Source organism: Rhipicephalus sanguineus, chromosome 7 (assembly GCF_013339695.2).
Source record: "Rhipicephalus sanguineus isolate Rsan-2018 chromosome 7, BIME_Rsan_1.4, whole genome shotgun sequence".
NCBI classification, from domain to species: domain Eukaryota; kingdom Metazoa; phylum Arthropoda; class Arachnida; order Ixodida; family Ixodidae; genus Rhipicephalus; species Rhipicephalus sanguineus.
Window position 1 is genome coordinate 34,205,595 of NC_051182.1, and position 52,960 is coordinate 34,258,554.

Below are 52,960 nucleotides of genomic sequence, written 5' to 3' on the forward strand. Positions count from 1 at the left end.
TGCCACACTTCGAAACGTTGGCATTAGATACCGATTCCGCACGTTGGTTCGCGCGCTCTTTCAGCGTCGTCTTCGCTCTCATCGTCGTCGTCACTGTTTCCTTGATCACGACAAATGGTGTTGATTTCATCCGTCGACAGTTCAGCAGACATGCATTCGTTGCGTCGCACCGGTCGTACTGCGCATAGTGTTGAAACGTTACTGAAACGTGTCTTTCTGCGACTTCATCCCATAGGTAACTCGTGTCGCATTTTTCACTGTTCCCGCATTCCTTTCGTGCTGCTTCTGGAAGTCATTGTGGCCGACGAAACAAAGGCAACGAGGCGAAGTCTTGACTGCTTTGACGAGAAAACAAGTACAGGCAATGGCGATGGCAATAGGGCTGTCGCACATTTAGAATAGGGCAGGCGCATAGAGAAATAAGCGCGCATTCTGATAAAGATGGTAGTGGCACGTACGGAGCTGGGCATTGTTCATGCCGCCGCGAGTAGCTTTTTCATTTTGCAATTCGTTGTTGAGATACAAGGGCCATACGTTGCGCTATTCTGAAATTCGTAGCAGTGAAATATTTTTACATTGAACCAATGGACACTTGGAGGGTGATTTTTGAAATAGTCATTAATCTGTAAAAATCTTTATTCTGAGGTTCGCTATAACGAGATTTGGCTGTATAGGCAAGAAAGTGAGAAACGCAACGTGATCGACAATGTTTTGTTGGTTTTTTGCTTTGTGGTGCTTCTGCCACGACGCAAAACGTTTCGGATTGCCAGGCAAGTACATCAATCATGACATCGTCATCGTGGGCAGACACTCCTAGAAAACGTCGTGTTTCTCACGAATCACGCTCAAGAGCCAATTTGGTGGATGAAATCAGCAGTAGTGAGCCTGAAGAAGATGTGGACACATCAGATTTCAGCTCTGATGATGAGGATGCGTCAAGTCAAGCCGGAACATCTAGCGTGTGAGCGCCGGCTGTATGGGCGGTGGAGTGGGTATTCACAGCTATATTACTTATTTTCAGGGTCTCAGCATCATTTGGACATGATTCCTTGCCAGTAGCTGTAAAACGCATGCAGTTTTTTCCGAGACAAAACGCGAGGGTTAAAGTTTGTGGTGCACTCCAGAGTAACGCACAGTACTTCTTGCAGGTCGTCAATTTCTTGGAACCCTTTTTCACCGCAGAGCTGATAGACATGGCCAAGAACACAAACATGCGCGGAGGAGACGTACGTAGAAAAAGACGGCTCGTGGGAATGTTTCGGTCATGATGAAGGGATGTAGTGCATAGGAGTTCTCATCTACATGGGAATAGCAGAGCTGCCTCATCTTCATCTATACTGGAATATGTCAGAGTTATTTTCGAGCCTCATTTCTTTATAGATTATGCCCAGAACCCGATATTTTTTTCGTTCCTTGCTTTTCTCAGTGTTGTGGACCCAGAGAACACTGAACCCGTCCGCGATGGCAAGCTGCACAGGTTCACATATCTACTGCAGCACATCAATGACGTGTCCTGTCAGCTTTTTCAGCTGTAATTTGTGTGTGGAGAAACACATGGTTAAATCAAAAGGACGATCAAGAATTTGGGAGTACATGCGTGATAAGCGGGTCAAATGGGGGTATAAGCCACAGGTCCTCGCTGACCCAAGAGCAGGCTACACTGGCCAATTCACTGTTTATGAGTCGAGAAATGCCCAGTTCGAAGGGACTGGCTTATGATGTAACCCACCTGTGTGAGGCATACTTGGATCAAGGGTGCATCATGAACCTTGACAACCTCTACAGGTCCACATCCCTCTTTGTACATCTTCTTGATGGAAAACTCTCTCTTGTGAAACAGTGCACTATGATGATTGTGAATTCCCCTCTCAGTGGAAAGACATCGCCTGAGAGCAAGGAGCAACTCAAGGGGACATTCACTGGCTGCGGTGCCGTTATGTGCTGTACTTACAGGCAAAAGGCCAAGTGTGCTTTAAACATGATGAGCACAGCACACGCTGCCAACAATCACGTCACTGCAAAGCAAAAAGTGAAGAGAGGCAACCAGTGGACAAAGATCCCCATCAGGAAGGCGCTCTTGATGGTAGAGTACAGTAAGGGCATGCTTGGCGTTGACAAGCCTTATCAACTTATGATGTCTTGGGGAAGGGCGTTGCATGGCGGAAGACACTGTTCTTCCGCTGCATTGACATTGCTGTCAACAGCTTCATTCCTTTGTCAAGTGCACAGGGAAGATCACCCTGAGATAGAGATCTCCAGGAAGACTGGCTTTGACCAACTAGCATTCCGAATTGAGCTGGCCCATCAGATTCTCGGGATGGAGGACAGAAGTGCTCACCCTCCCTATCCTCCAAGGAAGTCGGAACACAAGCCCCAAGTACAAGGAAAGCACCGTAATTGCGAGCTCTGCTACAAGAAATATACAGTAGAAAGGAAGATCGTAGTTTTTCGTGAGCTGTGTGATGTCTATTTGTGTTTCATCCTGACGAGGAACTGCTTTGGAGTATGGCATGCCATGCAGCCACACTAGCTTTTTTTTTCTTTCTTTTTGAGGCAAGAACAGCTTATGGCAATGCTTTCTCAAACTTCTATAATCTTTGTATAGCATCACAAGCTACCAAATGTATATCTTGAAATGTTTTCACTGAATATCTTTTTATTTTAAGTAATGAAATCCGTTCATGCCACAAAATCAGGAGATCTGTGATCCAAGAGTGATAAAAGCAAGACGACAACCTGAATTACGGCATCTCCATCTACAGAGGTGACGTTTTTCGTCTTTCAACGTTGTTCTCTCTGCTCAAATGTCCGAAGAATTGATCAAGACCCAGTGCAGCATCACGAATTTCGGTCTGCTATATGGATTAGTTTAATGCAGTAAAAGCTTGTTAATTTGAATTCCACGGGGACGCTGAGCAATTTCGAATTAAACAAAATTCGAAATAATGAAAGTGAGCAAAAATGGGTGGATTTCGGGAGTGGGGCACGAAAAATATTTATTGGCCAAAAAAGTCGGTAATGACCATCTGCTTCTTTTCTCTGAATGCCAGAGCTGCGGCTCTCTGTTCCAGCGCGTGGACGCGGCGCAGGGAATCAAGCTGAAGCTGAAGAAGAGACGCGTCACATTAAGTGCCTCCATCACCTCAGAAGCTGACGGGCGCACAGGCTCTTCGTCATTTTCGTCTTCCTCACCTTCTGGCTCTTCAGCAACAGGCTGCGCATTGGCTACTCGAGCGATAATGTCCTCATCAGTCAGGGCACCACACACCAATGCACAGGTGTAAACTTCAACATAATCGGCAAAACTTACGCCCTGAAGAGTGCCGTGCAATGCCACTGGCATGAGCTCCTCAGCCCCATCCACCCCGACGTCACAACTATCCTGCGCACTTCCAGCTGCAAATTCACTGTGGCGAAAACAGTTTGCGATTGGGGTCACCGTCACCTGTTTCCATGCGCGCCCCAACATGTGCATGGCAGTGAGCAATGTAATGCCGAAGTCCTTCCTGTCGCCCGCGCACAAAATCATTCTCTCCAACATGTGACGCCTATAAAAGCACTTGATATTCCTTATCACACTCTGGTCCATTGGCTGTAGGGCCGCAGTCGTGTTTGCTGGATGGAACACTAACTTTGTTGCTCTCAGCTCAACGTCGACTTTGCGCGCCGAACAGTTGTCGACGACAAGAAGAACGCGTCTGCCGCCCAGTTCCATTTGCCTGTCGAATTTAAATAGCCACTTCCTGAATAGGTCACCTGTCATCCAGGCTTTCTTGTTTGCAGCGTACTCTGTCGGGAGTGACCGAATGTTTTTGAAGCACCGTGGCTTGTGCGCTTTGCCAATCACAAAAAGCGGGACCTTTTCCGTACCGGTCATATTTGCGGCGACCAGAACAGTGATACGCTCTTTGCTGCGCTTGCCGCCGGCACAGCTGTCTCCCTTGTAGGTGATCGTCTTGTCTGACTGCAACTTGAAAAATAACGCTGTCTCGTCAGCGTTAAACAAATCCTGTGGCTAGTAGCTCTCCAAGTACTGCTGCCGGGTGTCGCTTCTCCAAGTAGTGCATGTTTCGGCGTCCACTTCCTTTGCCTCGCTGGATAATGTGCGGAATATGAGATTGTGCCGCTCCCTGAAACGATGAAACCATCCCTTGGAGGCGACAAAGTCTTCAATGTCCACGCACAGGGCGAAATCGGCTGCCTTGGCCATGATGATAGGTCCGCTCAATGCGATACTCTGGGCTCTCATTTCTAATCGGATAATCATAAGATGATCAATAAGATAATCAAAACTGACTCCAGTTCCAGGAATTTCGCTGTCATTAGCCTTTTCCGACTGGCGCCAAAATCCTCGGCTTCATAGGCGTTTTCAATGGCCGTCTTGTTCCGTATGTATGTTGACAACGTGCTCGGAGGTATGCCGTGCTTCCTTGCAATTTCATATTTGTTCGACTTCCCTTGGTCTACCTCTCGCAAAATCTCTACCTTCTCCTTGACAGTCTTCGCACAGTAGTGCTTGCCCCGCGGCATCTTGCAACTTTGATGCAGAATAAGACGGCGTTGACGGCATGAACAAACAACGTGCTCGTACAACAAAGTGACGCCGCCGGGTACGGCCTAGGACTACTCCGCCACTCCGCTGCCTCAGCGTCCCGCCTATAGTACAAGTGGCGCCAGCTAGCGGGAAGGCGACGGAACAAAATTGCTCCCGTGATTTTGGAGGCCATACTTTGCTCGCCCTTTGCTCGGAGGCCACCTGAAGCACCGAGCATCAAAGCTCGAAAAAACCGATCGTGCCACCTGTCGTTCTTCCGTAAAAGGTTCCACTGGTGTTTGACGACGATGACGCTCGGCGGCGCGCGCTTCAAATTATCCGCAGAGGCGGCAATTTCTGTTCGAAATAACGAGTCGTTTTACACATGGTCTTCTACGCACTGCGGACCGGACTGCGGCGACCATTTCGAATTATCAAAAATTTCGAATTAACGAGGTGTGAATTAACGAGCTTTCACTGTAACAGCTTTTTTTTTGCGACTGGTAGGTGCATGTAGCTAAGAGCTCCCTAAAACTTTTTGCAGCAGTGCCCTTACCGAAATATCTTTCATTTGCAGTAAAGACACCTGTTCCAGTCTCTTTCGATGAGAACTTATCCCACTTTCTTCAGAGTCCAGAATAGCTTCTTTCCATTTTCGGGATCGTAGAGAGTAAGCTGTTCTATATCTCGAAACTGGCGGAGATGTCTTTTTCCTTCCCATTCTAAGATCACTTGCAGGATACTGGTTGCATTGGAGGCATCCGTTTCGTGAGCGATATCGCATGTAAGATAAGTAAGAGCTTGTCTCGTTTAGTGCCACTGCCTCCATAGCTAATCATGCTTACTACTTAACCCGTGGTGATAACAAAAATTTCATATTTGGTACTGACGCGCAGCACAGAATAGGGAGGTACGTTGTGCAGAGCTCTAAGAGTGGTGCATATGGTAGTGTGTGCACAATACAGCCGCATGCTCTCTCTTTCCGTCACTCCTGAGACGTGGGGAACATTGAGTGGCACTCTTTCCCCAGAAGCCGATGCCACAAAATGTGCCGTTGCATGCTTCAAAGGCTGTTGTTCATCTTACGGCTCATGATTCGAAAAATGTGTTCGCAATAACCACATGCAACTCAACCACATAACCACTGGCCCTAACAGAAGTTTCAGTTTATTGCCTTGGTCTTCATTGCATCATAGTCGCAGATAAACCCGCTTCATTATATTGAGGTTCAAAATACATGGTCTTCTATAGACATGAAGCTGTAAAAAGTGAAATACTGTAGGGGGCCTATATGACCGGCCGTATTAGGGTGATGTCAGCCTTTGACCCACTACATGCCGCCAACGCACTGCTGCCCGCCAAAACACAGTGTTGCCAGACAGCAACGCCGCGCTGGGAGCGGCGGCTGGCCCCAATATGGCGGCGCACAGAAAACTATGCATCTTGGTGCCCGCACTGCGTCTACTCCTGGTTGCGTTTAGTTCTCGACAACACGGCGTCGAGCGTTGTGGTAGCGTGTTAAACGCTGCCGGTGAAGCCCTGGATGCTGCGTACCGCTCTGCACTAACCACAACCGTAAGGGCATGCGAATGTTCCGCTTCCCAGCGAGCCCTGGCCGACGACAACTCTGGCTGGCTCAATTGAGGCGAGACGGCTGGGGGAGTGCGTCTCGTATTTGCTCGCTGAATACTGCGTATTTCGTTCACTGTTTTTTGCTGCAGCACACGTTATATGTCTTTCACGGTGTTCGCTAATGCGTAGATAACCGAAGTTGTCGTTGCTGCGTCCACGCATTGCGAGTAGGAAGCCTACAAACGGGACGCGTCCGCGCGTCCATACGGAGATGCGCTCGCTAGTCTGAGCTGTTGCCTCCCTTGCGTGAGTTCGCATCAGCGTAACCTCAGTATTATGTCGCCATAGGGCCCCTTATGCCTTTGCCTAAGATGACAAGAAACAGAAAGCCTTCTCATTTCACTCGATTATATTTATCCTTACCCCGGAAGCTTTCTGCACCTAATGTGCCCCGCCACGGTGGTCTAGTGGTTATGGCGCTTGACTGCTGACCCGAAGGTCGTGGGATCGAATCCCGGCCGCGGCGGCTGCATTTTCGATGGAGGCGAAAATGTTTGAGGCTCGTGTACTTAGATTTAGGTGCACGTTAAAGAACCCCAGGTGGTGGAAATTTCCGGAGCCCTCCACTACGGCGTCTCTCATAATCATATCGTGGTTTTGGGACGTTAAACCCCAGATATTATTATTATTCTGCACCTAACGTGCTTTTGCATTGCCTCCGCGATCATAGGCTTGCAACTTTTTATTTTCAACTCTCGTTGTTAAGCATTGCCTCCAAGATGGGCACACGTTTCACCAAGCGACGAGGGCGTGTGATGACGTCATCATGTGAGGTCATGTGATGAGCTCATCATGAAACGTTATGATTACGTCACAAATTTCGGAGCTCTATGACTTCATGATGACGTCACACGGTCGGCTCCTTGATGACATCGATTGACATTCAGGTCATGCGACTTTCGATGCGCCGTCGGCTTGCATGCATTCACCTGTTCAGCACGTGACCTCTGGCCTACCTTTATTCCGTTTTCTTGAATCATTTTTGTTGACACCGCCCCCGACAGTGTGTGGTAATATCATCATACGAGTTACGTCATAGTGATTCTCATGATGACGTCATACTTTGGTGTCATACACCATGGTATTTCTAATTGATGTATCGCTCGTGTTGACGCCGATGCTGGACGCCAATGACGGTTACATTTTGTGTTGGATGCATCTAAGGCTTTCGCCTTAATAAGGCTTTCACCTGGAAAAGGGCCTTTGAATACACGGCAAGTCATTGCTGACCATGCAGATCACGAGTAACCCTTGTGGAGAGCAAGAGTGCTTCGCGTAGCTGGAGGGAGCAGCGGCTGGCACCAATATGGTGGCGCACAGAAAGCTATGCTGAATTTGGTGGAGTCTGGCAACAGCATGCCGCATTGCCCGCTGGTTTTGGCTGAGTTTCTTGAAGGCACTTATTAAGATGTCTCCACCCTAAAAACGGCCGGTCATGTAGGCTCCCTAAAATACTGTTGTGTCGTACGACCCCTCGTGGCACGCGGAAACACCAGTGCAGTAAAGGTCCCTGTACATGCCACTGGGTGGAGCTGGGTCTCCCCCATGCCTCTTTGCTATCACCAATCCGGCGTGGCCATGCCGGTCATGTGACCCGTGCCTCGCTGACCAATAGCCCTTCTTCCCCTTCCTTAAAACCACGTGCAATAAACGTGGGAGAGCAGTCTCCCGTCAGTCTCACCGAAGCTTAGTCTCTGCGTCGTCACTCCGCGCACCCTCCCGTCGTTCGGCCTCTCCGTCGGCCCGCCGCGGGTTACGCCGCGCTCCTGCCCTACACAACAAATACTTCATTATATGGAGAATTTCATTATATAAAAGGTCATTATGTCGAGGTTTAACTGTACATTGCGATGTAGAAGTTGTGTGGGTTTTATATGACAGAGATCATAGACAATGCGGCTGGCACTCTTTCCTGCGCTCCACTGTGCGGCCATGATTTCTGGCTGCCCAGGCTTCTTTGCGATATACAGTGAATCTAATAGGACTGTTACAGAAACAACGCAGAAACCACCATTTCGTGCTTTCCAGCTGCACAACTGTTGTGCTTGAGCATATTTTGGGCGAGGCCTACAACTGGAAAACGCAGTGCCACCATTGGCCGACCTGCTGTGAGGGATCACGTGGTCATAGCGGCTGTGTCAACTGTTTCACAACTTCTGGAGCGAGCTGAAGTTCTGAAGGCAAAATTATAGAATGCTATCTGCTCTGCGATTCGGATCAAGCGGGGAGGGTTTCCTGCGTCAGGTGTGCACTTGTCAACGCTTGAAAGCACTGCGATATGTTGTTTCTGCCTCTGAAGGTGTCTAACATGGTAGGCCACTCCTTGGTACTGCTGTGCTGGTTGTACACAATGGAGCCCTGTGTCATCCTCCACACGTGTTCACAGGGTAAGAAGCTGCATGTAGCTCGGATTGCGAAAGTTAGAACTGGCAAGCAGCCAATTTCGGTGCACAAGTTGGCGTGACGGCATGCCTTTACGGTAATGCAAGGAAGGTGGCTTTGCATCACTATGCAGGTGTCCTTTTCTTTCTCCTGCAGCTCATAGTGAGGGGGGCTGATTATTGGCCTCGAGGCCCACCACTGGAAACGCCGGCGCCACCGTCGGCGTGACGTGCTTGGCAGGATCACGTGGTCTCAGCGGCCGCGTCGGCTGCTTGTGGTGCACTGCCGCGTGCTTTGAAAACGAGTTTCAAGTCGCACATGCGCTGCGGTCTGTTCAAATTCGGAAGTTTTCTCGCATTTTCTACTCAATTGAAACCATTGTAATAGAGTGGCTGCCTCCGAAGGCGACGAACATGGGGCACTACCGCTCGGTGCCGCAGTGCCGCGCTTATGCAAAGGAGCCGAGTGTCAGCCTGCACTGGTAACCGCGGGACAAGGAACAGCGTGAAGCATGGGTTCTAAAGCTGAGAACCGGCAAGTAGCCATCCGCTACGAGTCTTGTGTGCAACAAGCACTTCCGCGACGGAGACTTTTATTACCGCGTTGGGCCTGCGATGTTCGGTGAGAAGCAGACAGCGCGCACTGAGACGATGGCGCGCGCGCGCTTCCCGCCGGCAAATGATGCTTATCTGCCACAGGATGGTAAAAGCGCTACCTTTTACCACGTGCGATGCCATCTCAGAACCCTCCAATGCGACCTCTTGATCGTCGGCCCCGTGCTCAGCGTCCACAAAATCGGCTGCAGATGCGCAAGTCATTGTTTAGATAGGTTAAATTAAAAAAACGCACAGGGTCCCTTATGCATTCGTTACAGATGACTAGAAGGCGAAAGCCATCTTCTTCTTGTCAGTCGATGTACTGATTCTCCCGCGCCCCCCTCCAAAAGCGTTCGGCGCCTAACGCTGTTTTGCACGGTCTCCGTGACCGATCACGGAGGCAATGCAAAGCGACCATGACGTGTGAATACGTCATCATGTGACGTCACATTATGTGACGTCATAATGACGCTACTATTTTGGTGATCTGTGACGTCATGATGACGTCATATGGTGACACCATCACGTGACGATTATTTTTGCATCACTCGTGTTGACGCCGCCGACGCGGGACGCCGGCGGGCAACCTTCCCATTTGATGAGGCATGTATTGCTTCATAAGCTACATAAATTTTGCATTGCCTCCGTGATCGGCCCGCCGGCCAACCCCATGTATTTTCTTGGAGCCTCATTTATTTACGTGGGAAATATGCCACCCTGTTGGCGTTAGACACGACACTGCTGCCAAAATTGCTGGGGTACTCGCCAAATAATTACTATCCTGTTTTGCGGCTGCTGGTTGCTGCAATAATTTCTATTTTATTCACCGCTATTTCAAGTTCATGTGGGTCCTAGTTCACAGCGGACGTTTGCAGAACAAGTCCGGCAAACGTTACTGTATTTTCTTTCTTTTCCTAGCCGTCGCATGCTACTACATGCTCGATCTCGTAGACTGGTTCTTCTTCCACCAGCAAACTCGAAGTGGTGAAGCTTTGGTCTATGAATTTGTTGATGACAGAGACCGGTAAGTTCACTGGAATGCAAACGGAACGATAATTAAGGAACATTAAAAAAAAAAAGGCGTCGCATTTGCTCACGTTTTGTGTGAGCACCAAACGAAACAAATGCGCTGAATAAAGAAACAGAAGCAGCGGTATTTGCCCGCTGAGAAGACCGATCAATACGCAGTGCGAGACAACTTGTCAAATTACATTAAAACGTACCCGAATTTAGACCGGAAAAGAAAAAGAAAACACTGAATCGTCGGGACGGCAGATCACAAAGTTGCCATGCGCACCGAAGCCGCAGTTGTAAGGAAATTGTTTTTGAACTGCTCTGATAGCGTCCGCGCAACAGTAGTTATTTGTTTACTCACAAATTCTCATGTTTTGCGGCCTAAAGTTAACAGCACGGTGCCAAAACGCGCTCGTAGCAAAAGCGAAACCATCAGTACGAACATACATGCAGACGCTCATACATACAGAGGCACCGTCAGTCGTCGCGAACCCGTGCGATCGCTGGCTTGAGGCTTCTTTCTGTTATGCTCCGTTTGGTTATACAGGCAGTCTACTCTAACGAGATATTTCACATAGTTTGCACTCAGCGAGTGACTACCTTTCACGCAAGAAGCCGGTTCAGGGGTCTCCAACGCGGTGACAGCGTGAAGCGGGTGCTCGGTTTTCTGCAAAGAGACAGCGACTGTAGACTATCTTGTGCTTTCAGTTCATCGAAAATGATTATTTTGACATTAAAGAACACAGTTCATTACGAAAGTACTTACAGAAATGCCCTGGAGGGCTTCCGCGAGGTCTTTTTGTAGAGCGCCGACAGCAAAACCTATGGGGAGCGCACCGGCGGTATCTTGCCTAGCACGCAATCGAGGGGCGTCCGATAGAGGGCGACTCCGTAACTCCTCGAGGCCAATATGCAGAGGTAGGTTATACACGAGAAAATACGATATTCAGACTACCCCCAGAGCATGCCGAGCATGCAGTGCCACGAACAAGCATGCTAAAGCTTTGCTAAAGGCCAACTGAAAATGAAGTACCAAAACTTTGCACTACCATGGTCATAAGCGAACAACAGGAAAGCCGTAAAGCTTCGTGCCGTATTACGACTTCATTGCCTTTAATCTTCCGCTGCATTAGCTGCATACCTTCGGAGCTCATTCGCTATCGATGATTGCGTCGAAAGCGACCGCAGTTTCTTGTGCAGCAGTTTTGGCAAACGGTAGTTCCCTTTTCAGTCTCTGCGTGATGGTCATGCGCATGCCTTGAGAACTGCGTCGTTGCTACCTGTGATCGCGTCGACCGTGGTTTTGTCCACAGCGTTGCGGCAAGCAGCATTGCTTTGAGTTGGTGCGCGTTGGATACGTGCGTACTTTCGTGGTCGCGCGTCGACACAACCGCATTTGTATTCACAGCGGTTGTGGCAGGATGTGGTTACGCTCAGACTATGTGCGCGCTGGCCACGCGTGTGCCTTTATAACGCCGTGGTTGTCATTCATGATTGCAGGGCTAGTGACGACGAGCAGTACTTTTGTTTTGAGCTCTACGTCGAAAACATGGCGAGAGTTATTGAAGAAAGATCCTACCACAGCCCGCATGCGCATCAAACCTGCCGGCAGCATCATGGTGAATGGACGATCTGTCGCCAAGCATCTCACTGGCGAAAAATTTATCGGGATGTGCGCGTGGTGGCAGAAAGCATCTCGGATGAAGACATGGGTCTTGCGATGCGGCCGCATGGCTCTGGAAGTCATTTGCCAACGAGAAATTGTCGAGTTGCTAGCGGAATTTCACGGCAATCTTAGGCAAGCTCCTTGTCTTTATGTGGTAGTACTCGTGAAAACTTCGTTGAAATGGAAGCATACAGGAAAAGTATTCGTTGTAACGAGACATTTCTCACATTGTTTTCTAGAGCGGCTGACGGGAATTGAAAATTATTCATTGTGGCAGAAATTTCCTTATAGCGGAGTTTGCGGGATTTGACTGTATCGTGCCAAAACTGCTCCCAAGCTGTCTTTGGGGCCTTCATATGCCACTCTCATCCGCGACGTGGCATGCCCATGCGAGCTCCTGTCATCATCGTCACCTGGCGTGCTCTCTGTGACGTTGATGGCGGCACAAAAAAATCACCTTCGCCACAAGGGCGAAGCAATGAATGTGGTAGGAACAAATTGTAATATTATATGAAGTAAGGCTAGCAGGTAACTCTTGTGGATCTGATCTCGCATAACTCTACAAAATGCTGGTGTAAGAGAATACAGCTGCTCCAGGGAGCGAAGCGGCTTTCGTATTGCCTGTCGTCTCGACGTGAAGTAAGCGGGCTGTTTACTGATGTCTGCCGAGATAGCACGTGCGTCAGTGCTAGTGAGCTCACCCTTATGATCAGAGTTCGCAGTTATTGCTTGAGCGACACAGCCCAACGAAAGGCAGGCCAGGCACTTCCTCTCTCCTAGAGCAGCAATCGATGGTCGGCCTCGCATGCGGCGGAGCGATGTTATCGCGTGCATCCTTCGTGCGACTGATATGGCCGGCTCGTTTCATTTCTGCTTCAGTTGCGTTCGTCCCTACTGCTCACACGCTTTTACGTGCATTTAGAACATACGATGCGTGGAGCAGTGTTGTCGATTTTCGACTTTATATAGAAAACAACGGCAACAGCAAAAACCCGCCGAGAGTGCCACTACAATTGCTATCGCAATAAAAGGGAAAATTTCAGTTCTCTCGTCTTCTCATTTGTACATGTCAGCAGTTATGTTTTGTCAGCGTGAAGATTTTTAAAAATTTCTGACGTATAGTCGGGTTCAGCTACACAGTGCATTGCTTATCTCTATTTTCCTTTCTATTCTCATGTTGGCTGTGGCGCTTCAATGATGGGAGCATAAGCTTTTTTAATTCATTTTTATAAAGTCTCATTGGGTTTAGAATGAAGTCAAGATTTATTAGCTTATCTCTAGCCTTCAGTTCTTGTTCATGTCAGCTGCGGTGTTTTAGTAACATGAACGTTTTTAATGCGACAACGTTAAAGAGGTCGTTTCGCAGAAATTCCTGTGGCGGCGGCAGCGTTGATTGTGAGCGAAAAAACGCCAGGCCTGCGCTAATACCGCAGCACAGTCACAGCGAAAGCTGGAAGAGCTGCGTTTCTAGTGCCCATTGTAAGCTCTCTTGGGGCTACAATACAAGTACACTAGAACGGTACCCACTACGCCATAAATCACTATTTTTGTGAAGATGGGAAGCACCTACTAAGCCATTATTCGTCATCCGGCGGAGAAGCGAGGCACCAGCTACAGGTCTGTAAGGCATTATGTGCACTTTGCTGACGCGACGACTGACGACGATGAAGAATTATGGCTCAGCCCTGTGTAATGGGTTGGAAGGTTTAAACGGCCCACCAGTTATGTAATTTGCATTCGGTGACGCCCGGTCGCTATTTTCCTCGCCCGTCATGCTGTATAACATACGTTGACATGGGAGAGAGACGGAGGGGGGGGAAGAACTTTACTGAGACCCCGAGGAAATGGATCATGCGCTTATGGGCTTCCTTGGCAACCAATACAAGTGCACTTGCGAAGAACCCACTACGCTATAAATCATTGCAATTTTACTGAGACCCCAAGGAAATGGATCATGCGCTTATGGGCTTCCTTGGCAACCAGTACAAGTGCACTTGCGAGGAACCCACTACGCTATAAATCATTGTAATTTTTTAGAAGTAGGGCACCAGGCACTGTGCCATTTTTCGTCATTCTACAGAGAGCCGTGGTACCTGCTAAACGCATGTAAGGCATTATGCGCACTTTGTTGATGCTGTGCCTGATGACGATGAAGAATTATGGCAGAGCTCTTTGTAATGGGTTAGAAGCATTCAACAACCTACTCGTTGCGCAATTCGCATTGTTTGACGCCTGGTTACAGAAATCGCGTTGTGCGACGCTTGTTGCTTATTTTACTCTTCTACCACGCCATATTGCATATGCTAATGTGGTTCCTTCCCGACATGAAGGCTGTATAGCACCTTTTTGCAAAGCAGTTTCAAGCACCGGCATGGCTCAGAGGTTGAATACTGGGCTCCCACGCAGAGGGCCCAGGTTCGAACCTCGTTCCATCCTGGAATTTTTTCTTATTTCGTTTTTTTTTCTTATTTCGAGCGATACTGGTTACGGACACCGGCGGCGGCAGCGGCGGCGGCAGCGGCGGCGGCAGCGGCGGCGGCGGCAGCGGCGGCGCGGCGGCAGCGGCGGGCGGCGGCGGCGGCAGCGGCGGCGGCGGCGGCGGCGGACAACTACGGCACCAAAAACGGCCGGTGAAATGATCTCATAACAGCTTTCGCTGTAAAATCAACGTCCGTGAGCGAAAATTTCAGATTGATGCAAATACATAAAGAATAAGCAATTTTCGGTCCGAGTGAGTATTGAACCAAGGCCTTCTGCTTGGCAAGCAGGTGTTCTAACATGGAGCCACGCCACAGCTTGCAACTGCTTCGTAAAGAAACGCTATAAGAATATCATGAAGTGGGAGGAGTCCCCTTAATGCATGTAATATTGCATGGCAGAATCGTTGAATCGCACCAGGCGTCAAAAGGTGAATTGCACAATGAGTGGGTAATGTAAAGCTGCCCATCCATTACAAAGTGTCCAGCTACACAGGTGTTGCGCTACGGACGCGTAGTTGGTACTTCGCCAATTTGCAACAGGGAGAGTTATTGCGTAGTGGGTCTTTTGCGACTGTACTTGCTGTAGGCATTCTAAGATACAGTAGACTCTCAATAAACGAAAATCTCTTGAATGAAATTGCTGCTTAAATGGAACAACTGCCTCTAACATGATTGGTTTTGTGCTTGAATTCTGCACCCCTTTTCATCTCTCACTAAACGAAACTCCTGTTAAATGAAACATATTTTCCTGGTCCCTTCAGCTTTCGTTTAACAGGAGTCTACTGTAGTTTGAAACAGTCATTGTTACGCGTACAAATCCTTCATTCCTTGTGGCACGGGGTTGAAGGCGATGCGCACGGTTCCCGATTAAGCTATCGCGTTCTACTCTTGAAGGAGAATCGCAAGCATCCTCCAAGTTTTTAATTCCTCTGCAGTCTTGTCAAGTGCAGCTATCCAAGGCATCGCTTATATTTTGTTTTCTCTGAGTTAAAGTGCTCTGTCAGCTGTGATGTTTTTAATGATGGGAACATATATATATATATATATATATAACTTGTGGTAAGTCCGGTCGGTTCAGCAGTATTGAATGTTTAGTAAAGACCATTGACAATTATGTTTGACCCTAGAAATCCGCTCCAAAACTAACTTTATTGCTCCAAAACAGCATTATAAAGCTCCTTGAGCTGCTCCCAAAGACTGAAACCCACTTCCACCCCTGCATGAGGGAACAATTTTTTTTTTTTTTTGCTATGCAATCGTATTTTGCATCAAGAGAAAGCATTCTGAAAAAAATATTACATTTATTGGACACATAAAAAATAAAGATATCAGTATGTGCCAAATATGGCACAGTGTGCGAATCCACAGAAACATTTTCGGCATTAAATGAACTGCCATCGGCAACTAGTGTAGTTGCTTTCTGAATTCAAACAAAGGTGGACTTTGCATTTGCTGAAATGCACAGATTTCTGTGCACAAAGTGGACGCCGGCAGTTACCAGACGTCCCAGAATGTTGGCATTATGAACGCGCCAGAGGCGTTCCAGGCGCTACACCTCGATACCACCAAAGAGAAAGCATGAAAATTTTTAGAGTTTGTAGCTGGAAATTTACTATTCAGAGAACTTCAACCTGCAAATACGCCACGCTGTGGTATGCACACAGCCTTGCACCGGGAAAGCTATAGTGTCGGTGTGCACAACGTTTATATTAGAGAAGACAGAAGAATGCCACTTTGTCTAGATAGCACAAAGGTTGCTTTGCTCACCGCAGTAGCCACATTTCCTTACACCAGCATATTTTTTAGTTGTCACATGCTAAAGGAGCGAGCTGCTAGCCTTACTTCATAGAACATTCTAATTTGTTGCTATCGCATTCGTTGCTTCGCCCGTGCAGCAAAGCTGTGAATTTTTTGCCCCGGAGTACTATTTTGACTGTAAAAAAAGAAAGAGAGAGAAAAAGTTGGAACCACTGAACTCTGTAAAGGTGGTTGTCCAGCAGAGCTGACGGGTGCACCCCTGACTCCGCCATCGTCAGCATTCTTGATAAGTGCGCTGCTCCTGGGGTGTTCTCATAGTGCACGGTTGATTCAGACCTGCCATGCATGACCATGCCAACGTTGCGTTGGCATGGTCATGCATGGCCTAGACTCAACTGACACGGGGAAGCTTGATCGATATGCGCACCGCTCCACTTAAGATTTCTGCACCTCACGTGGTGTTGCACTGCCTTCAGTATCAACCCATCTTTGACCGAACAACGAAGTCAATTGATGTCATAATGTGATGTCGCATAGTGATGTCATTGTGTGAGCTCATCATGTGACATCATTGCTTGCTTGGAGGAGGCCACGTGCATTTTCTGTTCGTGGACAGGCATATAGGGATGCCGTAAAATCAAGCAGGTGTGCCTTCTACAGCTCCGCTTCAAACTACTCTTGTTTTGAAAGTGTTTACAAAAAGGTCCAGAAGGGAGCCTGCAAGGTGTTTTCATCGAGTGCCGCCAGTTAAACCTATAAGGAATGCACCTCATTATTCCTTATGCTATGCAAGCGAGGCATATTCTTGACGGTAGATGCGTAGCCTGCATACCATTCCATAAAGAGAGTGCTTAAAGTAAAGTGATGGCATAGGAGGCAGTAGCCACCTTGTAAAGTGGTGTATGCATGGCTGCTGTTGCCACTCACTGCAACAATAGGTTGCAGGTGAATTAATTCATAGGGAGAACAAAATATTTGGTAGCCATAGTGCTGTGTGAGTCGCAGGATCAAGGAGTGCAATCATATTCCAGAGCGTGATTATATTTGGAAGTCAACCAACCACTTGCGAGTAAATAGGGTACGTATTCTTTTTCAGGCCTTACAAATGCGGTGACAACTGGTGTGCAGTGCAGCTTGTCTATGGCTGACAAGTCTGTTGGGTGCACCTATGCAGCAGAGTCGAGGAGCGCTCAGACTGATCCACAGGCTGTGGATCGAGCATGTTCAACTGAAGGTAGGCACTAACAGCTTGCAAGTGTCTGCGCTAGTTGTCTTACTTTTGCTTTTTGTGTTATTGGTACACTAGTGGCAGGTAACCAAACTTGGTACCTGCTAGATGGTTCTGAATACAAGTTCACATACGTGCATCTTTGGCAGGTGCATTTTATTTATTCATTTATTTATTTATTTATTAAATGCGAAGCATTTCTTAGAGAACCTCAGGCACTTTGGGCGTTCTATCTATCTATCTATCTATCTATCTATCTATCTATCTATCTATCTATCTATCTACCTAGCCGCCTAGGTCTTGGCGCACTCCCGGTCGTCTCTGTAGGTTGTAATATACCAAAATTTGCATAGCGTACGATGAGTGTGTGACGAACACGATTATTCACTGGTGATGACATGAATAGTGCATAATACCTGACGCATACATCATGAAACTCTTTCCCTCAGTCACGTGTGGCACATACCCACATACCAGAGTTCATGTTATGCGGGTATGTGCCACAGGTGATAGCAGTCTCAATCAACTCAGTAACCGCGAACATACACATTGACACGGAAGGAAAGTGATATTAATAATATGAATTGTTGGGGTTTTACGTCCCAAAACCACGATATGATTATGAGAGATGCCGTAGTGAAGGGCTCCGGAAATTTTAACCATCTGGTATTCAGTGATTCCACTCCTGCGCCAACTGCGCCAAAGTGCACCAAATTGTTTTTACTGCGCCATCCTGATAATATCGACGAAAATTGCGCCAAACTGCGCCAAAGTCTCGCGTTTGGGGGCGTCTATCACCGGCAATCGCACCGCCGGCGCGTCAGAACATGTGCAGCTTGATCTTGGGGCTGCCAAAGTCGCCACCATGGACCAAGAATTATTCCGCTGAATAAATAGCGCTTGCGCGCACGTCTCGTGTAAGCCACGATGCCATGCACGGGGCCGACGCAGCTTCTGTTCTGCAAGCCTGCTCGACAGCAAAACGCGCGCTCTCCGCAGAGGCTCGTGACGTCTAGGCCTATCGGTAGCGAGGAAGTGCGGCGGCGATTCATCGGCGGACGTCGTCTGTTCTAGAAACGCTGCTGATAGCTCGTTTCAAGCGTCGCACGGCACGTAAGGAAAGCAATGTTCAGTAATAACTGCATTGTGCTGCTAAAATGTCTGTCATCTTCTGTTTCCGGACATCGCGGAATGAAATCTGGGATCGCTAGCAGTAGATATATGGGACAATATCGAATTTTCCTTGCTTCGCGTCTATGGAAGAGCACGCGAACGGTGGAAACGCGTTCACACTTTTCCTCAGATATACTTTATCCATGGATCATCATTCGGAAGAGCTTTTTCGTAATTGCTTATACCAGCAAGTCCGAGTTTGTAATCACTCTGCGGTAAATACCCCCTATAAAGCCCTGCCCTTTCGAGCTCACGTGCTAGGGTTCCAATTCGAATTTTTTGCTTGCTTTTTAAAAATGACATCTCATTAATAAAAGCATATCTCCTGGTCGGAGCAGCCGCAAGTGCGCAGCTGTCAGTAGCGGGCCCGTCACTGACGGCCCACAATGAAGCGGCTACCCCATGTTACACGTCCGCCCCTCGCTTTCGGGGGTCAATAGCTGACGTAAAAGAACCCAGTTTCGCTTAAGGGCGAAGCAATGAATGCGATACCAACAAATTGTATTGTTAAACGAAGTAAGGCTAGCAGCTAACTCTTTTGGATCCGATCTCGCGTAACTCAACAAAACACTGGTTTAAGGGACTATGGCCGCTCCAGGAACCAAAGCGTTTTCTTGCTTTGAGTTCTCTAAACAGTAAGCGTTGAGAGCGCAGCAAGTTTACGAGCCGTCTCCTGATGCCTCGAGATAGCGCACTCGCAAGCGACTGCGCCCTTCGAACGATGTGGTCCCCCTCCCCTCCCCCCTTCCGCTCTGTTTGATGAGCAATCGACGGCAGGCCCGCACGCGGGAAGATGTTATCTCATGCGCTGTCCGTGCGACGGAGACAGACGGCCGGCTAGTTTAATCTCCGCTTCAGCCGCGTTCGTCGCCAGCGCTCGCGAGCTTTTACCCGCGCCTAGAATGCGCATGGTGATGTTATTAATTTGGTCTTTATACAGAAAATTACGGCAGTGGCGACGGCAAAAATCCGCGGAGAGTGTCCATATAATTTTTATCACAATAAACATTTTAAAGAAGTTGAGGAGCCATTTCACTCTGCGAAGTGGATGATAAGCGAAGCTGTTTCGCGCATGGCAAAGAGGTGACATGGTGGAGGACAGTTTGATATGTAAGGCCAGGTTGTTAACGTTCAATACGCAATATTAATGCGAAAGCCTCAGATGCTTTATCAAACACGAAAATTGACCGTCCGCGGCATCAGTCGATTGATGCAAAAAATAATCATCATGTGATGGCGTCATGATTACGTCATAGATCGTCAAAACTTGTGACGTCATCATGGCGTCATATATCGTGATGTCACGTGATGACGCCATCACATGACATCATCGCTTTACACTGCTTCCGTGATCGGTGCACCGATCATGGAGCTAGCGCAAAACCAGGTGAGATGCAGAAAGCTTGCAGAGAGGGAGGATCAACCCGTCCATCGAGAAGAAAAAGAACCTGGCTTTCGTCTTGGAGTTTTCTTAGGGGAATGCATTAGGGATAGTTTGGCTGTTTGGTATTGCGGCACTGCTGTACATCACGGCGTTTGTCTACAATATCTGCTGATAACCACATGGATGTATTTAGTGTTATTTCATGAAGTGCAATTTTATTAAGCCGGTATTCTGTTTATTTGCTAGTGTCGAAAATAATCGCCGAAGAGGTTAATCCAGAACACTCAACTGCATGAGCCCTTATTTCTTTTTTTTTAGCGAGTGAAATATGGAGTTCTCCTGAGATGATTTTTTCCATGAGATTTGCAATGAATCGAAATATTTCTAGCCTTCATAAGAGCCCCATAGTAATATTCCGGTGCTTGAATATTATTCAAATATGCTTCTGTAGTGCACTCCAGTATGTAAAATTCGCTGCTCCAGAGTGCTCCCAGATGCAAAATTATCTGCTCCAAAGTGCTCCAAGATGAAAATTTTGCTGCTCCAAAGTGCTCCAAAACGGAAATTTTGCTGCTCCAAAAATTGCTCCAAATCAGAAGTCCTCGGTAGCATCACTGGGTATTCCTTAACCTGCACTGACGTGGCACAGTACACGGGCCTCTAGCATTTCGCCTCCTTCAAAATGCGACCACCGCGGCCGGGATCAAGCCCGCGACCTTCAGGGTCAGCAGCCGAGCCCCGTAACCACTACACCACAGCGGCCGACTTAAAGGGACACTAAAGGCAAATATTAAGTCGACGTTGATTGTTGAAATAGCGGTCCAGAAACCTCATAGCGCTGCTTTTGTGCCAAGGAAGTGCTTATTTTGAAATAAAATCACGTTTTTAGTGGTCCGCATCGCGTTAGCGCGCTTCAAATCTCCCGCCTGAAAATACGACTCTCATACGTCACTGCTGCCGTGCCCAACGTTGCCCGCTTTTACTGCGCGGCCGCCGACACTAGTAGCAGCCGAGCTGAAGTAGCGGGACCCACAGTCGCAACAACGGCGCTGCGGCAAAGACTTGCTCAGATGGGCACATTCAAAGCCGCCACCAAGTTGGTCTCGTAATCCTCAGTACGAAAGTGCAGCGAGCACACACGCAGAGGTTTTGACTGTTTAGCACACTGGCGCAATGGCATGACACTAAGCCACTTCGAGCGTAAGGGTTCATTCCGCGGCACCCAGTGAAAAGACACACCGGTTTCCTTGCTGCAGCGCTGGCGTTGTGCACCATTCGGGCACCCGGCAATATCACACGAATGCGGCATTTTGTCGAACTTCCTGTCAGAGCGACTTTCACGAGCACGCAAAACACGCACGGCAGTACGCGACCCCGAAACTACCACTGAGACGGGCGAGGCACAGCTCGGCGAAAACGGAACCTTTGAACCACGCGCGCCGTTCCCCATGGCAACGCCACGGAGGTTTTGTTTTCCATGAATCAAGCGGAAACGAACAAACAGCATTTTATTGCGTGTTTTGATGCTCGGAATGTTCTTTTTTTACTGCTGCTAGTTTGATTACTAGTGATTTATTGTAGGCCGACTTCCCTACGTCATCGGGATCACTTCGAAAATGTCCCACTTGTGGCGCTCATCATGTGATACATTTAGCTTAATTTCTCGGTAAGTAGGGCACTGCTGTTGATATTATTGCCGTTTTAGAAGTTGTCATACATTGGGCTTTCACTCTGACATAAATTGTCATTTGCCTTTAGTGTCCCTTTAAGGAAAGTTAGGGAGCTGAAGACGGAGCATCCCTGGTTGACGCTGGGCTACCATCCACTCGTCCACGTGGTCAACAACGTCGACCACGTGGATTACGCAGAAACCGGGGTCAGTGCTTCCTACAATAACAGAGGACCATGTCCCTCATGGTTACCGGTGACTTCAGCATTGATTTATCAAGACCCAACAACGCCTGGTTCTTAGACGGCATGACAGGGCATCACAAGACCTCGGTGCCACGTCCAGGACAGAAGGCATCATAGATCACTTCTTCGTAAAAGCCATTCGCGGTTTCCACCAGCTCTACTACTATACCTTGAACTTCACTACACTTCGACCGTTCGTAGCCACGCGATCACGAACGGATCCGATAACAAGTCCTGTCCAGCTGCTGGTGCTCACTGATCACGGTGATGATAACCTTATTCAAGAACTGCCAAGAACCCCTTCCACATATGCATACGGGTTCATGAAACCTGCGTGCGTTCTCCGTCATTACGGATAAGTATAAGCATAACATATGTAACGCAACTCTAGCAACTGCAACCGTGACTGTAACGTACGTGCAGTGCGCCTGCGTGTGCCACTCGGCTGTGTATATATATAGCGAAACTTTTCTCAATAAAGCTTAATTGTGAATAGCACCTGTTTTGTGCATCTGTGTTCCTTCATTGTCCTATTCGAATTCGCGGTATCCAGAATTGAAGAATATAAGCACTACAATTAAGCTTTCTGCATTTGGTGTTGGTAACATCTATATTATGTTGCTGTTGGCATTGTTAAGCAACTGTAAACAACTGGTTATATAATACATGTGCGACTCTTCAAAATATGTGTGTGCATGTACCATTTGCACATTTCTCTAGCGTCATTCCGTAACATTTCGTTCAATGTGGTAAATTGCCACACAGTCACCTTCCTGTGCATGCTTCACATAACATCAATTCCCACGGTACGTGGGATCTGCCGAATTTTTATTTATTAAATGCAAAACATTTCTTAGCGAACCCAAGGCACTTTGAGCGTTTCTATCTACGAGCATTACGTATCTATCTAGCCGCCTACGTCTAGGTGCTCTCATGATCGCCTCCTTAACTTGGTGAAGACCAAAATTTGCATGGGAGGGTAAGAGGATTTGACGAATATGATTTCCGGGTCATGACACGAATAACGTTAAAATCCTGTCGCGTACATCGTCAAACCCTTTCCACTAGACACGTGTGGCACATACCCGTTTACCACGGGCCGCGGTGTACGGGTATGCGCCACAGGTGATTGACACTTTATATCTACCCAGGAACGGCGAGAACAGACATTGGTAATTTAAATGAGAGAGCGTTAAGAAAGACCGACATCGGCAGCATTGACCCGACGAATGGAAAGAATAAATATTAGGATGCCAGCAGGAATCAAACCCAAACATTCTGCGTCGCAGTCAGGTATTCTACCAAAGAGCCATGCCAGGTCTATAAACTGGTTTGGAAAAACAGCCTATGCAGGTATAATGTCGGTGAAATGTCACATGTGTTTGTGGTGCTGGCTATATAATTTTACAATAAAGCAATGAACACTACATATGTACTCCTACGCTACAGGCGTCATAACAGATTAACATCTGTGGTTCCAGTATTGGCTCCGCTTTTATAGCAGTCTAATAAACATTACATTTGTATCCCTATGATTAAGCAAGCTATATAGAAGCATTGCTCGACCCCGGTGGAATACATTAACAAAAGTTACGTGTGGATTCACATGATTGCACCATAAAGTGCACTTAGTTTTGATAATACTGACATATGTACTCTAACGTGAGGGTTGACGTTATGTCGTACCATAAGTTACCCTTTAAATGCCAGTGTCGTCCACGTGCCTGCTAAGCCCACGATGTGCACAAAGCTACTGGGTGTGTTCAGATAAGAACGTCGGTGCATGTCCGTCGATCCCCTGTAATTTCGCCGAAAAAATATATATTTCGTTGTCCGCGTCCCCAAGACCACAAAACCAGTTTTAGTCTCGCGAAAAAAAATTTCACCTTCCTTAAAAAAATTTAGAAGTCTCCACTGAGCCGCAACCGCCTTTTTCGAATTTCGCGGAAATGGGATTTCGATAAATGCCACAAAAAAACTATTGCAGCTGTAGGTCTGACAAATTTTCTCTACATACTACGGATAGCTTAAGTTGACGAAACATTATTACTTTGCAGTTTTGATGCTGTTCTTTTAAGAAAAATATTCGCAAAATCGGCACTATGTTCAGTAATGCTCAAATTTAAGATTTTTTTTTCTCCGCGCGTATAAGCGCCAGACTTCCCAAAATTTTTGAGAACATTGCCATATGTTAGCTTAACGAATGTGCTAAACGAAATCGCTGAGAGTGACTTGAAACGTTAACCAGAAATGTTCAACTGAGGACAAGTCTCCAATAATGCAATATTTCGAAGGTCATTTAAAAAAAAACACCATCTTCGATTTTCTTTAAACTCTTCATAACTAAAGCCAAGCACGTGTTCTAACTTAATCTGTAAAAACATGTTGCATTATTTTTGTGAGGTAGGAGTTATGAAGCACGAAAAGTGGCCAAATTGACGTAAACTGAGTAAGCACAACATTGAGCGAGCATGGAGCAATAATTTCCATTATCATTATTTTTAGGTCGGGAATGTGTTCTGTGGATTGACGGATTGACAGAAAAAAAGAGGAACAGTTGGTTCTGAAGAGCAAATTATTACTACATTTTACGCAAATAAAAAAAACTTCTACATAAGTCCCAGCCACTGAGCATGCCGCGATGCTGAGTCACACGCTTCGCAGGAATCGCTTTCAAAATCTTTCGCGCATGTGAGCCTGCGTACGGCTCACAAAGGAGGTGGCTGGAGAGGATCCACGGCTGGGTGTTTATCGCTTCCCATGGCACGTTGGTAATGTGATAATGCAGACGGCGCGTGGCGGCACAAACCGCGCTCGTGCGCTCCCTAACAAAAAAGAAGAAAGAAAGAACATAAAACACATAAACTCTTCATAACTAAAGCCATGCACGTGTTCTAACTTAACCTGTTAAAACATGTTGCATTATTTTTGTGAGGTAGGAGTTATGAAGCACGAAAAGTGGCCAAATTGACGTAAACTGAGTAACCACAAGATAAGCAAGCATGGAGCAATAGTTTCCGTTATAATTATTTTTAGGTCCTCAGTGTGTTCTGTTGTGCTCAAGGGACAAGAGCTTGACAGAGAAAACCAATGAGTTGCCTTAAAGTGCAAATTTGTTCATGTGCGTGCGTGCACGCGTCGAAGTTTTGGTCCATACGTAAGGACTAACCGCAAGATTTCTAGAAATGTAGTCGAGTCGTGCTCTTGGAAGGAACAGTTTATTTACCCCTGATGTATACACAGGGCGTCAGAGTCACAAGTCATAGTCAGACAAGTTAGACAGTCACTCACGTCCCTGAAGCAGTTGTGTTTTTTGCTCCTGGTGAAGCAACCTTGTGATCTTGATTACATGCAGCAAGGGGGCGCCTTGCGCGAAGTGTTAGTGGCACCCATGGTGACCGTCGTGGAAAGCCGCGGTCATGCGAGTACCACCCACAAGAGTTCACAACACTTTTTACACTTAGCAGGTGCATTATTGTTAGTGACGTTCAGTGTCATGTCTTCTTTGTTACGCCTGTATCACTGCGTTCTTCGGAACGATGCTTCCTGCTTCTTTACACGAGGCATGGTTGTCACTCAATAAAATTAACCTGATTTCGTAATGAACGTTTTTCATTTTGTAGAGAATCATTTTTAGCTGAAGAAGCTCCGCTGTGGAGTTATTCTTGTTTCATGCGCTGAAAAGCAGCGCCTAATCCGGCACTTTCTTCTTTGGACATTCGGCTGTTCTTGCAACAAGCAGTTCGTTGCGCTCTTGGCTGATGCGCGTCCACTGCCACATGTGCCACGACTGAATGCCATGCACTGGACGGATGCACTGCCACTTCTTTGTTCTCATTTCCCTGAAGGCTTTCAAGTCAGCACTTGGAATGTGAATCAGGGTCACAATCTGTAGCTTTGTGTTGAGAACATCAACCATGTCTTTCGCGCACTTAATAACTGATGTGGCGGAGCTGCGGAGGTTGTGTAAGGTTGCGTGATGCTTGACGATGCCCCCAATTCCATCGCAAGCATTCTTACCGTGCCCCGCTGCGGAAAATAGCCACTGCACCGAGGCGTATTTGGTAGCTGTAAGTTCGTGAAGCTGGTACCTGTTCTTGAAATGGCTCGGGGCACCATCACTGACGTATGTAACATGTGCATATAAAGGAGCAACACCCTCGAGCCACTCGTGCACCTTTGCGAGAGCATAGCATGCGTGGGCGGAGTCGTGGCTAGTGTCATCGCCTATAAGAGCGCAGCTGCGGGTTCCTTTTCTAGTCGTGACGACGCATGTGAAGATGAAGACATGGGTTTTTTGCCAGTGATATGACTGAACTTATCCCGGCAGAACTACGGTCCAGTTTTCTGCGAAGTCAAAATGCAAGAGGATGCAGCCTTTCTCGAGGGATTGTTTTGATTCGCTAATGGCTCTGCCCTGGACGCGCCGAATGTACTCGTGCGGCACCCATTTTTTTAAGCACTGTTGAAGGCGTTGCACAAAATCGTCCGGATTTACTTCTTTTTTGACCAAATCTCCTTTCTGCCAGGTTGCGAACACAACTTCCTCTTTATCTGGGATCCCTAGATCAGGCGCTGTAATAACTTGAGGTGTGGGGCACGAGTCACACAAGGATAGAAAACACCGTCTGGACGGCGGTTTACAAACGGTCAAATCACGAAGGTCTTCGACGCTTTTTTTTCTGACCAGTGGCTATTTCTAAGGCCCGTGCACTTAGCTTAGCGTTTGCACAGTATGTGCAGACGCAAACTTTGTGATGCGCAGTGTACACAACCTATTTCAGCCTCAAGGAGAACTTCGTGAGCCCAATACCTGTGTCAGGGTGAGCCGCTTTAAATAGACGAAATGCTTCCCGAATGGACCTGGTCATCAGCCGTCTTGAAATGTACTCTTTTTGTCCATTAGATGTAATTGCAACGACATCTTTCTTGTTTGGGCTTTGTTGGGTGCAGTTGAGCTCATCTTCAGTATAGTATTTCATTACTGCCTGTATGTCTTCTGGGTTCAGTTTCGATCTGGTGTAGAGGTCCGGACTTGACCACACCCCATGGGTGTCTCTGTATTTTCTGGATTTCCGAATGAGGTGCCGAGTTGCGGACGGAATCATTTCTCGAATCTGTTGATGAGAAAGGTTCACAGGGAGCAATGTCAGGAGGCGGCAGCGTTCATGATATGATTCGCAGGTGTCGAACGCGTCCTTTAGGTTGCGCAGCCACTCGTGACACGTGTTGCAGGTTTCCGCTGAAGAACCAGGTTCCTCTGTAGTGCCGTACGCTGCTGTAAGGCCAGCAGAAATTGTCCTCGAGACAGCAGCCTCGATCTCCGCTTTCTTACGCTTGGCGTAGGACACTCGGCAATGTGCTTTCAATTTCGCCGGAATTTTCAGGGGTGTTACGTCGGTTGTCTTAACGAATACGTTTAGCTCTTCGACAGCACTTTGTTCCGGAACAAAATTTTCGTCAGAATGAGATGCATCTGGAGACACTAGGGCAATCTGTTTGAAGCGGTTGAAACAGTTCTGGCACAAAATGTCGGTTTCTCTGATGGATGAGGCTTCTTCTGGCATGCGCTTCCTTAGTAAGGCAACATTCAAGTCTTTCACACATCAAAAGTTCTGCTTGAAGGCAATCTTCTTCCTATGCCTCTTTAGGTAGTCAGCGCAAAACGCTCGCTCTGAGCTCCACAACGTGGCCATCAATATCAGGGGACTGCAATACGTGCACGTGTACTCACATTCGTCGACCAGCAGAGTACTGCCGGGTTGTCGACGACGAGCGTAAGTGAAAGCCAACGTTCTTTTATTACTTCGGCCTTTGTGAAGCGAGCTGAGCTGTTTCTTGTATATGTTCTTTCTTTTTTCTTTTTTGTTAGGGAGCGCGCGAGTGCGGTTTGTGCCGCCAAGCACCGTCTGCGTTATCACATTACCGACGTGCCATGGGAAGCGATAAACACACACCCAGCCGTGGATCCTCTCCAGCCACCTCCTTTGTGAGCCGCACGCAGGCTCACATGCGCGAAAGATTTTGAAAGCGATTCCTGCAAAGCGTGTGACTGAGCATTGTGGCATGCTCAGTGGCTGGGACCCATGTAGAAGTTTTTTTTATTTGCGTAAAATGTAGTAATAATTTGCTCTTCAGAACCAACTGTTCCTCTTTTTTTCTGTCAATCCGTCAATCCACAGAACACATTCCCGACCTAAAAATAATGATAATGGAAATTATTGCTCCATGCTCGCTCAATGTTGTGCTTACTCAGTTTACGTCAATTTGGCCACTTTTCGTGCTTCATAACTCCTACCTCACAAAAATAATGCAACATGTTTTTACAGATTATCGAAATCCCATTTCCGCGAAATTCGAAAAGGGCGGTTGCGGCTCAGTGGAGACTTCTAAATTTTTTTAAGGAAGGTGAAATTTTTTTTCGCGAGACTAAAAGTGGTTTTGTGGTCTTGGGGACGCGGACAACGAAATATATTTTTTTCGGCGAAATTACAGGGGGTCGATGGACATGCACCGACGTTCTTATCTGAACACACCCTACTACATTTACAAAAACACGTCTATCCACCTCGTAACACTTGGCTCAAAGCCATAAAATACAGCATAGAGGCACTCGCTGACTGCTTCGCGTGAAACCAATTCCCACAATGCGTGGGATCTGCCGAATTTTTTGTAGCGTTAGCTACAGTTGCCTAGCCGGAGCCGATTTCGTTTGGATCCTCATGAGCCGTGCTGCGCATGCGCGAGGATCAGTGATGTCACACATCTGGCTCACCGGAGCCGGCATCTCACGCGCTGTCCGCCACCGCCGCATGCTGCTCGCCACTGCTGGTCTGCGCGTTCGGGAGGAGTAGTGTCGTAGCCGTGGCAGACACACTCGCACCGACGCGCGCGCAGCTATTCGCCTTCGCTCTGCAGTCGCCGTCTGACACTGCGCTGGAGCCGCTTGATAGCGCCTCTGACTGGCGTTTGCAGGTGGGTAACGCCATGGAGGAGAGCACAAATGCTGTTCAACGGCGCAGAAGAGCCAAGAAGCTTATCTCATCGGATCCCGAAGTAGTTGCCTGGCAATTAGCGGTTCAGCATACGAAGAATGAACAGAAGAAGGCTAATAATCCTAGACAATCTGGAAAGCTAAGAATAATCAGCTGAACCTTTGCTAACGCTACGAATATCCTGGCATAGCCGAGCTAAGCCACTGCAAATTTTTTATTTTGGGGTGCTCATACTCCTCAAGGGCGTTTATTAAGTTCAGTATAACGTTTTAAATAAAGTTGCTGTGCATTGAAGCTTGCAGTTTGTTTATTTATTACAGTACCCTCAGCGCCATTAAGACATTACGGGGGGGGGGGGGGGGGGGGGGGTGTACAAATTAGATAAATAATAAGAAAGACATTATTACAGGTATGAATTGCAATAAAAAAGTACACTATTTCACAGTAAGAGTAGCAAGCGTTGGACACCAAAATCGACATACCTGGTGACAACAAAATGAGCTATGCTAGCAATAGCATGGTTCAAGCAAATTACTCAAATCACTAACGAACACCCGTGAATTGGCAAAAAGTACGCAGTCATTTTGCACATTAGGTATGTTTTGCTGAGAAGGTTGTATTAGTCGCGCTTAAGCCACAGGTGGTTCTAAAATAGGCTGTCTTCTAGACAGCATCGGTTCGGCCTCAGCACAAGACTCTCGAAACAAAAAAGTCTCTCTACCACTGCAGACAAGCACAAATCAGCGTGTGGCTGCATCGCAAAATGGCACTGCACCTCTGTAGGGTATCTCTGATGGTATGATGTGCTGAGCCAGATACAGGGCCACCAGGTGTTGGCAATGTTTGCGCCGGTGTGTTTTTGAATGCAAAAAGGAATTCTAGAAAAACTCCAGGAGGATTTCCGGGGCAGGTAGCTGTTTCAGTAGGCGATACATAACAGTACGAAAAAATTTCGGAGGGGAGGGCTATACCCCATCCCCATAAGCCCTCCCTCCCTTTCAGCTATACCCCTGACCACAGCAGATAATTGGCTTTTATGACCATGGTGTCAATGCTCTTTAACACCAGTGTCTCACATAACTATTGCCTTACTTTGCGCCTTTTGGTCTCATACCTTAAAATCTGAGTTATCGGTGGTTGCGATCCAGTAAAGGTGTCTTTATTCAAAGAAGTGACTCACACGAGATATTTTACAGTGAAAGCTGTTATCAGATCACAACGACATTGGGGTAGTTGTCAACTGCCTGTGTCCGTAACACTATCGTGTGAAATAAAAAATGAAATGCGAAAAAGATATCTAGGATCAGATGAAATTTGTACCTGGGCCCTCTGCATGGCGGCCGAGTGGTCTGCTACAGACGCACGCTGGTGCTTGAAACTCCTTTGCAAAAAGACCCTATACAGGCATTATGTCGGGCAAGAAATCGCGCTAACATGGGTAATATAACGTGGCAGAAGAATAAAATAACAACCAGGCATCACACTATGCTAATTGCACGAGTGTGTGGTTTAAAGCTTCCCAGCCACTACAAAGTGCTCAACCATAATTCTCCATCGTGATCAGCCACATGCAATATCAAAAAAGTGCACATAATGCCTTACAGATGCGTAGCGGGTGCCCCGCTCATCTGCAGAAAATCGAAGAATGGTATAGTGGGTGCTTCCCTACTTCACAAAAATTATCATTTGTGGCATGTGAATACCTTCCATGTGGAGTTGTATTAACGCGATAGTGTTAAAAAACTTGTTATGCAGATATTCTGGTGTCGGCATTGTTGGTTGTGAGCTGAAAATCAAATAAAATCCAAGTTGAATAAATAATAAAGATTCAAATTAAACAAATACTAAAATCCATGGTTCGAGTGAGAATTGAACCCATGCCGTCTGTGTGGCAAGCAGGTGTTCTACCACAGAGCCACGCCATTGATTGAAACGGCATTGGAAAAAAACACTATACGAGGTGTCTCCTTAACGCATTAATATTGCGTGCCAGAAACGTAGAATTGCGCCAGGCGTCAAAACATGTGAATTGCGCAACGAGTGGATGTTTTAAAGGCCCATCCATTAGAAAGCGCTCAGGCATATTTAATAATCCTCATCAGCAAAAGCATCAACAAAGTGAGCAGCTGCGTAGGTTTGCATGTTACCGCATAGTGGGCACTGTGCAACTGTACTTGCAGTAGGCATTCTAGGATAGTTTGAAACGGCCAATGTTACATGCACAGACGTTAGTTTGCTTGCAGCATGGTTGAGGCATGCACTGACAACCGAAGCCAGGCTGGCATTTGAGAAGGCGATGTGCAGGGGGCCCAATAACGCTATCGCGTTCTACTTTTTAATGCGAAGCTCAAGCGTCTTCCAAGTTTTTAGTTTCGCCAAAAGAGTTTCGAACAGGCTCTAGAAGGGCCCCTCTTCCAGTGTTCGCTGTGACTGTGTTGCGTGCACCGCACAGGCCTTGCGTTTTTTATCAAGAACTTCCCGTGAAAAAGTTTATGGGGGTGGGAGGTCAAGCTGCTTACCCTCCTTTCTTTAACTAGGGCCTCTTATCATTAAATACTGAGCTAGCTTATGAACTCTAGTGCATTGAGGTATGTGTGAGTAGACGAGAGTATAAGCGTGAGCCGACATAAGGGTTATAGCAATGCTGGAGCTAAGTAAATAGGACCATAGGTTGGCAAAAAATGTGGAGCTCACTCAGACTCACTAAAATACATTTTGTTATCAGGGCTACCTTAAAATTAGACTCACTAAAATTTTCCTCAACCGGACTCACTTGTACTGAAACTCACCACGATATATTACTCAGACTCATGGCTCCATCTGTGTCTGAGTTGACTCGTGAGTGAGTTTGCCGACCTATGGGCACATGTCACGGTGACAGTGGGGTTCATGATGGCTTCTTTCTATGCGATGGACATGCCGCCACTAAATGCCCTAACTCTGCACACCTATAACAGACTATTTGCATGATATCTTGTCCACTCTGGAGTGCTGGGACACCATACTGTGCAGAAATAGCTTTCTACCTCCTTTCATAGTGTTTCTTGTTCAATTTAGAAATGCACTGCCTTGGCTGCACTGTTGTAGCTGTTGGCGGAGCTGGTGGCTTGAAGTGGTACTGGTGACGTCCTGATTTGCGACATTGAAACCTGGCTAATGGTTTGAAGTCCCACATTGTCCTTCACTCGTTCTCCTAACCCTCCTCTTTTTATGTACCAAATCGCTTACACTCTCATTAAGACTCTTAGTTCTTGTAAACCTTCTCCTTTCAAGGTTGTTAGCACTCTCATTGAGAATGTAAATATTTTGATATATCTTGGCGTTACCATCGCTCAAAATCTTAACTGGCTTCTGCGTGTGTCTAACATCATCTCATCTAGTAACAAAACCCTAGGCATCCTCAGACATCATCTACGAAACTATTCTCCTCATGTTGAACTTATTTCCAGAAGTCTCTAACACGGCCAAAATTTGAATACGTGTCTGCACTCGAGAACACTAATCAGATTTATCTTATAACTGCAAAAGAGATGGTGCAGAATTGCACCATTACATCTACTCATCGCATTCATGCAACATAAGCATACCTAGGAGGAACGGGCCTGACCCCTTTTTCCTGTCACCATGGCATTGCTAGTCTGTCCCTATTTTACAAAATATATCATAGTTCCCTCAGACACCTTACATCTCACCACCAGTTAGTATATTACGTTGTACAGGACATACCTGAGTGTTGCTTGCCCCCAAACCCGTACTCTCACCATTTTGTCCTCTTCCCTCTGCACCATGTAGTCTGGAATAGCCTTCCCCTACATCATTGTCGCCTTCACCAACCCACATGCTTTCATTGATGCATTAAGAGCTCACTGCTGCTCTTCAATGGTCAACATGTCATCTTTTTGTACACCCACTGCTTGTGTAATACCCACACAGTGAGGCCTTTAAGGCAGCAGAATGAAAGTGAAAGTACCGTTGGCTTTACCCTTGCCCTGTCTTGGATACGTTGAGTACATTTGTCTGGAGGTTGTGCACGTGGTCAGGAAGTCGAGCACTGCTGACGTCCTATTAGCCACGATGGCTGCAGTGACATGTGGCTCTTGAAAACCTTGTATGGTTGGCGTCTGTAAGGACGACGAGGTAGCTTTCAGTCACAAACAGTTTCTGTAATCGTAGTCATTGGCTGTCGCTTGAGCTCTGTCTGTCTTATCTTTATTATATGATCCTGCCACTCAGTGAGAGCAAGCTCTGATGAATCTGTCATATATTTTTAGGTGGACTTCACGACACACTATCACAGCAGCAAGAACAATCCTTATCAAGTTATGATGACGAAGCGGAAGGACACGATGACGACGAATGTGACTCTACCAACAGAAGCATGTCAAGGTGTCTAAGCATAATGTCAGATGCTGACAACAATGGACCTTCTTTTGGTGATGGCTGTGACCCCCTGAAAATGTTGCAGTTGGGATCTCAATTTGACACTCTTTGCGACCTTGAAAACAACAATGTAAGTTTTTGTTTTTCTAAAGAACTATTTTTGCTAATGTTACTTTTTATTTATGCAGGAAGATGATGATCACCAGCAGCAAAATGACGCTCAAGAAGTAGCGGTGTGGACATTACTGCCACCACCATCGTGGGATCCAGTGGTAATAATGCCACCACCACAGTCAGCTGTACAGTGCCAGGCGCCGAGAAATGAGATTGCATACCAGCGTCATCAATCTCCACTTATACCATGGAAGCATATGTCCACGTCCACCACACATCATCATCAATCACCAGCAAGCCAGGTGCCATGCAAGGACATGCCACCACCACGGCCGTCACTATTAACAACACCACCGCTAGCAAAGCAGTTGTCACAAAAAATGCAGTGCCCCCTCATTGAGAAGGCATTGGAGCAACAGCCAGAGCCATTGCGGTACCCTGGCAAATTGATTAAAGAATCTATTGTGCAAAGTAACACAGTGGCGACGACGGCACCAGCATCATCGACAGCAGCAGCAGAACAGTCATCGAACGGTGAGCAAACAACCGATAAAAAGAAAAAGAAAATTGATGCAAGAATGAAGGCTAGGAATTGTAAAAGCCAAGAAAAGGAAGAAAATGAATCAAGAACAGGCGAATTGATTGAAGAACCCATGGTGGAAAGCAACAAAGTGGCGGTGACGGCACCTCCACCATCGACAGCAGCAGCAGAACAGTCATCGAACGGTGAGCAAACAACCGATAAAAAGAAAAAGAAAATTGATGCAAGAATGAAGGCTAGGAATTGTAAAAGCCGAGAAAAGGAGGAAAATGAATCAAGAACAGGCGAATTAGTTGAAGAAGCCATGGTGGAAAGCAACACAGTGGCGGTGACGGCACCTCCACCATCGACGGCAGCTGCAGAACAGTCATCGAACGGTGAGCAAACAACCGATGAAAAGGAAAGGAAAAAAGATGCAAGATTGAAGGCTAGGAAACGTAAAAGACAAAAGAAGGAAGAAATTGGATCAAGAACAGGCGAATTGATTGAAGAATCCATGGTGGAAAGCAACACAGTGGCGGTGACGGCACCACCATCATCGACAGCAGCAACAAAACAGTCCTCAAACGGTGAGCAAACAACCGATGAAAAGGAAAAGAAAAAAGATGCAAGAATGAAGGCTAGGAAACGTAAAAGACAAAAGAAGGAAGAAAATGAATCAAAAACGGGCGAATTAATTGAAGAATCCATGGTGGAAAGCAACACGGTGGTGACGGCACCTCCACCATCGACGGTAGCAGCAGAACAGTCGTCTAACGGTGAGCGAACAACCAATGCAAAGGAAGACATAAAAGATGCAAGAATGAAGGCTAGGAAACGTAAAAGACAAAAGAATGAAGAAAATAAATCAGGAAAACCAGATCAGCAACAAGACCTGGAAGAGAATCAATTTGATTTTTTTTCATTAACGGACGGTTGCTCTGAAGCTTTTAAGAAATTTGTGCGCAGAACATACAGTGCAGCTCACAGTCTAAATATTGAAAAGCTAGAATCGATGCAATTGGGTTTCAAAATAATTGATCCCAACTGCACTGACCATCGACTGAATATTGCTGTTGCTCGTCTCGTACCAAAAGCAATGGCACCGACGATCGCCATTGAATGTGTTCAACCCTCTCTTGAAGTGGTGTTGTCACACTACGCCATCGTGTGTTCCTTGCACCCGCTCGAAGACTTGCTTCAAAACCTTACTCCCACAGATTGCGAAGCTGTAACATTTGTTTATCTGCTAATAAGAAAAAAAGATATCGAGAGATCAGATGTATTTCATCACCTGAATTCATATTTTGCATCTCTTTTTGGCACTAATGTTGAGCTGCTTAAGTACAAGAAACAAAATATAAGAGATGAAGATATAATTACAAATCAGGAAGCGGCATGGAGTTGCATTTTCGACTACAATGCGAGTAGTCCTGTTACAGTCCATGAAAAAACAGGCGGAAGATTAAACTCTGTTAGGGTAACACATGAGGCAGTGCTCAACAGTCACAAGCATTACTATGTGTACCAAATGAACTCGAAAATTGAATGTGCATACGCAGTCTTGTGCACTATCCTCAACCCAATGTTTATCTCTCAGAAATGGTTGCAGCCCTTGCTAGAAATGGTGCCTCAAAGGTACCATGACTCTGTAATAAAGGTATATGGAATTGCATGCGGAAAGAGCTCATCAAGAAAGTGCTATCTCAAAACTCTCTATTCATGGCTTTTGCCGGCTCTGAGTGCAAGTTGGGATAGATTTGTACGGGACTGCCAAGGTAGGCGAGAGAAGGAAACTGTGGAGTGTGATGATATTCTCGACCGTGAGGTAAATGCGGTTCTCGCTGCAATGCCGCAGTCGAAGCGTGAGAGATTGTTTGCCTATCACATTGTCGCTGGCACAGTGTTGCCACAGACTGATCCCCTACACGAGAGGGAAACTGCCATCGCCAAAAATGCAATTTTGAAGAAGTACAAACACATCATCGAGAATTTGCGGCGGCAAATTTCATCTTGGCCCGAGGAGAAAAAGCAGATGTATGTCCAAATTGCAAGAGGAGATCTTCAGTGCAACATTGACAGTGTGTTACGCACACAATCATCTTGGCAGTTGCTCCCGTCATTGACAAACCTTGAGTATAGAGTATACGAAAAGCCAGGCAAGACTGAACATTTCTATGCACTCAATTTCCAAAAAGAGTTTGCAGACCAAGTTCATGTAGCACCGTATGCCGAACTTAGCCACAGGTATTTTACACCTAGCAGTCTCTTGGACAGGACCAACAGCCTAAAGGATGGACAGCTAGAAATGATACAGAAAGGCACTGCACAGTTTGTTTTTTCAATAATTCGATATTATATGACTCTTGGCCAAGTCAATAACAAGAATGAAAAAAAAGCTAAGGAGACAGACATGGAGAGCGGCAGACAAATCAGCCACTTCGTGATGAAAGACAAGAAAAGCACTGCCATGCCTCGTGAGCCAGAGAGCGACAACAGAAAATGCATAGTAGTGTTTTGGTGTGAGGATTTGGCTTTGATGGAAAGGTGGGCGACTTGTATCAATATGGTTTTACGGTTGCATCTTGGTAACTCACTTCATAAGTTGCGACCTTCCAGGAGAATCAAGACATATTTTCTCCAAACTGGAGAGCCTTTAACCTATCGGTTGATCACTGGTCATATGTCTTTGCATATTCTTTTCTGTGTATGTACAAAGCAACCGGAGATGGAGTTCAGGAAGAAGAAACAGTTGAGTTCATCAGTATTCATCATCTATCTAAACAAACAGAAAGAAGACTGCTACAGCAGTGAGGACAATGGTAGGACCACAACCTACATTTGCCCACGAGCTGTTGTCAATGCCATTAGGTCAAAATGCAATGATTTTCCTCTAGACTTCATTTTGCGAGCCTATGGTAGTACAACAAAGAACAATGCACAAAACGCCATGAATGTAAGTGATTTTTTCAACACTCATTTGTCTGAAGCAGAGCGAAACAAATTGGCTGCTGAGGAAGCCGTATGCATGACTGTGTCAAGCGACATCATGAATGCAGCTGCCGATTCAACACCGGTAAACGAAACAGTACCTAACATCAAACAGCATCCTGCAAATGCAACTCTTTTGGGAAGGACTTCGAAGGTGGTGCAAATGAAGTGTGTGAACAAGATAAAATGACACTTCCTGCACAGCCAAAGAAACGTCAGAATCAACGACGACAAAAAGAAGGTGACGACACTGGCGATGTGGAAGAATCAACAGAACTTGTCACCAAACGACGAAGGAAGAGCAGCATATAGTGAATGACTATGTTGCGTGTGCATTCCTGTCTTTCCTTCAGATTTCTCTGCTTTCTTTATATAATTATTACATATGTAGGAGTATTTTGTCTGAGCTATTGTATGTACGAATAAAGGAGCACTAATGTGTGTTAGTGCACCTTCATTCGAACACTCGAAGAAAGAATTTGTTTTTTTAAACATGATGCAGAGGGTGACTTGCAGGGGGATGGCATTCAAGAATGATTTCTTAATCGTATAGCCACATTTTTCGCTATATGTTTTCGTATGTAACATTATATCTAAACTTTACACACACACACACACACACACACACACACACACACACACACACACATATATATATATATATATATATATATATATATATATATATTATCATTGCTGTCTTAAATGCTCTAAACATGCACAAGTGTGCCTGGGTGCACAGCTGCTTGTTTTCTACATGTGCATGTACTGCTTTGAAATACAAAGGCAATGTTGAAAGTTAGCACTGTGTCTCCATTTCCCCTTTCTTTCCTGGTCCTTTTTGTGTGCATTAAAAAGTTAATGTGGATTACCAACATGCCCAGGCTTATGCCTTTTCAGGTAACATTCTCAAACGTACTCATTATCCTTGGCGGTGCGGTTAGGTAGAGCCACATAATGCAACAGCTGCGCATACACGTGAGTGGCACAGCAACCAGCAGCACGCTGTTAGCTGTTCGTGGGTATGAGCATTCTCACTGTAGGGCAAAGAGGGCACTTGCCTCCCCAAAAAGCAGGGGTGCGACCCCCCCCCCTAACTTCTAGGGGCAGTTACTGTCAGCCACACACTGAGGTGAAGTCTTTTACAGGATATTTAAACTGTATCGCCTTCTGCAGTGAAGATCTTGCCACTATGCGATATGCCTTCTCGCCTTGGGTGCCAGCATCACGGAGGGGATTACCGTTCCAACCAAACGGAGTGAATTCTGGTTTGAGCTAGTTGGTACTGGTTCATAATTGAGGATACTTTTGGTGCAAATCGAACGAGGACACATAACACAAAAGTGTTCTTTTGTGTTGTGTGTCCTCGTTAGATTTGCGCCAAAAGTATCCTCAATTATAAACGGAGCGAACTTTCCCGCGAAGCATCAGCGTCGCCATTGTGCTGCACACATGCGCAACGAAAAACGGGCTACTGCCATCCCGTAATTGCAGCAGTAAGAAGCGCCATAGTTAATTACGCAGCAAAATGTAAACTAAGACAGTCCCTTTTTTTATACAGAAAAATCATTTATTTAGTTGAAGAATAGCATATTTTGCAGGTTTGATGTTAATTTGACGCAGTTGTCCCGAAAAAAAAAAACTGAATGATGCTCCTAAATGTCCAACAGCAAGAAATGGACATAAGTGTTGCGTCATAGCAGCGGCCTTCCTCACTATAAAGTTCTGGCTCCTCCTGTCATGTGTATACATGGCTTGCACCTACGTCACTTGACGTCACTGCTCGGAGCAACGTTACTAGGTTAGGTTGTTGGCTTGGAGCGATTGGTGAACTGCGGTTAGACCTTGCACAGCGCTGCCTCGCCGCACCGCCGAGTTTCTCCACTATGGTTATATGCGCAGTTGTAGGCTGCTATAATCGTAGTTACAGCTTCGGAAGAAGCAGCCCACTAGTATGAGGTTCTTTCGAATACCAAAGGTTAATGAAGGCAATTAGAAAGTGACCGTGACAATATGGCTCCGTCAGCTCGGTCGTACTGAACACTCATATGACTAGTACGTATATGGCTTGTCTGTGCGGCTGTTCACCAATATGGCCGCCGCAGTAGGACCGCGGCAATGGTGACACGTGCAAGCCATGCGTACCATGGCGATCTGCGTTAATGAGTCCCCTAGCAAAAATTCTGATAGAGGTCTGTATCAGTCTGATAGTTTCCTATCAGTTGTACCAGTCTTGTATAAGACTGATACAAAGTCCTATCAGTTCTGATAGACATCCGTATCAGTCTGATACAGTTTCTTGTCAGTGTTACCAGTCTTTGTATCAGACTGATACAGGGTCTTACCAGTGCTAACAGTTTTTCAATCAGTCTGATTGGCCATTTCTATGGTGTATATTAGTCTATAGGTTTTTAGTCTTTTGTTGGTTTATGGGATCTTCATAAAATGCAGTAGTGTCATTTTAACAGTTACTCTTTTTTTTAAACACACTGGTCACATATATATGATTGGTCATTTCTGCATGCATATTGGTGTATCAGTGTTTTCTATTGAACATTTGGCGACCATCGTATGACATATTACCATCATTCAATGAGTGCCACTGGTAGCTTTTGAATGCGTAGAATAATGATGTATAATGCTTCATGGTGGTGTTAAGCATAATGAACACACTGAGCTTTGCAAAGCAGGTTTCAGGCTAGATGAACATCTCTTATTCTATGTACAAATGGGGTTGCAGGTGCCAGATAGCAACACAGTTTATTCTGACATTCAGGTATCTTAGGAATTTTAAGACACTAGGTATACGAAACTTATCACAGAGCAGTACAAACACAACTTAAAACAACAATACAAACAAAACTTCTCATCACACAGCAGTACAAACACAACTTAAAACAACAATGCAAACAAAACTTCTCATCACACAGCAATACCAACATAACTTTTAAATTTTTAGCTTATAGGGCCAGTAAACATCCCAGGACACTAAACTTCATATTTAGAGTACAATTGTGTCCTAGTGTGAAATGAGCATGGTAATGCAATAATTTTTTGAAATGGTGCGGAGTTGAAAACCTCGGTGTCTGGGTGCTGCGGTTTCTTGCTTTCACGACCCAAGCTAGCCCTAGCTGCCTCCCCCACATAGTGCTTTGCCTTTAATGATGAGGCACTACATCTGTGCCATAATCCATACTGGATGAAATCCTTTAAAGGGGGGATGAACCGCTTTTCCAAGTAATAATTGAATGACCTCAGGGTCGAAGTTTATTGCCTCGCAAATCCACTGCCACAAAAATTTCAAAGCGAGCGGAATTACAAGGGTTTGTTGTGCACTTTAAGCGCTTTCTCTTTTCTCTCGGCCATCCCGACAAGGTGCGTTGGAAGCTATAGGGAGGAATGGCACTGAGGAAATACATTATGTCAGCACACATCATGACCTAGAGCATGTTTGATGAAGCACGACTGCTTTTTCCTGTTGCAGTTCCCATGCACGAGTGTGACTATGTAATGTTAGCATATTATGGACAGCAGTGCCAGCATGTGGCAGCACCCTGTGGCAAGCAGCACATCTGATCGAAATGCCGCTCTTGATTTATGTTGGCTATAGGCCAATATCTATCTGTTGCCATCTGTTGTTTTACACCATACAGCAGGCATCCGAAAGTCCGAAGAAAGTGAGCACAGGCATCTATATATATGAAAAGAGGGCACCTGAGAAATTCGCAACATCGCATTCTGCTTTTCAAACTCTCCTTGCCGTGCACAGCTGCAAGATGTGGGTGAGATGTTTATAGCAGCGTCTATTATCCACAGGATGTCTTTTCACCAAGGGCTGGTACAGACCTGTTTAATACTTGCATGTAATCTTGCCAAGATTTATGAACATCAAAAAGCATGTACTAATAAAGGCCAAAGCATTTGATCGCAAAAAAAACACAAGATACTGTCTACCATAGTAAAAGTTCAATTGTGAAGAGAACAGCGATAGAAATGGTCAAGAAAAGTCAACTTTTGATTGCCCTACCACGTTAAACTCAAATTAGACTGACTACATTTGTCACTGACACCCAGTAATCAGTCTCTTTCAAACAAGTTTGGTACATCAGCAACATAGCAAACTCGTCCAACTTTCATGTGCACGCACACTCTGTCCACATCCTCCGGTAGAAGAACAACTTTTTTTCGCTATCACCATGTGCATAACTGAGACTTCGTGGGTCGCTCATACTTGCATCGTCGCGAGCCGAATCTGCAGTTTGGTCGGAATCGCTTGAGAGCGGACTCTCCTCGAAGTCGTACGTGTCGTCGGGATCAGGATTTCCATCGCTGTCACCGTGTGCATCACTGAGACTTCGAGTGTCGAACGCCGCTACTCCAGAACCACCGTTACCAGCTAAAGACTGAGGAATGTTCTTGCTAGAGCGTGGCTGGCTGGCAGATTGCGCCTCCGCCGCTTTTTGATATAGGCTCGTTGACCGAGGTACTACATAATGCGATCCAGGCTCCAAATAGCGCTTCCTTCTTTTTAATCGAGGCTGTGGTTGAGCTGAATCAATCTTTCGTCGAATTGAACGCGAACTTCAAATAGCGCGCTTCATGGAGTCCACGCAAAGTGAGGCCGCGATGAACAATCTAAGCGGGTCCAAGATGCATAGACCGAGGCTTCACATTCACACCCTGCTTGCCGTGCCTTGAAGATGGTGCGCGGCGCGGAAACGATGATAAACTATGATGTAACATCGGAGATAACGTGCAACGAAGTAGGGCTCCTCAGGTCACACTCGATTGCCATTATGGCCATCACGATGGCCATGATGATGATGATGATGCGACCAACGGACCAACGCGAGCGACACCAGGCTAGCCACCCTAACCAGGCGACACTATGTTCATTGTTGTTTATTTTTTATTTACGGTGAGTTAAAAAAAATACCGTGTAAACTTGTAAAAACATGAAGCAAATTTTCTTAGTTTTTTAAAAACGAAATTGCATTTTGTTGAGACCCACAAATGGTAGCGCCATCGTCATGAACAGCGCGTTGGTACGTATACGTTTTTGTTGTGTGTGTTGCTGAGTGGTAGCGCGCGTCCATGTGCATTTCTTCGGCGGCATGTTCGCGTACGTTCGTTTCCGCGACGACAACGAAAAGCGAATCGTCCCAGTGGCTGCATGTAAACACCTCAAGCCGAACGATACGAGCGATTTTAATCCTCGCAAATGGTACAAAGTCTTCTGGAAAGATGAAACACACTGCGACCACTACCACGTGCGCTCAAGTGATTAGGCTTTACGGTAAGTGCATGACCGCCTCTTTGTTTTCCAAATACAAAAACAAAGATGAGGAAGCAGTCATTCTGAAATTATCCACTCGTCATGTTTTTTTAGCTACCGAGGACGATGCAAGGAAGGCTACCGAAAAACGAACTTCCATTCCGCAAAGACCTGGCAGCGACTCCTCCTATAGCTGCAGTTCAAATGAAGTGGATGGATCGTTTGAAGAAGTAAGTGCAGTCAGTTGCAATCGCTCACATTGCAGCTGATGTGCTACTTTGCGGCCTAATTATTACCGACAGCCAATTTTGATCTGCACGTGGTGCCGTATCACACATGGTGCAGCGATGCTTTAATCAATGCCTCCTACGAGGCATTGCTCTGATATACCCCCCATTGGAGATATATCAGAACATCGCTGCTCCACTACCGCACGGACGTCGGTGCGGTCGTATTTGCTATTGCAGGTGGGGGTAAAGTTGCAATATGCCGAAGAGCTATTTATTTTATTCTTATATCTTTGTATGAGCGCAGCCTATAGTCATTTTTTCTGTACAAGTCACTGGTTCAGAATTATTTTTGCTAGCGCGGATGGGAGAGCTGACACAGACAAGCGCTTGTCCGAGTCAGCTCTCTCTCTTCGTGCATTCGTGTTTATTCCCGCGCTGTTGAAATTTCCTTCAAGACGCAAATACGCCCTGTTTTTAGTTGCGAACAAGCTATAAGCTGTGAAATTATAATGTTGGGTTAATTGTCTATTCACTTGCAGGAAACGCAGCGTCAAGCTGCTGTTAAACAGAAAATGAAGGATGTGAGCAGCCATTTTAAGAAGCAGCAGCGAGACCTCCTGTTTGGTGATGCTGAGGGAGGAAAAAAGACCGAGAAAGAACTTCTCAAAGAAGAAGTGAATATGCTGAAGGCCGAAAATTCAAAACTCTTGGACCGAATAAGAATGCTCGAAAAGGCCCTATGCAGCAAAATTTTCAAAACAGGTTTGATTATTATTTCCTTATAAACTATTGTCATGCACTGCTGCTAGTGTTGTATACATCAGTAAGTTGCACTTTTCTTATAGCGTACAATTTTGCTGAAAGCAGAATGCAATATAAGCTGATATATCATACGTAGAAGTGATGCGGGCATGTTTTTCTAATCACTTGTAAGTATGCTTCTCCATGCTGTCACAGCATGGTGCTCATATTAAAGAACACCAGATGGTCAAAATTTCTTGAGCCCTCCACTGCGGCGTCCCCCGTATCACATCATGGTTTTGAAATGTGACACCCAACCTATTATTGTACTTTCATAGCATATATCTCAACTGCATGCTCTATTTTATGTTATTTGGCCTTGCACACCCTGGTCTCTCTTCAGTCTGAGACCTAGGAAGCTACTGTGACAATTAAGGGTGCGATTAACTTTCTTTTGCTGCATACGTTTCTGCATACACTCTTTTATTGCAGAAAAAAAACCTCGTTCTGTGCGAGGGCTGCAGCCGCAAGCCAGAACAACAAGTTGCGCCTTTGCCATCGCCATGTGCTGCCACGGTGCAGCTGCCACGCACCACCACCATGCAGCCGCCGCGCACCGCTACCGTGCAGCCACTGCGTACCACCACAGCGATCCCGGGCAGCCCTGAAGTGGCCCACACAAGTGCGAGGGAGGCCGATTACGTGCCCACTGACGGAGAGGTATTGTAAAACTCTAGTGTGCTTTGTCTTAAAGGTATAATGCTTTGCTGTAATGAGAAAATGTGCATTGACATATTGTTGTGTGCACATCATCTTTAACTTGTTTTATAGGTGCATCTGGGCAAAGGGATCACCATTCCTGAGGGCCTGTACAGCCGCCTCATGAGCACAAAAAGCGAAACCCGCTTTGTTCGTGAGGCGGCCATTGCCATTTATTCAACGGCAGGCTTGGTTGGGTGGAGTGTAATTGGAACAGCCTCTAACCGGACAAAGGGAGAGGCAAAACCTCCCTTGGATAAAGAAAAATACGCTGTGCTTTCTGGTAGGGAAAATTTCCCAGTCTGACTGGAGTTTATGAAAGTAGTTGGCTGCATTTTTGTGCATAATAGTAAGATCAGCCGAGATTCCACTGCCAACTTGTGTTATAACTACTTACTAAGGCTTCAAGCCTCGTATTTTTGTCTACTGGAGCTGGACACTTATGCAAGTATCAACAAACTAATTAAAAAAAAACAGACTGATAGCACTCGTATTTATTTCCTTGTCATATTAACTCCTCTGTTTCGAGTGCATATAATTGTCACCTAAGAAGTGCCCATAATTTGCTTTGTTTTTGATCATGCAGATTTCTTCAACCATTTCTTGAAAAGCAATTTTCCAATTGGAGAGGTCGAGCAAAAGAAGAAGATACTAAATAAGGCGCTCGCAAACAAAATTAACGATTTGATGAAATCAAAAGATTCAGAAGTCAATGGAACATCAAATAAAAGATTTTGTTTGATTTCTGTGTTCATCTGTGTCCTGCTTGCTCTAATGCAGTGGCCCACCTGCCAGTCGGCTAAGCACCGATTCACTTGTGGGCTTATATGCAGTAGAATGGTACTAGACTGGTACACCCATAGACTGGTGCACCTATAGACTGATACACCTATACACTGGTACACCTATAGACCGATCCACCTATACACTGATACACTTATAGACTGATACAACTATAGACTGATACACCTGTCAATAAACTGATAGCCTATCAGTTTTTCTATCAGAATTTTTGCTAGGGTCCTGTGGCTTTATAATTGCTGGCATGCACAGGGCTCCACATGAAAGTGGGCCATCTCTTATCAGAGTGCCTCCACCCTCCCTCCTATGCGCACACAAATACGGCCCCTTTGAAATGATTACGTTACTAACGTATCGTTTTGGGCAACGTGGTTTTGGGCGTGTTGGTATGTCATAATAGGGTGTACTAGAACGGGAGTGCTCGGAACGGCCGCAGCACCAATGTATGTTCTAGCCACCATGTACAGAAAGTGAAGCCTAAAATCCCTAGATTTTTCCCTGTTCTTTCTTAAAGGAGCACTGACATCAAATTTACGCATGATCAGTGATTCCACTCCTGCGCCAACTGCGCCAAAGTGCGCCAAATTGTATTTACTGCGCCATCCTGATAATATCGACGAAAATTGCGCCAAACTGCGCCAAAGTCTCGGATTTCAGGGCATCTATCACCGGCAATCGCACCGCCGGCGCATCCAAACATGTGCAGCTTGATCTTGGGGCTGCCAAAGTCGCAACCATGGACCAAGAGTTATTCCGTTGAGTAAATAGCGCTCGCGCGTGCGTCCCGAGTAAGCCATGATGCCATGCACTGTGCCGACGCAGCTTCTGTTCCGCAAGTCGGCTCGACAGCAAAACGCGCTCTTCGCAGAGGCGTGTGACGTCTAAGCCTATCGGTAGCGAGAAAGTGCGACGGCGATTCATCGGCGGACGTCGTCTCTTCCAGAAACGCTGCTGATAGCTCGTTTCAAGCGTCGCACGGCACGTAATGAAAGCAACGCTCAGTAATAACTACACGCGTGCCGCTAAAAGATCTGTCACTTCTGTTTCTGGACATCGCGGAATGAAATCTGGGATCGCTAGCAAATGGAACAATATGGAATTTTCCTTGCTGCGCGTTTATGGAAGAGCACGCGAACGGTGGGAACGCATTGACAGTTTTCCTCAGATATACTTTATCCATGGATCTTCATCCAGAAGAGCTTTTCCGTAATTCCTTCCACCAGCGCATCCGAGTTTGTAATCACTCTGCCGTAAATACTCCCTAAAAGGCCCTGCCATTTCGAGCTCACGAGCTAGGGTGCAAATTCGAATTTTTGTTTGCTTTTTTAGATATGTCATCTCATTAATAAAAGCATATCTCCTGGTTGGAGCAGCTGCAAATGCGCAGCTGTCAGTAGCGGACCCGTCACTCACGGCCCACAGTGAAGTGGCTGCACCATGTTACACGTCCGCCCCTCGCTTTCGAGGGTCAGCTTACGGTTAAAAAAACTCAGTTTCGCTTAAGGGCGAAACAATGAATGCGATACCAGCAAATTGTATTGTTAAACGAAGTAAGGCTAGCAGCTAACTCTTTTGGATCCGATCTCGCGTAACTCAACAAAACGCTGGTTTAAGGAAATATGGCCGCTCCAGAAACCGAAGCGTTTTCGTGCTCCGAGTTCTCTAAACACGAAGTAAGCGTTGAGAGCACAGCAAGGTTGCGAGCAGTCTCCTGATGCCTCGAGATAGCGCGCGCGCAAGCGACTGCGCCCTTCGAACGATGCGGTTCCCCTCCGCTCCCCTGGCGTCCCTTCATGCTCCCTACGAAAGACGGGCGGGGCGTTTCCTTTCTGTTTGATGAGCAATCGACGGCAGGCCCGCACGCGGGAACATGTTATCTCATGCGCTCTCCGTGCGACGGAGAGAGACGGCCCGGCCGACTAGCTTAATCTCCGCTTCAGCCGCGCTCGTCGCCAGCGGTCGCGAGCTTTTACCCGCGGCCAGAATGCGCGTGGTGATGTTATTAATTTGGACTTTATACGGAAAATTACGGCAACGGCGACGGCAAAAATCCGCCGAGTGTCCATATAATTGCTATCACAATAATTTTTTTTTTTTTAATATTGAGGAGCTGTGAAGTGGATGATAAACGAAGCTGTTTCGCGCATGGCACAGAGGTGACATGGTGGAGGACAGTTTGGTATGTAAGGCCTGGTTGTTAACGGCCAGGCTGTTAACGTTCAATACGCAATATTATTGCGAAAGCCTTAGATGCTTTATCAAACACGAAAATTGACCGTTGGCGGCGTTCGATTTATGCAGAAAATAATTATCATGTGATGTCATCATCACGTCATAGATAATCGAAACTTGTGACGTCAACATGGCGTCATATATCGTGATGTCACGTGATGTCATCACATGACATCGTCGCTTTACACTGCTTCCGTGATCGGTGCGCCGATCATGGAGGTAGCGCGAAACCAGGTGAGGTGCAGAAAGCTTGCAGAGAGGGAGGGGGGAGGATTACCCGTCGATCGAGAAAAAGAACCTGGCTTTCGCTTTGAAGTTTTCTTAGGGGAATGCATTAGGGACAGTATGGCTCTTTAGCATTGAGGCACTGCTGTACATCACGGTGTTTGTCTACCACGTCTGCTGATAACCCCATAGATGTAATTATAGTGTTATTTCATAAATTGCAATTTTATTGATCTGTTATTCTGTTTATTTGCTAGTGTCGAAAATAATCGCCAAAGAGGTTAATGCAGAACACTCAACTGCATGAGCCCTTATTTTTTCATTAGCGAGTGAAGTATGGAGTTCTCCTGGGACGATTTTTTCCATGAGATTTGCAATGAATCGAAATATTTCTAGCCTTCATGAGAGCCCCATAATAATATTCAGGTGCTTGAATGTTAATGCAATATGCTTCTGTAGTGCACTCCAGGATGTAAAACTTGCTGCTCCAGAGTGCTCCCAGATGCAAAATTATCTGCTCCAAAGTGCTCCAAGATGAAAAGTCTTGCTGCTCCAAAGTGCTCCAAAACGAAATTTTGCTGCTCCAAAAATTGCTCCAAATCAGAAGTACTCAGTAGCATCACTGCGCATGTCAAGATTTTTGCATCCACGAGTAGTTATCTACCCCCTAGTAGCGATTCACGACCGAAAATGCAACTGAGGGACGAATAACTGTCTGTTTTATTGGTTTATATCACCGGTATCTAGCACGATTCAAAACGGCCGGCAAGCCCGCCATTTCTTAACGCTGGCAGCGCTCCCTCGCGGTCAATTCCAGACCGCGCCCAGTTTACCACTTGTCCACAGAAAGGAGTGACGTGAGGATCAGCTGCTCAGCTAACATTTCGTTTGCTAGGCGCGCGCGTTCAGTCATGCCTTGTCACCAGCATCGCTGTCGTCGCCGTCAAAAGTGTCGACTAGTGTTGAAGACGGCATTCTGGAACTTAGAATCACCGCGATACGCGACGTCGCGAATCATTTTCGCTTCGACGCTTTGCAAAACAGCGATTCAAAAATGGACGCTGTTCCAAGCAGCAACGAGGAGGTGCCCAGGGACGCACGCTTGGGCCATACTCGCTGGTGTGTCTCAATTAGATATATTAGAGAATTTTAGCGTGCACAACATTCCGGTATACGCAAAGGGGTCTATGGAATATCGGCATAGCGAATGCACAGCAGCGGACAAATAGAATACGATAGGTTTCTACAATAGCAATTCTGCGCCGCCAGATGGCCCCACCTATCCGGCCTCTCACGGTTACGGCTGCAGTAACCCGGTATTACGCTAGCGCAAGGAAGTCCACGGACGAACTCACATTCACTAATAATGCTACATACGTGTTACTTGTTAGCGATGATATTTATCTATAAGCTGCTCCACTTCGATAACTTGTCGTGTTGTCGTGTACCGTACGTGTAAGGAAACGCCACGCACTTTCCGCTTTTTCCGCGCCTCGACGAGCAGGTCCGTACTACGCAGCGGTTCCCCAACATGCTGGCACGTAGTCGCTCCGATTGATCGCACTCGCGCTGAGTATCACACGACAAATCAGTCGATACGACACGATGAATCGCAGGCACGGATCGGGACAGCGAGGAGAGCTACTGGCTGGGAGTGAGAGCCGGTGAGAGCGTCGCCTGGCCGCCTGGCATCGGTGGCAGTCGGCGGCACAATAAATACACTGAGGTCGTCGACGTCATTGTTACTAGCGTATCGTCACTCAGGATGGCATGGTCAGAATGTATAGTATCACACTTGTTACGTAGCACTAGCGTCGATGTCGCAGCGTGATCAATCTTCCGTTGAGCTTTCGTACGCTGTTTGCCCTCAAAATAAAATTACTTCCACGCGACGGACGCCATTCAAATTTGGCCAAGGAGACCTATGCGTACCGAGCAATCGAATGAATGGCACATCTCGACTTTGAAATTTGATGTCAGTGCTCTTTTGAGTACCGATAGGGTACCGACAACCATTGAAGCGCCGCTGACGAATCTCATTGGCTAACGCTCGTTTTCGGTAGCCATGTTCTTCCTAACGCTTTTCCAGCAAGTTTCCAGCACCCGGTTAAAGTGAGCTTTAACCCGGTGAAACGCGTCCCCCGTTCACTGATGACAGGGGGTTGACGGGAGGAGAAAGGCGCGTCGCGTTAGCATATTGTCCGCTGAAAGATGCGTGGCTAACGTACTCAGACGCACATGGCTTTGTAAATCTTCCAAGTTAGGAAGAAAATGGCGCCAGACGCCAGTTGTGCGTGAGAGGGGGCCGGAAAAGGAGGCAGTTGTCGGTACTTCAGTAAAAAGGAAAAATCTACGACTTCAGTGAAGCCCAAACATGGTCATTCCGCTTGTGGCGCTGCGATCGGTGGTCTGCCAAAGCGGTGCAGGGTTAGAATGTCCGCGGCTTCCCACTCAAAAGTTAGTTATGTTGGGTTTAGTGGCGCAAAAGCAACTAAGGCTATGCTGCGCCAGCCACATGGTGAAACCCACTCAAAAGGCCCGGATTCAAATCGCAACTGTAGATGGTGGGTTTCCTTTGTTCATTCTTTATCAAATGCCTTGCAGCGCCCGAAGGCGTTATAGGCTTCCAAGCAACGCTTAGCGGCGCTGCTGCTGCTCTTGACAGGCAGCGCCATCTCTGGCAGAAAAAGAGAAACTGGGGTGTAAGCAGCGCGCGTTTTCCCTTCTCTCCACCGCGTTGCTGCTCGCTTCTGTGCACCAGAGCTCTCGCGGTGCACTTGCGGCGCCTCACAATGTACCGCTTGCAGTGTGGCTTCAAAAAGATTTTCAAGCTTTACTGGCACTTCCGAAAAGCGAACTTGATAAAATGAGAAAGGCTCGTCAATCACGTTAACGGTGAAGGGCAGACGATCGACGACAATGACGCCCAACTCAAAACGAAATGCATTTCCCAAGTCGCGATTACACCGTGTAGGACGTATACCTCGAGGTAAGTCTCATTCTGTCATGTTAAAGATGAATAATGGTCCACATGCACTCCGAAATGCCGTACACGCTATCGACGTTCTGCGGTGTGGACTACGAATCATATGATTGTTGTTTTGATATGGCATGCTCACAGTAGCAGCCGTGTACTTTTGTGAACAAACGTTTGCGGCGTGCGAAAAAAAAGATTATACGGCCATGGCACTGCTTCCTGAGAAGGTTAGAGTGAAGTCCTCCGTGCCGCTGGAGAATCACCCGCCGATTAAGACGTGAGGCAGCTAGCTGAGCTTTAACCACTGTGAAACAAGATGAACTGCTTGCCTCGTTTTTTCGGCTCTCGCGTCATGCTTGCAGTCTCTTTTTATGATATCGACTTGACAGGCGTATAAAACCTGCTGCGTGAACGCGGCTAGAAAATCGCACAGTCAGAAGGTGGTTACTTCAAGGTTGCAATTGCAAAGCATGTATTAAGTGCCAGTTATATTTAGTGGCTTAAATATATATATCACCCTAATAAAGTGACAAAAACAAAGCAAACCTGCAGAACGATGTCAAAGCTTGCTAAAAATGCACAGACGTCCGTTCCGGCGTGATAAAGCAGCCTTCCCGACGCGTGAAATGCAGGCGCCGAACTTCTGACAATGTGCCGAGTTCAGTTGAATTTAACCAACCGCGCAACGCTAACGGCATAACGCGAATGTGAACGTTCAACAACGACGGGTAGGTCTCACGAGCACGGGGAATCAAAACAAAGTTGCTTCACTTACAACCATAACTGGACTCTAACAGTGCGAGAAGACAGTGAGTAATCATTATAGTAGTCGCTGCGTGCATGCGCCGCGTTACTTACCGATTCAGGTAGTCGGAACGAACGAAAGCGATGAACTCAGCCAAAATAGAAGGCAAGACAGCGCTGTCAGCTATCCACGCTTGCCGCCTTTTTTTTTCTCGTGCGACACGCCCGGGAACCGATACAGTTTAACACGTGAATCGTGTGCCTTTGTGTTGTCTGCACTGTTGTGGCTGGCCACTGTCGCTTCTGCCTTCGCGGAAATGCGCAGCTTCGCACAGCAAGCCTCTCGGTTCAACGTACCCAGCTGACGGCCCCCCGGTTAGCGAAGAACGCGTGCGCACGTGCGCTACCGCTGAGTCGGCCGCGCCTAAGGTTCAGAGCTTTCCGACAGAGCCGCAGCGCGGCGCTGTCGTCGCGCCGCAAAGTTGAGCTTGGGTCAATAAATGAAGTACATTTTCGTTCGCACACATAATATTAAATAACTGAAATACATCTTCGTTCACACATAATATTAAATAACTGAAATACATCTTCGTTCACACATAATACAACTTTGTTAACACATAAATACACCTTCGTTCAGGTCACAGCACGGGTTTACAGCAATGAATAAAATACATCGTTCCCACTATGTACTTGCTTTTCAGTTAGCCTCTTCCTGTTTATTGTTCTAGGAAAAAATCAGTTGGCATACATACTCGTTTTAGCATGGGCATTCCAGGATTTTGCAACAATGTTCAAAACGTTTTGACGTGTAATGGGGTTTGTGTAGGTAAATTTCTCTGTTAATTCCAGTTTTATTATAGTAAATCAAATAAAGAAATTTAATCTCTGTTTATGGCGGCGGTCAGAAAGACACTCCCATCCTAGCTCAGCCTTCATTGCAGTGCAGCTCTCCCTCCTTCCGTACTGTCCCAAGACGAACCTGGCAGCACGATTTTGTATTCTTTTCAAGAGCAGCATTCTAGGTTACTTCGGCGGGGTCCCACACGACAACTGTATTCTAGGATAGGTCTGATACAAGTAGTGTATCCCAGTTGAAAAAAAAAACAACAATTGGAACCATTTGGAAATATCAATGGGTCCAAATGGTAATAGTGATTTCTAATTGGGCCAAACAGTATCCTAACAGGACCATTTGGAATTTCCAATTGGTTCAAGAGGATAAGCTCACTTCCAATTGGGCCGAATGGGATCTCTAACTGGACCATTTGGAACAAATGAAACTACCAAATAGTTCAAATGGTAGCTCACTTGAGCCATTTGGAAGCTCACTTCCAATTGGGCCAAATGGAATTCTCGATAGGGCCATTTGGATCAATTGGAATCGCCAAATGGAAACACTCGTTTTCAGTGTGGCCAGGCGGTTCCATTGGAAATTTACGTCCACAATTCGATCAAGGAATTTGAGTTATCAAGTGCTTCGACTTCGTTTACTTGCGAAGTGTTGAAATAAGCGCTTATTTATATATAGACTTGTTATGCCAAGCACCAATTGGTTGCATTAATTTAAATGGTGTGAAGAAAAGATGCACATTTTACAGCCGTGATATAAAGTACCCCGCGTGAACGTATTGCAAAAAATATTTCTTCCTTTATTCGACGTTTCCCGTAGATCTGCGCCGCAAGACCGAGACGAAATCTACTAGACGTTTGGTCATACTGAGCCGTTGCGCAACTATCTAATGTTTAAAGCATAGCGGTTAATTCCCTACGAGAAGAGGAATATTTTTTATCAACATTCGTCCTATCTGCCAGGATCGGAGCGCAGTGAACTTTGCGCCGCCACAGCGAACTCCGCATTGCTGGCATTTTTGTTGACAGCAGAAGGACAGCAGCAATAGCCGCATCTCAGTAGCAGTAGTCTCGTATCTTTTCTTCACGTTTGCCGATACATATGTTGAATAATAATGTACTTTATAATATGGGTGTTACATTAAAATTAAGCTGCATTTTCTTATTTATACGTAAGAGCGTTACAGGCGGTGGTCAAACATTATTATGACCCCGTAGTTTTGGTAGTTTCGCACATAGGGCTAGTCGTGGTGCTCGCTTGTCATGTGTGCGTGCGGCATGTTTCATAGTGAAGCGTGTTTGCTAGAGGAACCTTGGTGACATTAAGATGAGACATTTATTTTTGGTCGCTTTTATCTGTGGA

The 52,960-nt window shown here is 46.4% G+C and overlaps 2 protein-coding genes across 4 annotated transcripts; both read left to right on the plus strand.

Annotated features, from left to right (window-relative positions):
- Positions 1 to 785: 785 nt before the first annotated feature.
- Positions 786 to 33,367, plus strand: LOC125759095 (uncharacterized). The gene is made up of 5 exons (XM_049417363.1): positions 786 to 961; positions 1,022 to 1,230; positions 1,427 to 1,531; positions 26,527 to 26,584; positions 33,325 to 33,367. The coding sequence occupies exons 1-5, from the start codon at positions 786 to 788 to the stop codon at positions 33,365 to 33,367; spliced, it is 591 nt and encodes a 196-aa protein (XP_049273320.1).
- An 8,452-nt stretch (positions 33,368 to 41,819) lies between these two features.
- On the plus strand, positions 41,820 to 44,498 carry LOC119399387 (uncharacterized). 3 transcript variants are annotated; one of them, XR_005184832.2, is made up of 5 exons: positions 41,820 to 42,057; positions 42,151 to 42,266; positions 42,806 to 43,028; positions 43,500 to 44,049; positions 44,353 to 44,498. XR_005184832.2 is itself a non-coding variant. In XM_037666200.2 (4 exons), exons 1-4 carry the CDS (start codon positions 41,856 to 41,858, stop codon positions 43,673 to 43,675), a joined length of 717 nt encoding a protein of 238 aa, XP_037522128.1. In that variant the 5' UTR covers positions 41,820 to 41,855; the 3' UTR covers positions 43,676 to 44,498. The 3 variants fall into 3 exon arrangements, 1 of the variants encoding a protein (XP_037522128.1); XR_005184833.2 differs by having other exon boundaries at positions 43,500 to 43,727; positions 43,839 to 44,498; XM_037666200.2 differs by having other exon boundaries at positions 43,500 to 44,498.
- Positions 44,499 to 52,960: the final 8,462 nt, after the last annotated feature.

Bases quoted from the DNA above. Each gene is read 5' to 3' on its own strand.
- LOC125759095 (XM_049417363.1), top strand. From the start codon at position 786: ATGACATCGTCATCGTGGGCAGACACTCCTAGAAAACGTCGTGTTTCT. The intron at 1,231-1,426 runs GTAGAAAAAGAC...TGCTTTTCTCAG, and splicing joins CATGCGCGGAGGAGACGTAC to TGTTGTGGACCCAGAGAACA. The intron at 26,585-33,324 runs GTGAGCCGCTTT...TTATTTATGCAG, and splicing joins AGCCCAATACCTGTGTCAGG to GAAGATGATGATCACCAGCA.
- LOC119399387 (XM_037666200.2), top strand. From the start codon at position 41,856: ATGTGCATTTCTTCGGCGGCATGTTCGCGTACGTTCGTTTCCGCGACG. The intron at 42,267-42,805 runs GTAAGTGCAGTC...ATTCACTTGCAG, and splicing joins TGGATGGATCGTTTGAAGAA to GAAACGCAGCGTCAAGCTGC. The intron at 43,029-43,499 runs GTTTGATTATTA...CTTTTATTGCAG, and splicing joins CAGCAAAATTTTCAAAACAG to AAAAAAAACCTCGTTCTGTG.